Source organism: Rattus rattus, chromosome 2 (assembly GCF_011064425.1).
Source record: "Rattus rattus isolate New Zealand chromosome 2, Rrattus_CSIRO_v1, whole genome shotgun sequence".
NCBI lineage: Eukaryota > Metazoa > Chordata > Mammalia > Rodentia > Muridae > Rattus > Rattus rattus.
Genome location: NC_046155.1, coordinates 103,367,360 through 103,439,448, shown reverse-complemented (window position 1 = coordinate 103,439,448; position 72,089 = coordinate 103,367,360). Strand labels below are relative to the sequence as shown.

The 72,089-nt window shown below is 42.2% G+C and overlaps 3 protein-coding genes and 2 pseudogenes across 3 annotated transcripts; 3 read left to right on the top strand and 2 right to left on the bottom strand.

The window, feature by feature from the left end:
• Positions 1 to 11,653: 11,653 nt before the first annotated feature.
• On the bottom strand, positions 11,654 to 12,622 carry LOC116894098 (olfactory receptor 688-like). The gene has a single exon (XM_032895818.1). The coding sequence runs from the start codon at positions 12,617 to 12,619 to the stop codon at positions 11,654 to 11,656; it is 966 nt and encodes a 321-aa protein (XP_032751709.1). The 5' UTR covers positions 12,620 to 12,622.
• A 14,990-nt stretch (positions 12,623 to 27,612) lies between these two features.
• LOC116894097 (olfactory receptor 52K1-like) lies at positions 27,613 to 28,566 on the top strand. Its single transcript, XM_032895817.1, has one exon. It carries the CDS (start codon positions 27,613 to 27,615, stop codon positions 28,564 to 28,566), a length of 954 nt encoding a protein of 317 aa, XP_032751708.1.
• Positions 28,567 to 39,711: 11,145 nt separating this feature from the next.
• LOC116893178 (olfactory receptor 52L1-like) lies at positions 39,712 to 41,092 on the top strand. The gene is given in 4 exon segments (XM_032895083.1): positions 39,712 to 39,775; positions 40,157 to 40,243; positions 40,246 to 40,305; positions 40,308 to 41,092. Coding segments are annotated over 4 exon segments (996 nt in total).
• A 3,990-nt stretch (positions 41,093 to 45,082) lies between these two features.
• Positions 45,083 to 45,803, bottom strand: LOC116893177 (annotated as a pseudogene).
• Positions 45,804 to 46,451: 648 nt separating this feature from the next.
• LOC116893175 lies at positions 46,452 to 51,157 on the top strand (annotated as a pseudogene).
• Positions 51,158 to 72,089: the final 20,932 nt, after the last annotated feature.

Below are 72,089 nucleotides of genomic sequence, written 5' to 3'. Positions count from 1 at the left end.
TATGTACTTAAATATATTTTTTCTGGCATAGAATCATCTGTTGTGTTGATCTTTATTTTTCTCATTTTTGTTATTTAATTTTGTATAATTAACTGTAACAAGCATTGTTGATCTTATTTTCAATTTATTTATTTACTTTTTGATATTGATGCTCATGTAATCCAAGAAGGCCTCAAGTTGACTCTGTATCTGAGGATGACTTGAAATGCCTGATCCTCCTGCCTCTTCTTCTCCAGTATTGGGATTTCAGGATTGTGTCACCATGTCCAACTCGCTTTGTTCTCAATTTAAAAGCTCTGTGATTTTTGGTTATTTTGTATTGTACCAAGTAAATAATTAATGCTGGTTATAAGTATCTTATATTTTAAATTCATTTTGTCCTTTATATCATCCATTTTCTAATGTATCATTATTTTCTACAATATCTCATTAGTACTTTTTGCAAAATATTTCTTATAGGTGGAACAAAAGTTGCACAAAAATGTAGTTTTACTCTTCTCAAATATTTATAATATTATATCCCTTTATTCTTTTTTCCTGTCTCAAAGAAATAGTTACAATTCATGGACAGAATATCAGTGTAAAATATTGCCATCATGAGCACTTCTTTTTTTTTTCCATCTTTATTAACTTGAGTATTTCTTATTTACATTTTGATTGTTATTCCCCTTCCAGGTTTCCAAGCCAACATCCCCCTAACCCCCCCTCCCCTTCTCTAAGGCTGTTCCTCTCCCCATCCTCCCTGCATTACTGCCCTCCCCCTAACAATCACGTTCACTGGGGGTTCAGACTTGGGAGGACCAAGGGCTTCCTCTTCCACTGGTGATCTTACTAGGCTATTCATTGCTACCTATGCGGTTGGAGCCCAGGGTCAGTCCATGTATAGTCTTTGGGTAGTGGCTTAGTCCCTGGAAGCCATCATGAGCACTTCTAAATCAAGTTTTAAATTTATGTTAACTGGAATTCATTATGATTTAATTGAATTCACATTAAAAATTGTCTTTGACATTATATATCTTTTATCAAATATAAAACAATAGTCTGGAATTTATTGTTATTGTTCTGGGGAAGCTGGTATACTTTACTACAAGTCACCTTGTCTGTCACTCACTGCTCAGTCTAGACGTCAGCCTTATTTCTCTCTTGCTTTCTGATCACAGTTCCCAGTCCTTATCTAAGTAAAGAGCTGAGAGAAGGCAAGTATTGAAGAGGACACATTTTACAAACAAGAGAAAAGATAAGGAAAGGAATTAAAAGGAAAGAAAAGAGAAAAGCAATTGTGGAAGCCAGAGATGAGGACTGTAGTCAGAGACTAGGATTGACCTACAGGACAGGGACTCTGCTGCTTCACCTCTCAGAGATCAGGACTCTGTCCTTTCCCCTCTGAACCTGCAGCCCCCTCCCTGGCTTACTCACCCATCAGGAGCTTGTGATGAGGCTTCCTGTTACAGGGCCCTGCAGCAGCTTCTGCTTTCCATGCTACAGTACCTGTGCTCATCCCACCATCCTGAACACTTCCCTTCTCTTATTCCTCACCCCTGAAATCTGGGGCTTACATAACTCCCTAAGTCTCCTGCTTGTGAGGTGCTGATTCTTGGGCCCTTTTTATTCTATCCTTAAGAGTCCCATGCTTCACAGGTTGCTATGGGAATAAGACTGAAGTGCTCTCTGGCATGTAGCCCTGGTGCCAGGACCAGCCTATAAGACTACTTTTCACTCCAGTTTCCTGAGGGAATCCATTCCAGTCTCATTGATTTCCCTCCTAGTTATAGTGAGAATGTCAAGATCATTGCTATCATTAGTTACTATTTCTTCTGAAAAACACACTCTATTTTCTACTTATTTGTGTTCTACTGACTTTTAAATCTCAGTCATTTCATTTGTCTTAACACATGTTTTGTTCTTTCTAAAGTCTTCAAAATGCCAAAAACTATTTCTTCTCTTTTATGACAACTTTAGAATGTTAATTTCGACTAAAGAACAATGAGACCATTTTCCTTGATAGAAACCCTAATCTGTCTTTGTAAAGGCTGTTCTTTTTGGTAGTTTTCACCAACCAATCTATTTTGAAAAGAAATGAATTTACTCAATGGTGGTTGTTGATATCGTGCTGGACACATGACTAAGTGGTTAAGAGCACTGATTGATTCTCTAGAAACTTGGGTTCAATTTTCAACACCCATATCATGGCTCACCAGCATCTGTAACTCTAGTTCCAGGAGGTATGATGTTGTCCATAGGCATAAGAAATATACTTAAGTGTTGTATAAGCAAAAGCTTCATACACAAAGGAAAATAAATAGATCTATAAAAATGTACTCAATTTCTTTATGGTATTAGTGAAGTTATATCACAATGATGGCATAGAATTATACAAATGTTGTGTCAAAGATGATGAATTGGTGATGCTGTGTGACATGAACGTTGAATGACAGAATAACAAACTGTACCCTAGTTGTTCAGACTCTTTTACAAATCGTGTGTATGACTTTGAGGAAGAGGATCTTATTCATGCTCAGAACAAACACTTCCATTTTCACAGGTGGACTGGAATCAACAAGTTAGTGCTCTCGCCTACTTCCTGGAGTAGTCTTCTAGGGTTTCTGAGATGAGTAGTCAGGAAGCTGATCTAGTGATGGGAATCTTGATGGGAAGTAAGTATAGGAACACAGATGTAATCTTTGGCTGCTATTCACATTCAAAGTTGATGTGATGAGTAGCTGTTACAGTGAGAGATGTAAGGCTTCTGTAGACTTCTGTCTAGATTACTGTGGTGTTTGTTAGTGGGTTATATGGTACCCAGCAGGTACTGATATTTTCCTGTTGGGATAGGTTTGAATTCTGAATTTCAATTAATATTTATGTCAATGAAAAAAATTCAAAGATCAATAGAGGCCTAGAATGTGTGTGTGTGCGCGAGCGTGTGAATGTGTTTCTGGAATGTTTTATTACTGTCCTACATCTACAGTTCAGAAAAGTTTTTCCTTTTTATTAATTATTTTTTTTATATCCATATTATTGCTCTCCTCCCTGTCCTCTGTTTCAGAGTTCTTCCCCTTGTCCTTCTCCTTTGCCTTTGAGAGGGCAGTCCTGCCCCCTGGTATCCTCCCACCCTGGGACATCAAGACTCTACAGGATTAAGGCACATATTCTCTCAATGAGGTCAGACAAGGCAGTTCTTTGCTACATATGTGCTGTGACTTTTGATTGGCTCTTTGGTTGGTGGCTCAGACTCTGGGAGCTCCCAGGCACTCATGTTGGTTGATATTGTTGTTCTTCCTAAGGAGTTACAGTCCCCTTCAGCTCCTTCAGTTCTTCCTCTAACTCTTCAATAGGAATCCCCAACCTGAGGTCCCCAACCTCAGTCCAACAGTTGGCTGTAAGTATCTGCATTTGTTTTAGTCAGCTGTTGGTAGAGTCTCTCAGAGGCTAGGCTAGGATTCTGTCTGCAAGCACAACATGGCATCAGTAATAGTGTCAAGTTTTGGTGCCCTCCCATGAGATGGATCCCAAGTTGACCTGGTCACAGGATGTCCTTTCCTCCAGTATCTGCTCCAATTTTGTCCTGCAATTTTGCTAGGCAGGAACAATTTTGGGTCCGGAATTTTGAAAAGGGGTGGGTAGCCCCATCCCTCAACTGGGACCTTGACTACCTACTGGGAGCCTCTCATATCCCAGGTCTCTGGGATTTTCTAGAGGTTCCCCCACCCCCAGTCCCAACTCCACAGCTGTATATTTTCATTCATTCTCCTGGCCCTCTGGCCTTCTCTCCTGTCTCCCCCTGTATCTGATCCCACCCTCTCTCCCATCCAATCTCCTACCCAGATCACTCCCTCCCTCTGCCTCCTGTGATTATTTGGTTGTCACTTCTAAGTGGGATTGAAGCATCCACACGTGGGCCTTCCCTTCCTTCTTTCTAAACTTCATAAGGTCTATGAATTGTATTGTGGATATTCTATGCTTTTTGGCTAATATCTGCTTATCAGTGAGTATATACCAGGCATGTTCTTTTCAGTCTGTGTTATCTCGTACAGGATGATATTTTCCATCTCCATCCATTTACCTGCAAAGTTCATGTTGTCTTCATTTTTAGTAGCTGAATAGCATTCCATTGTGTAAATAAACCACATTTTCTGTATCCATTCTTCAGTTGAGGGGCATCTGGGTTGTTTCCTGGTTCTCTTACTATGAATAAGTCTGTTATCAACACAGCAGATCTCTTATCTTTTTGATACGGTGGAGCATCTTTTGGGTATATGCCAGGAGGTATAGCTAGGTCTTCAGGTAGACCTATCTCGAGTTTTCTGAGGAACCATGAAGTTGATTTCTAGAGGGGTTGTACCAGTTTGCAATCCTACCAGCAATGGAGGAGTGTTCCTCTTTCTCCACATACTTGCCAGCATGTGCTTGAGTTTTAGATCTCCGATATTTGGATTGGTGTGTGGTGGAATCTCAGGGTCATTTTGATTTGCATTTCCCTGATGACTAAGGATGTTAAACATTTTTTTAAGTGCTTCTTAGCCATTCAATATTCCTCTGTTGAGAACTCTCTGCTTAGCTCTGTCACCATTTTTTAAATTGGGTTGTCTGGATTTTAGGAGTCTAACCTCTTCAGTTCTTTATGTATTTTGAATATTAGTCCTCTATTAGATGTAGGGTTAGTAAAGATCTTTTCCCAATCTGTAGGTTGCCATTTTGTCCTATTGACAGTGTCCTTTGCCTTACAGAAGCTTTTCAGTTTTATGAGGTTGCATTTTTGAATTGTTGATCTAAAAGTATGAGCCATTGGTGTTCTGTTGAGGAAAATTTCCCTTTACCATTGTTCTCAAGGCTTTTTACCACTTTTTCTTGTATTAGAATCAGCTTATCTGATTTTATGTTGAAGTCTTTGATCTATTTGGATTTGAGTTTTGTGCAGGGTGACAGATAGGAATCTATTTGCATTCTTCTACATGCAGACCACCAGTTAGACTACCAGTTTAACCATTTGTTGAAGATACTTTTTTTTTTAATTAACTTGAGTATTTCTTATTTACATTTCGAGTGTTATTCCCTTTCCTGGTTTCCGGGCAAACATCCCACTAACCCCTCCCCTCCCCTTCTTTATGGGTGTTCCCCTCCCCATCCTCCTCCCATTGCCGCCCTCCCCCCAACAATCAAGTTCACTGGGGGTTCAGTCTTAGCAGAACCAAGGGCTTCCCCTTGCACTGGTGATCTTACTAGTCTATTCATTGCTACCTATGAGGTCAGAGTCCAGGGTCAGTCCATGTATAGTCTTTAGGTAGTGGCTTAGTCCCTGGAAGCTCTGGTTGCTTGGCATTGTTGTTCATAAGGGGTCTCGAGCCCCTTCAAGCTCTTCCAGTTCTTTCTCTGATTCCTTCAACGGGGGTCCTATTCTCAGTTCATTGGTTTGCTGCTGGCATTCGCCTCTGTATTTGCTGTATTCTGGCTGTGTCTCTCAGGAGAGATCTACACCCGGTTCCTGTCAGCCTGCACTTCTTTGCTTCATCCATCTTGTCTAATTCGGTGGCTGTATATGTATGGGCCACATGTGGGGCAGGCTCTGAATGGGTGTTCCTTCTGTCTCTGTTTTAATCTTTACCTCTCTATTCCTGCCAAGGGTATTCTTGTTCCCCTTTTAAAGAAGGAGTGAAGCATTCACATTTTGATCATCCGTCTTGAGTTTCATTTGTTCTAGGCATCTAGGGTAATTCAGGCATTTGGGCTAATAGCCACTTATCAATGAGTGCATACCATGTGTGTTTTTCTGTGATTGGGTTACCTCACTCAGGATGATATTTTCCAGTTCCAACCATTTGCCTATGAATTTCATAAAGTCATTGTTTTTGATAGCTGAGTAATATTCCATTGTGTAGATGTACCACATTTTCTGTATCCATTCCTCTGTTGAAGGGCATCTGGGTTCTTTCCAGCTTCTGGCTATTATAAATAAGGCTGCTATGAACATAGTGGAACATGTGTCTTTTTTATATGTTGGTGCATCTTTTGGGTATATGCCCAAGAGAGGTATAGCTGGATCCTTAGGCAGTTCAATGTCCAATTTTCTGAGGAACCTCCAGACTGATTTCTAGAATAGTTGTACCAGTCTGCAATCCCACCAACAATGGAGGAGTGTTCCTCTTTCTCCGCATCCTCGCCAGCATCTGCTGTCACCTGAGTTTTTGATCTTAGCCATTCTCACTGGTTTGAGGTGAAATCTCAGGGTTGTTTTGATTTGCATTTCCCTTATGACTAAAGATGTTGAACATTTCTTTAGGTGTTTCTCAGCCATTCGGCATTCCTCAGCTGTGAATTCTTTGTTTAGCTCTGAACCCCATTTTTTAATAGGGTTATTTGTCTCCCTGCAGTCTAACTTCTTGAGTTCTTTGTATATTTTGGATATAAGGCCTCTATCTGTTGTAGGATTGGTAAAGATCTTTTCCCAATCTGTTGGTTGCCGTTTTGTCCTAACCACAGTGTCCTTTGCCTTACAGAAGCTTAGCAGTTTTATGAGATCCCATTTGTTTATTCTTGATCTTAGAGCATAAGCCATTGGTGTTTTGTTCAGGAAATTTTTTCCAGTGCCCATGTGTTCGAGATGCTGCCCTAGTTTTTCTTCTATTAGTTTGAGTGTATCTGGTTTGATGTGGAGGTCCTTGATCCACCTGGACTTAAGCTTTGTACAGGCTGATAAGCATGGATCGATCTGCATTCTTCTACATGTAACTGGACTTTTGAGATCTCTCTCTCTCTCTCTCTCTCTCCTCTCTTGGGAAAGCCTTCATGAAAGGAGCCCTAGGCAAGAGATAGGATCTTTCTTTTTGAGTTTGCAGGAACCATGGAGAAACATCTGACAGGATTCAGGTAGAACAGTATTCAGTGAATGAAAACTAAGAAGCCCTCTTCAGTTTGGAAGAGCAGGAGAAAGATAGAATAGGCTTATAGAATAACACATAAGGAAAGAGATTTCTAATGGACTCAATTCACCAATAAAAAGACATAGGGTAACAGACTGGATACATAAATAAGACCCAGCATTTTGCTGCATACAGGAAACACACCTCAGTGACAAAAACAGATACTTTCTCAGAGTAAAATGGTGGGAAAACATTTTCCAAGCAAATGGTACCAAGAAACAAGCTGGAGCAGCCATTCTAATATTGAATACAATAGACTTTCAACCAAAAATTATCAAAAAAGATAAGGAAGGACACTTCATACTGATCAAAGGAAAAAATCCACAAAGGTGAACTATCAATACTGAATATCTATGCTCCAAATGCAAGGGCACTCACATTTATACAAGAAATTTTACTAAAGCTCAAAGTACACATTGACCCTCACACAATAATATTGGGAGACTTCAATACCCCATTGTTATCAATGGACAGATCATGGAAATAGAAACTAAACAGAGACACAGTGAAACTAACAGAAGTTATAAAATAAATGGATTCAACAGATATCTATGGAACATTTCATCCTAAAACAATTAATAATAATAATAATAATAACAATAATGATGATGATGATAGTATACTTAATGACCCCCAAAATTCCACCAGATAACTCCTAAACCCGATTAACAATGTTAGCAAAGTGGTTGGCTATAAAATTAAATCAAACAAATTAGTAGCCTTTCTCTACTCAAAGGATAAACAGGCTGAGAAAGAAATTAGGGAAATGACACCCTTCACAGTAGTCACAAATAATAGAAAATATCATGGTGTGACTCTAACCAAGCAAGTGAAAAGATCTATATGACAAGAACTTCAAGTCTCTTAAGAAAGAAATTGAAGAAGATCTCAGAAGATGGAAAGGTCTCCCATACTCATGGATTGTCAGAATTAATATAGTAAAAATGTCCATTTTGCCAAAAGCAATCTACAGATTCAATGCAATCCCCAACAAAATTCCAACTCAATTCTTCATAGAGTTTGAAAGAGCAGTTTGCAAATTCATTTGGAATAACGAAAAAACAGACTAACAAAAACTATCCTCAACAATAAAAGAACTTCTGGGGGAATCACCATCCCTGACCTCCAGCTTATTATAGAGAAATAGTGATAAAACTGCATTGTATTGGTATAAAGACAGGCAGATAGAGAAATGCAATAGAATTGGAGACCCAGAAATGAACCCACACACTTATGTTCACTTGATCTTTGACAAAGGTACTAAAACCATCCAGTGGAAAAAAAGACAGCATTTTCAGCAAATGATGCTGGTTCAACTGGAGTTCAACATGTAGAAGAATGAAAATCAAACTATTCTCATCTCCTTGTACAAAGCTCCAGTCCAAGTGGATCAAAAACCTCCACATAAAACCGGATACACTGAATCAAATAGAAGAGAAAGTGGAGAAGAATTTTGGACACAAAGGCACAGGGGAAAATTTTCTGAAATATTTCTGCATGATACTTTTAAATGATTGTATGTTTTCAGAGAAAAGCAAGTATTTCAGATGATACAGAGTTCAAGACAATCTTAACAAGACACTCCTGCAAAAGGGCTGAGACAGACATTTACTGAAAAAGGATGTTTGTTGAAAGAGTGTGAAGGTCATCATATTGTCTGATGTTTCAGGTACTTCATAAAGACACTCAAACTGCTGAGTTCATATGGGTATGATGCAAACATTTCACAAACTTTGAATTCAAAAATACTTAAAGTCTCTCAGATGCAAATGAGATGTGCATTGTGAACGTTAGATTGGTTATATCTTGCCTATTTTGTATTTAGTCAAAAGGGGGAGAGGTACATGATATTTGAGGAAAGATTGTATCCCAGAAGCAGAGCTAACCCAGGAGACATGCTCTGTGGACTATACCCAGGAAAACCATGTGAATGGGGCTCTCTCAGTCCTCTGGAATTTATAATACAGCATCACGTGGCCCTTGATGATGAACATGGATTTTGATGTTGACTCCTTACTTGCTGGGGTTTGGTCTTGTCATGTCCCTTCATTCAAGAATGATAGAAGTATATCATTGCATTATAGAAGCATGTAATTTTCTGTTTTGGGGGGCTCACAGAAAGAATCTGCCTTGAGTGTCAAGAGGGACTTGGGACTTTGAGAAATGCAGAAACATTGAGACTTCAGGAACTCATGAAGGTCTACGCATTTTGTATTAGAAGATGAATTTTCATTTTGCATTATGAGATGGGCATGGGTCTTTAGGGCTAAGGCATATATTATTATAGTTGAGATATGAAGTTTTTTCCCAAAAGGCTCATGTGATGAAGGCATAGTTCTTAGCTAGTGGCAATATTAAGAGGCAATTGGATTATGAAAGGACTAACATTATCAACAAATTAATCTATGGAAGAGTTCTTATGTGCATCAGCTCTTAGGAAGTGGAGGGGGTAGTTAAAGGATTTAGGTAGGATACTAGGAGCATGGATTCGAAGGGTCTTGTCCATAAACCTTTGCTACTCTCTCTACTTTCTTATAGCCAGGAAATGATCAACCTCCTTACCTATGCCTTTCTGTACTGATATCTGTCTTGCCACAGACATGAAAGCAATGGAGCCAGCTGAGAATCACTTGAAACCATAAGTTCCCATTTTTATTTCTTCAATTTGTTTTTATCAAATACTTTGTGGCAAAGATGGAATGTGACTAACATAGTCTTAGTATGAGTGAAGAATGTCAGAGAAGTGCATAGGATCAAATTTTGCCTTATCCAGAGGAGGCCCATGGCATCTGACTGACTTTTCCAGAGGAAAGGTGATTCTACTGCTTAATTGTCAGTGGTCTAAAGTTCTTGCACTTGAGCTTCTAAATTTATTGGCAGGTGTTCTTTTCCCAGATTCTATCCTAAAGTCATGGTATTGTGTCAGGAAATCTACACATTGTACACAAGCCAATATTTCATCTTCGTTGCTCTAAACTTGGATATTTAAATAGGTAACAAATTTATTACCTATTTATTAGTTTTCTGTTCTAGCCAATCGTCGCTTGCCAATAGAGGTTCTGTTGTTCTTTATGGTGCCAGGGAACTATCAGAATCCATAGGATATTTATATTTTACTAGACAGAAGTTTAGGTCAAGTTGAAAAAATTTTTTTTCTTTTTGTAATGCCTTGATTTCTTCTTTGTAGAGCTCTAGGGCCAAATTAATTCAAGAGTTTCTGAACTGAAGAAATAAACCCTGTCCAACTCTTATTAGACAGTTGTGTGGAGTGAGTCATTGCAGAGGATTTAAAAGTACTATAGTTACAGTTGAAGGAGAATTGCTGCTGGTACTTTGTTTTCCCCAAGAATCGAAGAGCCCATAATCTGGGACCAGAGACCATTACTATGTCCAGATTTTCACCTTCTAAAAGTTGCTCCTTAAATTTTCATTCTATAAAGCTACATTAGGTTAAAGGAAATGTAGAATTGATTCATTTCATTTCTTCGAAATAAAGAGAAAAATCAGGTTTTCATGGTAATATTTTTCTACATGAGCTTCATACAAACTTCTGTTTTTCTTTTTCTTTTTTTGGTCTTTTTTGTAGAGAAATGTAGGGCTAGTGGATCTGGGGTAGATTGGAGGTAGGAGAAACTGGAAGAAATGCGGGGAGGGAAGGATGTGATCAGGATATATTATTGTATAAGAGAAGAAAAAAGGGAAAAACCCCTTCTGGTTTCTCTTCACTATAGACATGCCTTGGGGAATATGTTATTACTTTGTTGTTTGCTTTCTGAGGGTGTGTGGACAGTGATAATTACTGTGAGATTTTATTTTAGTGTTTGGAAGAGTTCAGAGTCTGAATGCCGTTCTGTAGTTAAACATGGCTCTTGAACACTGTTCAAATGCTTTCCTCAAACTATCTACCAGAGCCTATAATTGTACCTTAGTCATGTGATCTGAATATTCATACTCTTGAACAATTGGAGTTGACCATTTTCTATTCCTTAGTTAAGTTGTAATCATGAACATCTTTCTCCTATTTTTTCCAAAATATACTTTAGATTATTATACTTTATTATATTATGCATCTGAGGATCTTGCCTGTATGTTTATCTGGGTACTAAATACATGCCTGAGGATGTCAGAAGAGAACATCAGATCACTTGGGGCTGGAGTTAAACATAGATGTGCAACCACTATGTGGGTTCTGGAAATCAAATCCTGGTCCTCCACAAGAGCAACAAGTGCTTTAAACTACTGAGTCATCTATCTCCCACCTTCCTTCTCTTGATGTTGACAGAACTGATTATTCCATTGCTCCCATTCACCTCTACTTCCATGCTCAGTATGGGATTTTACTAAAAATGAGTATATACAATCTTACATTATTTTTCTTAACTTACTTTTGAAGATAAATAATGAAGTGAGTGGGACAGAAGAGTTAAGAGCAGAGACTGGATAATATCTGAGTCCAAATCTCAGGTTTGAACTTCCTCGTCAACCTTGGCAGTTTCCCAATTCATTTTCCTTGCCTATAGAACTTACAGTGTGCAGTAATTGCATGATAGTATATTACAGGAGGTGAGAAGGTGCATTAATGAAAAGAATCCAGCAACACTTTGCATACTGAATGTAAAATCAAAGTGGATGAGCTTGGAAACTGGCATCAATTTTAACAATGTATTTTGGTGTTAAAGCCTATACTTTCTTTGTCATGCAATACTGCATTGAGTGTTCTTACACATATAGTCAGTTTATTTTCTGGATACATAATCACCCAAGACAAATACCTTCTGGAAGCCCACCTTCAGCTCCTGTGTCCTAAGGGCATATACCATGGGGTTAAGGGATGGAGGGATGACAATATGTAACACATTGAGGAGAACAGGGATGAGGGGAACCCTTCTTCCTGCTAGGTGAGTGACAGATAATATAACAATAGCTGTGTAGTAAAACAAAATGAGGATGAGGTGGGAGCTGCAGGTACTGAGGGCCTTAGATATTGCCTCAGTGGAGTTCAGCTGCAGCACTGAGCGAATAATCAAAGCATAAGAAACACAGACCAGAATCATGTCAATTCCAAGTATAAACCAGGCCAAGGCCAACTGGTAGTCCCTGTTAACAGTGATATTATCACAGGCCAGACTAATGACCCCCAAGTTAGAGCAAAGGCAGTGATCTATTTCATTTCTGGAGCAGTACTGTCTCTGGGCAGCTAGTACAGGGACTGGCATGGATAACAGGCTGTTCCTTAGCAGCATGGTCAGCATGGCTTTGATTACAAAAGCTTCAGTGACTATGGAAGGATATCTGAGGGGATAACAAATGGCTACATATCTATCTATTGCCATGCATAGGAAGATGCCTGACTCCATGCCCATAAAAGTATGGATTGCATAGATCTGAGCAAAACACTCAGGGAGGCTGATGGTCTTGGCATCAAACCACAAGATGGCCAGGATCTTGGGGGTGCTGGTGGTAGCCAAGCCAATATCTACTGCAGCCAAGATACCAAGAAACTGGTACATTGGCTGATGCAGGCTCGGCTCACAGTAGATGGTGATCAAGATAAGGAGATTGGCACCAAGAGCTACAAAGTAAAGCAGAGCCATAGGCAAGGAGATCCAGTGCTGGAAGTCATGAATGCCTGGGAATCCCAGCAGAATGAACTCAGTCACGTGGAACTCTGAGTTGTTGGTTTCATGCAAGGCAGTACCCATTTCATGGAGTGTCTTCTTCTCAGAATCTGCTGTAGATTGAGTGAAATAGAAAATTACTATTGTTATCTAGGTTTAAGGCAGAGGAATAGGTCTAACCTACATGACCTATTGTAGGTTAACATACATAACTTTTGAACATACTGAATTCACAGTAAGACCTTAAATTGTGGGAAGGGTGACCAGAAGGGGACAGTGTGCAGGATTTAGAGTGATTAAGTAAAAACCAAAGGAAACCAACCCACCGAACCAAACCAAAATCCCAAAAATCTCTAGAAAAATTTGACAGAGGAACAAAAGTACCCAAACATTGCAATTTTTTTAATCTTCTATATCATCCCTTTTAGTAAAGTATCAGTAATTTCTATAATTTCTCATTGGTAGTGCTTCTAAAACATTTATTTTATAGATAGAACAAAAAGTTACATAAACACAGCATTTTTCTCTTTCTAAATATTTATGTCCCTTATTTTGTTTCCTGTGTCACTGAAATGGTTTGAAATTCATAAATAGAATATCAGTGTAAAACAATGTTATTATGAGACTATGTAAATCACATTTTTAATTTATGCTAATGGGAATTAAGATAGGACTTACATTAAATACAATATATTTTATATTTTTGCCTTTGATAGTTTATATCTTTTTTCAAACATTGTGAAATAATCTTTAGAGTTTAATGTTACTGGGGAAAGTGGATAAGGAGTATTATTATAAGTCCTATGGTCTCTCACTGATCAGTCTAGACTTCAGCCTTATTTCTCTCTTGCTTTTTGATCACAAATCTCAGTCTCTACCTAAGTGAGGAGGTCAGTGATAGGAAGTATTGATGATGATAAATCTTAAAAAGAAAGGAAAAGAAAACCAGTTGTGGAAGCTAGAGATGAAGTCTGTAGTCAGAGATAGGATTGAGCTAAAGGCTCGGGACTCTGTTGCCTCACCTCTCAGAGATCAGGACTATTATAAGACAGGGCCTCTGTCCTTTCACCTCTGAGCTTGAAGGCCATTCCCTGGGTTACTTACCCCTCAGGAAGGTGTGGAGAGGCTCCCTGTTACAGAGCCCTGCAGCAACTTCTGCTTTTCATGCTACAGTGACCTGTGTTCATCCTACCATCTCAAACACTTCTCTTATTCCTCACATCTGGAGTCTGGAGGTTTAAATAACTCCCCAAGTTGCCTGCTTCTGGGATGATGATTCTTGGGAACTCCTTACTCTATTCTCAAGAGCCCAATACTTCACATGCTGCCTTGGGGATATGACTCAAGAGCTTTATGGCAAGTAACCCTGGTCCCAAGAGCAGTCTAACAGACTAACACTCTAGGTTCTTCAGACATTAATTCACTCCAGTCTTATCAATCACCCTCTAATTATAGGAAGGTTTTGAATGGTATGATCAATATCTTTAGTCAATATCTCTTCTAAAGGCTACAGTCTGTTTTAGTTCCTTTTATTTGGGCTCTGCAGACTTTTAAAAATTGCAGCCATTTCTTTTGTCTTAAGCCAAGTGTTATACTTGCTAAGGACTTCAAAATGCTGATGACTATATTCCTTCTTTTATGACAATTTTTGAATGTTAATTTAGAATAAAAAACAAACGAGATCATTTTCTTTGACAGAAGCACTAATCTGTCTTGGTAAAGGCTGTTTTTTTTGTGATAATCTTCACCAACCAATCTATTTTGAAAAGAAATGAATTTACTCTATGGTGGTTGGTAACGACATGCTGGACAGATGACTCAGTGTTTAAGAGCACTGATTGCTCTTCTGGAGGACTTGGGTTCACTTCCCAATGCTCACATGAAGGTTGATGTCATTATGCAGGTAAATGCAGGTACAGAATAGAATGAAGCCTATTATTGGATGAGAAGGAAGGAGGGTGTGTGGGGGGCAGTTTTAGAGAGGAGAGGAGACTGAATCAAGGAGGGGAGCAGCAGAGAGAACAAGGAGGCAGATGTTAAGATTTCTCTCTTCACATTTATAGGTTGTTATGACTATTCTTAAGGGATGAATGTGTACAGAATTTTGTATGTCTAGATAAATTAGATTGTATCTAGGTGGGTGGTTTACATCCTTTTATCATTAGGTTGTAAGTTAATTGTGTGATGTATTGTACATTGAGTAATTAATATATAAATCTGGTTGTTGGGTTAAAGTTTGTTGATTCATGACTTCACTGTGTTGTTTGGAGTGTGAGCAGAGTCCATGACAGGAAGTTGTGCAAGGCTACAGAATACATGGTGAGTCTCACTCATGGTAACAACCCACCAAGGGGACAGTGTGTGAAAATGGCTGACAGAGAAACAGCTAGAGCATGGAGTGGGAACACAGGGAGCCACTTCTGCTGCTTTTTTAATTTTACCACAACACCCACATGGTGCCCCACCAGCATCAGTAACCCCAGTTCCAGGGGATCTGAGGCCCTCCACAAGCACTAGACACATACCCAAGTGTTGCACAGACATGTAGGCAGGCCACAGTTTCATGTGCCACAAACAGTAGCTTTATAAATGTACTCAATTTATTTATAATATTAATGGAGTTAAACGATGACAACGTAATGGGATGGAATTGCTGATTTTGCCTGAAATGAACTTTAAATGACAGAACAATAAAAATGAAGCCCAATCAAGCCAGACTCTATTATAAAATGTTTATGACCTTGGAGAGGGAGAGTCTTGTTGATGCTCATCAGAACAAGCATTTCTAAATTCAGAGGTGGACCAGAATCAACAGGTTAATGCTCTAGCCTACTTCCTAGAGGAGTCTTCTAAGGTTTCTTAGATGAATAGTCAGAAAGCTGGTCTAGTAATGCTTGATGATAATAAGTATAGGAATATAGATGTAATTCTTGGCTGCTTCTCAAATTCAAAGTTGATGCGATGATGAGCTGTTACAATGAAAGATGTAAGGCTCCTGTAGGCTTCTGTCCGAATTACTGTGGTGCCAGCTAGTGGGTTATGTGGTAGCCCGGCAGGTACTGATATTTACTGGTTGGGATAGGTAAGTATTCTGGATTTCAACTTATGACAATGAAAAATACTCAAATATCAACAAAGGTCCATAATAAAAATGTGTGTGTGTGTGTGTGTGTGTGTGTGTGTGTGTGTGTGTGTGTTTCAGGAGTGTTCTATTACTGAGCTAAATCTCCAGCCCTGAAACTTTCAAATTTAGATCCACTATTTCAAAGTTCTTATACCAAAGGGTTTATTTTATTACTGCAGAATCAATGAAAAAGTTTACATAATCATAGTGGCATTGTTTTTCATTGATGTTGTAACTGTGAATTCTATTTTTAATAAGCTCATTGCATCTTGTGTACATATGTACGGATTTGCCTTTTTTATAAAACACCTGTAGACCCTTTAAATTGTACTGTTCTTTCAGTTTTCCCCAAGGTAAACTTTGTCAGTAGAAGGCATGAAGGGAATTTAGAGGAAAAATATTTATTTTTCTATATTCATATTCATAAGAATATTTCCCCCACCTTCCTGGTGTACTGGCAAAAAATTAAAAATGTATTGAGAAAAATTATTTTTATAGAAAGATTATATCTTGTGTGCTATTAAGAAGGCTTATATGCACATATCAGATACAGAAGAGGTTTGCAAAAACCCTGTAGATTGAAGATAATTTTTTACACTGTTCTGTTCTCTCAGGCTTTTGTGTGACCACAATGTCAGCATATGACAGCTTCTTACTTCTGCCTTTTCAATCTTCACTCTTGCTGTCTTATTGGCATTATTAGAGTCTCTAGTACAGTGGTCAGTAGAAGTATTGACAATGTCAAACAATGGAAACCCCAAATTTAGGGGAAAGTGTTCAGCTTTCACTTTCATGTACCACATTAGCAGCATTTGTTATATACAGGCTCATCTTTATGTGTGTGAAGTTCCCTGCTGCTTCCTGTGTGCTGAGTTTGCAGTTTTTGTCTGTGTCTATAGAATAAGACTATGATTTTTTTCTCATGTATTTTCTTAATATGCTGAATTATCTTGAGGTATTTTGAATGTCAAATTATCTTGCATTCTTGTTAATAAATCTCCTTATGTGCTCTTTATATACTGTTCTTTCCACTTATTGCTGAATTTTACTTAACTAATTAATTTGTTGAGGATTTTATGTCTGTCGCGTGAAGGATATTGATCTAGGCTTTCTTATTTTTCAATCGTTATATTATTGTTAGATTTTTAGTAGCTTCATAGCATGGTTTGAGAAGTGTTCCCCTTTAAACTCTCATTTTCTTCTCTTTCATGTTATTTACTAAATGCATTTAAAGTTAATTAATGTTAATTATAAAAAATAATGTGTTTCATTATGACATTTTCATTGATGTATATAATGCATTTCACTTATACTATACTCAGCACTTGATATACCTCTTGTCCTCTTGCCTCAGTGGTCCTGTTCTCCTTCCAGGTATTTTCACGTTTAGATCTAGTGTCCAAAAATGAGAAGATACAACATTCATTGTTCTGAATTTAGCTTATTTTGCTTAATATAATAATGTCCAGACATCCACTTTCTTGCAGATGATATAATTTCATTCTATGAGGCAGATACCTCAATAACATTGCATTGTGTAAAAAAAAATCACATTTTATTTGTCCATTCATTTCTTAATGTGGTCACAAGCTAATCCCATATGACTGCTTTTAATAGTGCCACCACAAACAGATGTACATGCTGCCTTTCTTTTGGTTGTTTATCTATGAGTGGCACATTGGGAAAATGCAGCATTATGTTCTCTTTTATATTTAAGATCATGTTTGTATACATAAGCTTGTGTGTATATCTGTGTGCGCACATGTATATTCTTGCCTGTGGATGGGGGTATGTGCATAGTGAGCCTATGGAGCCAGAGGACAGCCTTAGGTGTTGATCCTCCCTTTTCTCCTTGTCTGAGACAGGGTGTACTTGTTCTTGTCTTTTCCATGCCAAATAGGCTAGTCGAGCTGGGTTACGAGCTTCCAGGGAATACTCCTCTCTCTATCTCGCATCTTCATGTAAAAGTCTGGAAGTTACAGGTGCTCATGTTACACGTTCAACTTTCAGTGTGGGCTCTAGGGATTGGAACTCAGTTCCTCAAACTTGTTTGTAAGTGTTGGCAGGCATTTGTGGCCACAGAACTGTCTCTCCTCACCACTAATTCTGATTTTCTATAGGCTTGCATAGAACCACGATCACTTCTTTTTCTATCATTTGACACACTTTGCCTGTAAATCCTTGATCAATATTGCTACTATTTTTTGTCCTATTGCTCTGGATTTTTATCCCTTTTCCTGAATCTAATATAAATTCTTTCGTTTTACCAAATAGTCATTGGTGTTGGATGGATGGAGAGAACTAGGTGGGAGAGAGGTTTTGGTGGGGAACCAGAATGGGGAAATGGTGTAGGGAGAGGGGGTGTTCGAGCGGGCTAGAAGAGAGAATGGCAGTCAATGGGCGGGGGACACTTCTGGGAGTAGCTGGAGACCAAGGACTGACATGTTCTGGGAAGTCCCTAGTGAGATTCCTACCAGAGGATAATATAGAGACTGAAATGGCCACTTCCTGTAGCCAGGTGGGACTTCCAGTGGAGAGAGGGAAACAACAACCCATCTACAATACCTTCAACCCCAAATTTGTCCTGCCTATAAGATACATAGGGATAAAGAGGGGGACAGAGGTTGAGGGAACAACCATCCAATGACTGGTCTAATTTGAAACACATCCCGTGCAAGATAGCCAATCCCTGACACTATTAATGATATTCTGCTATGCTTACAGACAGAAGCCTAGTCTAAATGTTTCCTGAGTGGCTTTATTTAGCAGCAGATGGAAATGGATACAGAGACCCACAGCCAAACATTAGGTGGAGCTCTAGGAGTCTTGTGGAACAATCAGAGATAGAATGAAGCCAACTGTGGAGGTCAAGGACACCACAAGAAGACATACAGAGTCAGCCCTGGGTTCATGAGGCCTCACAGAGACTAAGCCACAACCAAAGAGCATGCAGGGGCTGGACCAAAGCTCCCCTACATATTTGTAGCAAATGAGCAGCTTGGTCTTCATGCGGGTCCACTAATAATCTGACTTGAGACTGTCTCTGACTCTGTTGCCTACCAATGGATCCCCTTCCTCTAACTGGACTACCTAATTGGGCCTGAGAGGATGCATTTAGTCCTTCTGGGGTAATAGGGAAGGGGGGCTTCCTCTTCTCTGAGAAGGGGAGGAATTTTTAAGGATGAGATTTGGGGAAAAGAAGGGACAGAAGTTAAGGATATAAAATGAATACATATATTCAGTTCAACTTAAAATTTATATTACTTCCTCCTATGCCCAGGATACTATGAAGGAAGCCTCTGACAGCACTGTTGTGTGTATGAACGAGATTGCCCTACTAGGTCACTTTCATGTCTGTTTCAATGTCTTTCTTTACTCTATATTTACTGTGAAATACTCTTTGTGGCAAACTTAAGACCTCTTGTAGACTGAAACTAGCCTTCCTTTAGAACAGTATTTGCCCCTGCTGCTGTTGCAGAAAATGAATGGATCCCTCTACTTTTGGTCTGGAGAGATGGTTCAGTCATTAAGAGCACCAGCTGCTCTTCTAGAGGACATGGGTTTAATCTCAGCATCCACATAGTAGCTCACAACCATCTGTAACTCTAGTTTCAAAGGATCCTTACACCAATTCTGGCTTCCTCAGATGCCAGGCACACATGCAGTATGCAGATATACATAGAATGAAAACACCTATACACACAATACAAAAATAAATAATTAAAACAAGAATTCCCTACTTTCTGAGTTTTGGTGTCCCCTTAATGCTACTGAGTCACCCTGGCACCTTCTCTAATGTTGTCTCATTTAGGAAGCCTTGTCTGATCCCTACAGAATAATTAGACAATGTATCTCTAAGGTGTTTCTCTATCCAAACTGGGGTCACCTGTCCTTACTTGGCATTCTCCCTTGCCTACAGTAGGGCTTTGTTCTGCTTTGATACACTCCTTCTATGTGATCCAGTTTAAAATTTCTATATTCTGACCCACAATTTTTTAAAAATTTATTCTTCTCTCATAGATACATCTAACCACGGTCACCTCTTTCCATACCTCCAGCTCCCTCAGCTATCTCCCATTGCTCCTCTGTTTCCCATCAAAAAAGAGCAGGCCTCCCAGTGATATCTACCAAACATGGCATAACAAGATGCATTAAAACTAGGTATGAACCCTTCTATCAAACTTGGACAGGGTAACCTAGTAGGAGGAAAGGAGTTCCAAGAACAGACAAAAGAATGAGAGACACTCCCTCTTCCACTGTTTGGAGTCCCACAAACACCCCAAGCTAAACAACCACAGCATGTATGCAGGCTCTCCCACAATCTTAAGAGGAACTCAGACTTAAAAACAAAAACAAAAACAAACAAAAAGCCCCAACATCATTCATTAATCCAAGTAAAAAACCTCTTGTTTGTGTTTCAGTTATCCCTATTCTGATCTCTTGATGTTTTGTAGAATACCCAACTTTATCTGAAAGTTTCAAGAGCTTGAATCATGCAGCCCACACTCTGAACCATCTTTTACCCTTTTCTGTTATTATCTTTAATCTTTCCTCACAGTTCTAAAACCATTTTATTGAAAATTTATTTACTTGCATCATCTCAGTGATTGTCACACAAATAGATTCTGGGGAGTTTTCATTGCACTAGGTTTTTAGTTCATCTCAGAGATTCCCTTCTCACCCAGTCTCTGCCATTACTCTCTTATTCCATCCGCCCCTAAACCTGATCCCTCCTGTTACCATACCCTGTCCCGTGCCTTCCCTCATTCCTCATCCACTCATGATTTCTCATCTATTTCCCCCTTCAGTGAGAGATTCATGTGCTTCCCCTTGAGTCCTCCTTGCTTTTTAGCTTCTCTGGGTCTGTAGATTATAGAATGGTTATCCTGTACTTTATGGCTAATATCCACTTATATGTGAGTATATATCATGTTTGTCTTTCTCGGCTTGGATTACCTCATTCCTGACATTTTTTCTAGTTCTATTCATTTGCCTGTAAATATCACGATGCCATTATTTTTAACAGTTGTGCAACACTCTCTCGTGAACCACATTTTTTTTTTATATATTTTTTGGTTGAAGGACATCTAGGTTGTTTCCAGTTTCTGGCTATTTTGAATAAAGCTGCTATGAATATAGTTGAACAAGTAAGTATCTGTTGGGGGACAATCTGGAACTGCTATGTATTTAAATGCTAAATTCTGTACCTCAAGATCTGGCTGTTCCAAGAAGAGCTAATTCCCATGTATACCAGCTTTTGTTGTGCAAACTTTGCTTCCCAATTTAAAACTATTGGTTAAATAAGAATGTCTACAGCCAATTACTGGAAGGAGTAGAATTAGGCAGGTTCAGTTACCTGGCTGGGGACCAGGAGGAGAAGAAAGTGGTAAAGGGGAGGAGTGTGGAGGTAGAGAAGACTGGAAGAACAGGAGGTCTACATTAGTTATAATGGACCAGCAGCATGGGCCTGAGTAAAATTCCCAGCCCCCAACCCAGCCCAGGACAGCAGGCTGCTGGAGTAGAAATAACCCATGAAGATTCAAACCGCAAGTCCTTGGGTTATATAGCAGGGAAGTGGCCAGTCCAGCCATTAGAAAAGTAGATTAAGGGTTACCTCCCGACCTCCAGTAATTTCTCTTTTAGGGTCTTTGAGCTGAGAATCTTCTCCCATTATTTTTAGATTTGCTCTTTTCATCATGCTCCAGATACCCTGGATGTTTTGTGTCAGAAACTTTTTATGTTTGACATTTTCTTTGAATGATCCACCAATTTCAATTGTATTTTCTACTCCTGTGATACTCTATTCCTACTTTCTGCTGGTGATGCTTGTGCCTACTCCTTGTTCGCTTACCTACAATTTCCATCTTCCGGATTCCCTCAGTTTGTAGTTTCTTTATTTATTTTTTTTACTTTCATTTTCTGGTGTTGAACAGTTTTCTTCATCTTCTTTACTTGTTTGATTGTATATTTCTTTTTTCTTTTTTAAAGATTTATTTATTTTATGTCTGTGAGTACATTGTTGCTATCTTCAGACACACCTGAAAAGGGCATTAGATCCCATTACAGATGGTTGTGAGCCACCATGTGGTTGCTGGGCATTAAACTCAGGAATTCTGGAAGAGCAGTCAGTGCATGCCCTTAGCTACTGAGCCATCTCTCCAGATCAATTGTGTATATATATTTAAAGGATTTATCAGCTTCCTCTTTAAGAGCATCTATCATCTTCAAAAGATTCAATTTCAGGTCATTTTCTTGGAAAATCCAGGGCTTTCTGTAGTAGAAGAGTTGGGCTCTGATGGTACTATAGTGACTAGGCTGTTGTTGATTGTGTGTTTATGCTGGCCTCCAGTCATCTAGGATTTCTAATACCCTTGTGGACTCCAGGAAAGCAGAAGTCTCCTGCTGGAGTTGTGGGCCAGGAGGGATATTGAGCCTAGGAGAGGGGGTGCTGTTTGGAAACGGTTCAGCTGGCTTTGAGGAGTGTTATCAGGTGTGGGTAATGTCTTACTTGGGGTTCCTAGTGCCAGTGTGGTTTCTGGTAAAGTATAAGACTCCCACTGAAGTTGTGAGCAGGGATATGGAGCCTAGGGGAAGGGGCCAAGGTATTATCATTTTAAAGAGACAAAAATATGTCTGAATCCTAACTGTAAATTTATATGCATCCTGGGCATAGTAGTACCTGTCTTTAATCTCAGCACTATGGAAGCAGAGGCAGGCAGATAACTACAAGTTCAAGGCCAGCCTGATCTACATAGCAGGTTCCAGGTCAGTCAATGTTATATAATGAGACCTCTCAAAAAATTGTTGTGCACACAGCTGAGGAATGCCAAATGGCTAAGAAACACCTAAAGAAATTTTCAACATCTTTAGTCATAAGGGAAATGCAAATCAAAACAACCCCGAGATTTCACCTCACACCAGTGAGAATGGCTAAGATCAAAAACTCAGTCAATAGCAGATGCTGGCGAGGATGTGGAGAAAGAGGAACACTCCTCCATTGTTGGTGGGATTGCAGACTGGTACAACCATTCTGGAAATCAGTCTGGAGGTTCCTCAGAAAATTGGACATTCCACTACCTGAGGATCCAGCTATACCTCTATTGGGCATATACCCAAAAAGATGCCCCAACATATAAAAAAAAGACACGTGCTCCACTATGTTCATCGCAGCCTTATTTATAATAGCCAGAAGCTGGAAAGAACCCAGATGCCCTTCAACAGAGGAATGGATACAGAAAATGTGGTACATCTACACAATGGAATATTACTCAGCTATCAAAAACAATGACTTTATGAAATTCATAGGCAAATGGTTGGAACTGGAAAATATCATCCTGAGTGAGGTAACCCAATCACAGAAAAAACACACATGGTATGCACTCATTGATAAGTGGCTATTAGCCCAAATGCTTGAATTACCCTAGATGCCTAGAACAAATGAAACTCAAGACGGATGATCAAAATGTGAATGCTTCACTCCTTCTTTAAAAGGGGAACAAGAATACCCTTGGCAGGGAATAGAGAGGCAAAGATTAAAACAGACACAGAAGGAACACCCATTCAGAGCCTGCCCACATGTGGCCCATACATATACAGCCACCGAATTAGACAAGATGGATGAAGCAAAGAAGTGCAGGCCGACAGGAACCGGATATAGATCTCTCCTGAGAGACACAGCCAGAATACAGCAAATACAGAGGCGAATGCCAGCAGCAACCACTGAACTGAGAACAGGACCCCCGTTGAAGGAATCAGAGAAAGGACTGGAAGAGGTTGAAGGGGTCTGAGACCCCATATGAACAACAATGCCAAGCAACCAGAGCTTCCAGGGACTAAGCCACTACCTAAAGACTATACATGGACTGACCCAGGACTGTGACCTCATAGGTAGCAATGAATAGACTAGTAAGATCACCAGTGGAAGGGGAAGCCCTTGGTCCTGTTAAGATTGAACCCCCAGTGAACGTGATTGTTGTGGGGAGGGCCGTAATGGGGGAGGATGGGAGGAACATTATAAAGAAGGGGGGGGGGAGAGGTTAGGAGGATGTTGGCCCGAAACCAGGAAAGGGAATAACATTCAAATGTAAATAAGAAATACTCAAGTTAATAAAAAAAAAACCAATTAGAAACAATGAAAAAAATTGTGCACATCTTACTTAGGGGTTCTATTGCTGTGGTAAGATATCATAAACAAAAGCAACTTGGAGAGGAAGAGTTTATTTCTCTTACCACTCTAAGGTCACAATCCATCAGTAAGGGAAATCAGGGCAGAAACATGAAAAACAAGCCAGTAAGCATCATTCTTCTCCAATGTTTGCTCAACTCACTTTCTTTGACAACCCAGATCACCCACTCAGGAATGACACTCCCTACTCTAGATAGGCCTACTCACATCAATCAATAATTTGAAAAAATGCCCCATAGACTTTCTTATATATCAATCTAGTGGGGACATTTTCTCAATTGAGGTTCCTTCTCCCCAGATGACTCTAGCTTGTGTCAAGTTACTATAAAACTAGCCAGCAAAGCTTCACAGAAAACAAAATCATTTTCCCTAGTTAGAAAATTCCTGGATTTGAAGAATCTGTGAAGATTGAGGCATGCCATCATATATCTTTTCCTCCGAGGGCTGAATATACAGTTCTCCAATTCCTTCCTCTCAAATGTAAAATCCAAATCTTCCATGGTCCTAGATAACCCGCATCTCCAGTAGGTTGATCTGCCATTTTTATTAAGGGTGATTTAGTGGCTGATAAGTGAGTAAAGTATAGAAAGCTCAATTAATAGGCTTGAGTTGTTAGAAGACATATGGGGAACAACATCAACAGCACTTGGCTTAGTGTTGGACCCATCATTGCAACTTTAGATATAGGGCTACTGACACATTCTCTGGCCAAGCCCTCCCTTACATCAAAGGCTGCCTATACACATTGATCTACTTTTCTCATGGTTCTTCCTGTCCCTCTGAGGGTCTCCTTGGTAATGTTCTGTGCTTCTCCCAAGGCTACTTACTCTTCCCCATTGCCCTGCTTTCTTCAGCATCTTGGACAACATTTTTCTAGATCATCACCAGTTTTGGTACTCACAGTAACCATGGCAATAGTCCTTTCCTTGTTTCTGGATGTAGGATCTTGTGCCCTTTTTCACAAGACACACTGGAATATGCTGTTCAAAATATTCCCTGCTGGGCCTCTTCCCATGGGACTCAATAAAAAGAAAGGATATTAGACTTTTCTTGAAGAGAAGGCAGAAATATTAATTGGTATCTAGATGGTTGAAAATGCACTTTGGATCCCTATAGACAATATCTCAAAAACATCCTATTAAATACCCTATTCTTGGGCCCTTAATAATACCTTAACCTCTTACCCTTCTGAAGGTCAATCAATGCAGTTCTTTGGTGAGTAATGTGTCAGGGTAGGAAGGAATACTTATAAAGGCTTTATCCATATTTTAACTGTCCTATAGTCTGGGTGATCTGATAGTCTATAGTGAAGTGGCGTGGTCTAATTGTTGTAAATCAAAAATTAAAAGAACAACATAGGTAATACTATATAGCATGTTAGAAGCCTAGTTAGACCTCTGTGTGGTGTTTTATGGGACAGACAAGGAAGAAATGAGTATTTGAAAATTCCTCAGCAAAGTACGTTTCAGTCCTAGATTAGATTTTTTGGAGGTCTGCTCCTTTTTGATGCCTAGGAGACGAGTCATAGGAAAACATTTATGAAGGCACTCTGGAATTGAGATTTCTCTTGTTCTTTAACCCTTTTCCTTTTTTTCCTTACTTCCTTGATTCAACTCTTGAGTTTTTGGGTCAGACATTTACTTGAAGTACCTGGAAAAATAGCTATATTTTCTGGTTCCAAGGCTACCAGGTATAATTATTTCTAAGTTTTCTGAACACAGAGGCTTAAGGGTGGACTGTTTAGAGGATAACGTAAAGCAGATGTTCAGGTAATCGGTCACTCTTCCCTTCAGCCTCTATTCCCCTCACAGCATCACACCCTGGGGGTGATTAGGAGAATAGTGTGCCACTGAGAAGGGATAGAGGAGCACGATGGGTGGCAGTGGGTACAGTATTTTTGAATAGGAAACTCAAGTTACTACAATCCTGTCTTGAAATCCCCAAAATTTTCCGGCTTTAGCCAGAGAGCTTCCAGCATATCATTTATTATTTACAGTCCAATTAAAGTGATATTTTTGAAATTTGACAATTTTTAATATTAAACCTCATTCAATTTTCACTATGCCCTTGAAAGGCAGATTTTAATATAAGCCTTTCACATGCGAGGAGGCCTATTTGGTGGTTTGAAAATGCCTAGGTGCTTTTCTTAATCTTAGCACAACTGACCTGTCAGAAAAGATGTTCTTCGATGCCTGATGCATTTTATTCCGTTATTTTGCGACTCTAGGCCACTCTATATCCCCCATGTTCTAGCCTTCCCAACTCTTATTATCACACAGCCTCCTTGGCAGCTGTGATTGAAGGAAAGGAGAATAATTATATGGCTTCCATTAGGAGGAGAGGCAAACTCCTTAGCCACTTTAAAACTGTGCTTTCTTGAACTACATTCCAAGATTACTTTTGTTTCTTTTATCCAGAGACTCACTTTTGTCATCACTGGGCCTGTAAGATCAATGGCTATTCCTTTCACACCTAGCATGTGATATGTGATTCACTTTCCTTATACCCAAAGCTTTCATATATGTATGTTAATCTTGCCAGTCAAGTAACATCAGGAAGACTGAGATGCCATTAAGTGATATTCATATTCTAGACAGTTTCAGAGGTGTGGTGGGTTAAGGTTTGATGATCACCTGAGTACAGTGCTAATTAAGTCTTTATATTTTTGTGTCACTAGGCTTAACTGTCACTTGAAAGGTCATGCTACCTGAGGTATGAAGATGTCAGAGAGACTCATAATGCCCCAGTCACTGCTCCTCAGTCCTGTTTCATCTCGTTTACTCTCTTTTAGTCTTGTCCAAGGGTCCTATATTGTTCTTGCCCTGTAAGAGCTACTGTGACACAGAGACAGGAGGAAATCTTCTAGTTTCGGGGGTCAGTGGATGACGGCTGTGGATTTTGTTCATTTATGCAGATGCATGTGCCACTGGTTCACTTATTTCTTCCTAGATTGCTGTGTGTCTAATAACACACATTGATGAGATTTATTAGGGAGCATCTTGAACACAGAGAATGCTGCAAACTGTTGCTGCGGTAACATCAAATAACTTCATTCTCCCCTTCAGTATGTGGCTATGATATATTCTTTGGCTTTTATGCTACCTATGTATGCATGAGCTTCTGTTTACTCCAGGTTACCAAAATGCTATATGCCAGCACACTACCACCTTGAAGGAGAGGGAAGTATGGCAGGTGAGGCACTCAGCCACTGAGATATTGGGTTAGGAAGCAAGTGAATAGGATTAGAATAATGCAAAGAAAGGACTGATTAACATTGGTGTCTCTGGGGATTGCATATTATTCTCTAATGTTGGCAACCAAAAAATCCAGAAGAGTGAGTGGCCTGTAAATGAAGACTTTGCAGGTGTTAGCATTTTGGGGAGCTTTAGGTGGTCAAGATTAAGACTTGATGATACCAAGGCCAATGATGTACTAGCATTTGGAGTACGAGTTTGACAGGAATGATTTTAAACTGATAATTCTTACTTGATATTCATTCACAGGTACATAAATCAGACCAGAACACACAAGTTGTGGATTTAAGCTTTGAATCTGATGGTGAACTTCTCACCAAATGTTCAGAAATACCGAATACATTGAAAATTATTTTTGAGCCTTTCTTTAGAACTAACTGTGAGGTGAAAGTGACGTGGTGCTGGTGTGGTTACCAGTGAGACTATTGAGCTGACTTTAATAATCTGCATCATTGGATCTTGTTCTCTGTCTTTCTCTACAGTGGCTCTTTGTTCTCTGTGTGGGATAGGAACCATGACTTTTTCCAATAATTCTCTTCTTCTTCCACATACTTTCTTCTTGACTGGCATCCCAGGACTGACTGCTGCTCATGTTTGGATATCCCTTCCCTTCTGCTTCATGTTTGTCCTGTCGCTAAGTGGGAATGCCGTCCTGCTTTCTCTCATCTGGAAAGAACACAGGCTCCATCAGCCCATGTTTTTGTTTCTTGCAATGCTTTCTTTTGTTGACCTGGTCCTCTCCCTCTCCACGCTGCCCAAGATGCTGGCTATTTTCTGGTTTGGTGCCACAGCCATCAGCTCCTATGCTTGTCTGTCCCAAATGTTTCTCATCCATGCATTCTCTGCCATGGAGTCAGGGGTGCTGGTGGCCATGGCCTTGGATCGCTTTGTGGCTATCTGCAACCCATTGCATTATGCAACCATCCTTACCCCTGAGGTTGTTGCCAAGATTGGAGGCCTAGTGGCACTGCGAGGTGTGGGTTTGACCATCTTCTTTCCGAGCCTGGCCTGTCGACTGTCTTTCTGTGGTTCGCACACAATTGCTTACACTTACTGTGAGCACATGTCAGTGGTGAAGCTGGCTTGCGGGGCCACAACTGTGGATAGTCTCTATGCTTTTGTTGTGGCAATCTTTCTTGGTGTGGGGGATGTGGCCTTTATTGCCTACTCTTATGGACAGATTGTGAAGACAGTGATGCGTTTTCCTTCCCCTGAGGCACGTGGCAAAGCAGGAAGCACATGCACAGCCCATGTCTGCGTCATCCTCTTCTTTTATGGACCTGGCTTTCTTTCTGTGGTCATGCAGCGTTTTGGGCCATCCACAGCCTCTGCTGCCAAGGTCATTCTTGCCAATCTCTACTTGCTTTTCCCCCCTGCTTTGGACCCCATCGTATATGGGATTAAGACCAAGCAGATCAGAGAGTGTCTGTTAACAATTATAGGCTCCAAGAAGATTGAACCCACTTGACTGTCATTTTGTCAACTGGACCTCAGGAATCATGATGGCCCTTTTCCATAGAATTGAAGCTCTACTAACCATGTCATTGGCCTAAAGGAGACAGAAAGTATCCTGGGTTATTGTAGGAGAGGAAATCTCCTCTGGAATCTCTAATGCTTGCATATTGGAATACGAGATTAAGAAAGGTGTGAAATCTCAGTTATTCACTAAACAAGTGTATAACTTGGATCATTTTCTTCTAAGAGTTGACACTTTCTGTTGATAATATAGATACATCATATAGCTAAGAAATAGGATATTAGTTGGGCATGGAACTACAGGAGGGAAGATGAGGCAGAAGAATCATGAGTTTGAAGTCAACCTGGGCTACATGAAGAATTGAAATCTCAGCAGGGATACATAGCAAGACTATGTCACACACACAAAACAATTGTTACACACCTGGCATTTAGTGAGAAAATAAGGCAGTTCCCATCATGTTGCATGCCCACTTGGCAAATAGATCCTTTCTGCTGGAGAAATTCAGATTTCAGAGACGTATCAAATTACAGCAATATCTTGAGTTTGAGTTAAGAAAAAAAAAACACTTTAGATAGACCAGTGGTTCTCAGACTGTAGGTCGCAGCTCCCTGAGGGTCAAATGTCCCTTTTAGGGGAGGGTGGTGATGTTGCAGCTTTAGGAAGGTTGAAAATCAGTACTTGAATCCAGAATTGCAGATGAAGCCTCGTTTCTTTATTTTATATACTCTTTCAGGTTAATTTTGGGATAGACAATTCTTCCTCTAATACTATAGATTTTTAACCCATGAGAATAAGAATAATAATAAGAATAATTTTTTATTTTCTCATTTTTGAGTGTGAAAAGTAAAGAGTACAGCATAAAATATTGTCCACAGTAATTTTTCTTGACTCTCATCCTATTTATTTATTTTCTCTCTTCATTTCTAATCCTCTCACTTATTTCTGTGCACACTCCTCTCATTGCCACTCTCTTTAATGTATTTGGTGTATGTTTAATAACATTACATGTCCTTGAAATACAGTACATAATATTTCCCTTGTGTTGTGTATTCTGTATTTGGAGTGCCTTTTTTGGGGGGGCAGTCCTCAAATGTTTGTGCTCCCTTCAATCAGAGTTAGCAGATATGCCTGTTCTTAATCCCACTGTTGTTTGTTTGTTTTATTAATTTGTATTTGCTTTGGGGGAGTTTTCCAACCACTTCAAGTCACTAGTTTCCACTGCCAGAAATCTTGGTTTGTTTCTTCCATTCTTTATTATAATTTACTAATGTATATGTATTTTTGAATGAATGAGTTTTTTCTGCATCCACAGCAGACAATGATCACATTCTTTTCATGGTTCCTGGTATTTGATTAGGAAGTAATAAATGTTTGCTAATAAACAAATAGATCTTTTTAATGAACTGCTTTAGCAATAGCATATTTTCCATCAGACATATCAGAATAATATTGTTTTGGAATAAATAAAGGAATAAATACATTTTTATATAACAACAGTGAGTGTTCAGTGCATTTTATTGAAATAAAATAAACCCTTATTCTTATCAGATCACAAATACTAATGCCTTTCCTTTTGCATTTGTCTTCTGCTTTCTTCATTTCTTTTTTTTCCCCTGACGTCATTTTCTTTCATATTATTTTGAACATTTCTCAGAATTTCAGCATGTTACTGAGATGAAGATCTGAGGGACAGATGGAATAACTTCAAGATTATGCAGGTGGATTCTATACGTGGATGAAGGATTATCTCCAAGGGACTTAGAAGTCTCTGAGGGCTTAGGATAAACCCCTTTTGCACCATCCTCTGAATATGTTGGATTAATGAAAAATATTGTTAGTAAAGGTAGATCCTGGTCACCTGCTCTTATACTGTGGTTCTTGAGAATTGTTGAAGTTTGGTCTGTTGCTAAATATTGTGATGCTAACTCCTATACTGAAAGGTCTAGTCCTACCAGTGACTTTTTTGTGTTTATAAGCCTTTATTGTGCAAACTGTGTACATTGACTTAAAACTATTGGTTAAATAAAGTGGGAAATAGGCAATTAGTGAAGGGATTAGAAATAGGGCTTGGAGTAACCTAGTTGGAGAAGGAGAGACCAGGGATAGAAGGATGAAGGGGAGGGAGGAGAGAAACCTCCTCTGAAGCATCTGTGAAGGGATAGGAATCATGAACACACGCCAGGAGGAACAAGTATCTGGGGTATATCACTGGGGAGGTAGCCAGAACTGCAGTCATAAGAGTAGAATAGGGGTGACCCCACCCCCAGTAATTGGCTGCTGCCAATTTTATATAGAATTGTATATAATTTAAGCATTACAATACATAGCAATAGACTAAGCCTCAAAGATTCTTGTCAGAACTTCAAATCCCTCAAAACAGAAATTGAAGAAGATATTAGAAGATGGAAAGGTCTCCCATACTCATGGATTGGTAGGATAAACGTAGTGAAAATAACCATTTTAATAAAATGGTAGAGATCCAATGTGATGTGGATCAAAATTCCAACACAATTCTTTACAGACCTTGGAAGAGCAATTCTCGTCTTCATATGGAAAAACAAAAAATCAAGGATAGCTAAAACAATCCTGTATGTTAAAAGAACACCTGGAAGTATCACCATCCCTAATTTCAAGCAACACTGCAGTGTAATAATAATAAAAATTGCATGGTATTTGTATAGGAACAGATAGGCTAATCAATGGAATCAAGTTGAAGACCCTGAAATAAGCCCACACACTTACGGACACTTGAGTTTTGACAAAGAAGGCTAAACCATACAATAAAAAAAGAAAGCTCTTCAACAAATGGTGCAGGTCTAACTGGAAGTCTGTTGTAGAAGAATACAAATAAATCCATATCTTTCACCCTGTATAAAACTCAAGTCCAAGTGGATCAAAGACAACATAAAACCAGATACACTAAATCTTTTAGAACAAAAGGTGGGAATAACCTTGAACTCATTGGTATAGAAGACAACTTCCTGAACATAACACCAATGGCTCAGGCTCTAAGATCAACAATTGATAAAGAGAATCTCAGGAAACTGCAAAGCTGAGAATGGCAAAAGACCATGTCATTAACAAAATAACATCCTACAGGTTGGAAAAGGATCTTCACCAACAGTACACCTGATGGAGTGCTAATATCCAAGATTTATGAAGAACTCAAGAAGTTAGACAGCAACAAACCAAATAACCCAATTAAAAAATGGAGTACAGAGATAAACAGAATTCTCAACAGAGGAATCTCAAATGGCCAAGAAGCACTTAAAGAAATGTTCAATGTTCTTAGTTATGAGGGAAATGCAAATCAAAATGACCTTGAGATTGCATCTTATACCAATCAGAATGGCTAAGATAAAAAAATTCAAGTGATAGCACATTCTGGAGAGAATGTGGAACACAGGACACACTTCTCCATTGCTGGTGGGAGTGCAAACTTGTACAACCACTTTGTAAGTTAATTAGGTGGTTTCTCAGAAATTTGAGAATAGTTCCACCTCAAGACCCAGCTACACCACTCTTGGGCATATACCCAAAAGATGCCAAACTATACCACAGGGACATTTGCTTAACTATGTTTACAGTAGCTTTCTTCATAATAGCCAGAAAGTTGAAACAACCTAGATGTACCTCAACTGAAGAATGGATAAAGAAAATGTGGAAATCTACAAAATGGGGTACTACTCAGCTCTGAAAAACAAAGACATTATGAATTTTGCAGGCAAATGGATGGAACTGAGTTCATTATCCTGAGTGAGGTAACCTAGACTCCACATGACATGAATGGTACATACTCACTTATAAGTGTATATTAGCCATAAAGTACAGGATACTCTGCTACACTCCACAAAACCAAAAATCTAAAGAAAGAATGGTTGCATCTTACTTAGAAGGGGGAATAAAATAGTTATATGAGGCAGACATAGGGAGGGAACTGGGTAGGAGAAGGGTTGAGGGGGGGAATGGGGCAGTGTCAGGATCACTTATGTGGAGAGACAGGAGAGAAGGCCATTGGGCTAGGAGAATGGTTGGAAATCTGCAGCTGGTCAGGGTGTGGTGGTTGCAGACATCTCGAGGACATGTCAGAGACTTGGGATGAAGGAGGCTACCTGGAATCAATGGGAGTGATCTTAGCTGAGACTCACAGCAATAGGGATATGGAACCTGAAGAGTTCACCTCCTGTAGCCAGGCATCAGTGGAGTGATATCACCAACCTACTAACAAAACTTTTGATTCAAAATTTATCCTGTCTATAAGAAATTCAGTGACACAGAGCAGAGACTGAGGAATGGACAAACAATAACCAGCTCAACTTGAGACCCATTCCATGGGCAAGTACCAATCTCTGACACTATTTATGATACTCTTGTTATGCTTGCAGACAGGAGCCTGGCATAACTGTCTCCTGAGAGGCTTCACCCAACAGCTGGCTGAAACACATGCAGAGACCCACAGCCAAACATTGGACAAAGCTCAGGGACTCTTATAGAAGAGTTGAGGGAATGATTGACATCCTTGAAGGGGATAGAACCATCACAGGAAGACCAACACAGTCAACTAACCTGAATCCTTGGGGCTTCTCAGAGACTGAACCACCAACCAGAGGGCATACACAGATTAAACCTAGATCTCACACACATATGTAGTATCATATAGCTTGCTCTTCATGTTGGTTCCCAACAACTGCACAGGAGCTATCCCTAAAGCTGTTCTGAGTCTGTGGAACACGATCCCCTAAATGGGCTGCCTTGTCTGTCCTTAGTGGGAAAGGATGCTCCTAGTCCTGTAGAGACTTGATGAGCCAGGGTGGGGGACACCCAGGGGCCTCTCCACCCTCTCACAGAAGGACAGGGAGGTGTAGGGGAACAGACTGTGTGAGAGGGATGTGGGGCAGTGAAGTGGGTAGTTATGTAAAATAATTTGGAGGGAGGAAAGGAAAGGGAGAATTGTTGTAATAATATTATATTCTCCAAAATAAAGAGTAGAAAGAAAAAATTGCCAGATTCTCTTTCTTCATGGCCCACACACATTCACTTTTAACCAATACTAATGGTTACTGATTTTTATTAATGTGGTATTTCTTGAGTCCACTATACTAGGAAGGGCTTCCTATCATATTTATTAAATAATTTGTCTTTAATCTATAACATTTATGATCATTATCAGTATTTCTGTTACAATGTACTTAATAAATAATAAACCCACAGCTCAAAAGGACTGTTGTGTCATACTTAGCATAGTGCGTGGAGTTGGTAGATTAAATAGATATTCTTCAGATGTTGTGACAAACAATAAACCCATTATAAAATTAAGATACTGTAAGTCACGAATACACTTTATACACCTAATCTGTTGAACACTCAAGCTTAGCAGCATAGTGTACCACAGATATTATAATTTCACCTCTATGTAGCTACATAGAAAGCAGAGCTCAGTGACACTGTGCAGCATTAAAGGAGAATGCTATCATACATCACTAACCTGGAAAGCATCAACATTCAAAATTATATGGCTTCGACTGAACACATAACAGTTTTGTGCCATTATAAAGCTGTACATTAGGAAGTTGAAAACTATGTGAAAACTGTTTACTTCATGAATTTTGTAGCTTCCCACAATGTGTGAATGACATAGTTGTTGACTAGATGAGGGAAAAGATTAAGAGCTGAAGCATTGCTGTCATGGAAACTATAAACACTGGGTTTGTGATAGGCTACTGTTGAGTATTTTTTAAAATTTAAATGAAGTGGGCTTTACCTTTATATTCTTATGGCACTAGTCCAGTGAGGGCTGAATAGTTTGGGGTAAGAAAATCCCCCCCCCAGTCACCTATAGAAAACTGACTCAGTTAAGAGCTTCCAGTAGCTAATACTTCTAGCATCTAGAACACCCATTAAAGACAGAGTTTACTTGGGGCTAATCCTGATTTGTGAGAATGAGCAGTTTGAGGTTCATGACTCACAGAGCATGCATTGCGTCTCTGCTCCATCCACCAAATTTATATATGTTTGTCTGTCTATATGTATATGTATGGACATACATACATATGTAGGTATATGTGTATGTATCTAAGTATGCAGATGCACTTGGGAAAATGATGAAGCAGGTGGTTAGCTTTGTGTGTGTGTGTGTGTGTGTGAGAGAGAGAGAGAGAGAGAGAGAGAGAGAGAGAGAGAGAGGCAGAGACAGACAGAGATAGACAGAGAGACAGAGAGAGACAAAGACACACACACACACATACACACACACACACACACACACACACACACACACACAACCTGACTTCCTTCCTTCCTTTTTTTTTTCTCTGGCTCAAGAAGAGCCCTTACTGTTGGGGGGAGGGCGGCAATGGGGGGAGGGTGGGGAGGGGGACACCCATAAGGAAGGGGAGGAGGGAGGGGGATGTTTGCCCGGAAACCGGGAAAGGGAATAACACTCGAAATGTATATAAGAAATACTCAAGTTAATTAAAAAAAAAAAAAAAAAAAGAAAAAAGAAGAGCCCTTAGCCTGGCCAGCAAGGGGCCTTTGAGCTAAGAGAAAAGAGCCCAAGTAACTAAGCTTTCCCCAACTTAATCCCCTCAAGCAGATGTTAAATTGCCAGAAGTTGCCAGCTTCTGGCCCCAGAGAAAGAGTTAAATTACTAGCAGTCAGTAGCTTTTAGCTCCCCAAAAGCAAGAAAGAGTTTAAATGCCAGAAGCCAATAACTTTTGGCCTCAATCATCAAAGCTATATGCCTTCTCTCTGCCTGCCACAGTTTACCCCATGTGTCAAGGTTTCATCCCTAGCCTTGTCTTCCTGCCCATCCACCCATCCTTCTGGGATGTTCACTCACCCCATGTGTCTCTCCAGTCTGGAGAATAACTTAGGCTTTGACCACATGTGCTGCTGGTCCTCAGGGATATACCAGTTGGTATTAATACCCTTTCCCAGAGTCTGTTCACAGTCATGGTTGCCCTTTTGATGAGACATCAAGAAGGAATTTTCATAACTTCCACAACCAGCAAGAAGATAAAGCACAGGACTTGGGCTGTGGAAATGAGGTCAGATTTGGAATTTGGTGCTGGGGGAAGCATACTGAAAGCTTTTTTTTGAAAGTCCTGTAGAAAGTATTATTTCTTAGCTTGATTAATGGGACTGCAAATCTGAAAATACAACTGCTTTAACATATCTTGGTAGTCCCCCCCCACCATGAGTGTGTGTGTGTGTGTTTGCGTGTTTGTTTGTTTGTGTGTTTGTTTGTTTGTGTGGTAAATGTACATGATTTTGTGGATGTGTGCATATGTGTACGTAATTGGACCTCCATGAGGAAGTCAGAGGTAGATAGCAGGTGTTTTTCTTAATCTCTCTCCAGCTCATGTTTTTTGAGACCAGCTTCCTCACTGACCCTGAGCTCACTGACTTAGATTGGCCAGTGAGATGTAACCTCTGCTGTCTCTGCTCCACACTGCCAGCACTGCAGACATCTGACTACCTGAGCTTTCTCTCCATCCCAGCATCTCTTAGTGGTTTTAGATATTGTTCCCCTGAGTCAGAAGGTTTGTTCTTTATAGGCCTGGCACGGGCACTGACAAGAAGAATTAAGCACATAGACACAGAGACCATGGAGGACACATTGCTACAAGTCCTTTGTAATGAGCTCATTGAACCTCACAGTCAGCTGGAGGCTCTCCCAGACCTTTCTCACAGCCCTTTCTTGTTTTCTCACCCTCACAGCACACTAGCCTGGGAGGACGCTACTAATAGTGCTGACAACCTCAGAAGCATTAGCTTCACAGGTCATGAATGATGCGTTTAATTTTCTCTTCAACATTCAGAAATTGCTGTGCAGCCATTCTGAGGACTGTGTCTCCCCATCCTTACTCCAAAGCTAGAGCAGTGTGTCACTGTGGAGGCTGGAATGGTGCCTGGAAACTGTGGGTCAGGGAGAAAGTCTTAGTAGAATCTTCCCGAATCTCAAGATCCCCCCATTCTAAGTACTATCGTTGCTGTTGAGTCTGTCTTCCTTATAGTGGAACTGTAGCTTCAAATCCAAAGGGCACATCCTTGAGCGCAGCCCGGACACAAGGAAGAGAGTGCCCTACTTGTCCTCTCAGGTTCTCTGTCAGTTGGAGCCATGCCTCTGAGTGCTTTGTGTCTTCCTCTTACATCAGGGCATTATCATGGACCCACCATTTCTACATTTCTGGCTGTGGTTTTGTCTTTCCCTTTCTTGTACTTTCATGGAATCCAGGCCACTATTAAGGAGCTTAGGGATAGAATGAAGTCATAGCCTGGAGAGGAGCCTTCCTGCCCTCTAGAGGCAGTCGAACTGTAACTTCTAGTGACCATCAAATCCCTTCTTTTCTATACACATCTAGAACTCTGACCTGAGATTCAACAGAGCCACTTCTTCTGTAAATCACCCAGAGTATCATGAAGGTCGGGGAACATCAATGCTCAGGGGTCACCCCTCAGTAGATACTCTTCTGTTTCTTATGATGTCCTTGTCCCAAAGTCGAGCCTCTGCTTCGTCAAGTTCCTACAACTTCAAGTCCTTTAGGACCTTTTTCATTTTTATTTATTATGTAATTTAAACAGTTGGGTATGTGTTTCCATATCCAGTCAGATGCAGGATCAATTAGAATCTAGGTATGCTGTATCATGCTCTGGGAAGTCTTCCCCTAAGTAAGACATCATCCCTACTCTTCAGGGATGGAGTGGTCTTAAAGTACAAAGTAATCTGTGCAGTGACACAGTGATGAAAGGATTATAATTGAGAAGAAAAGGAGACATGTTAGACTGCCCTACAGAGTTTCTAAACCACTTGACAAAATACCCATGGCTTGGGCTGGATCTGCATGGCTGTGAGGGAATTACAGTCCAGTCCTTTCTGCCTTTCTCTTCCTCCTCAGAGAGTTAAATGCATTTCTCTCATCAGATTCCGAGAGACAAATGCTTTTCTGGGTTTTGGCTTCTCTGGTTTTTGTAAGGCTTACTGAGGACCACATAGTCATACAGCAGACTCCAGTCTTTTACTCTGGGCACACAAGCCACAGAGCGCAGAGGCAGCTGATGCCTAGGAACAGCATCTATTACCCCTCAGCCTCCGTGATATTGCTCCTATAAAAGCTATGGACACACTTCCCAAATGCATAGTGGTAATTGTGCTTTTCTGATGAAAAATGGAAAAGAAGACTTGCAACAGAAGAGGATAGCTAAGAAAGAGAGTACATTTTCTCTTTGTATAGAGTACTAAATAATGACTGGTAAATTGTTGTACTTGGATAGAATACCATGAAACTCTCAATGGAACTATCCCTATTCCTTTAAGCTTAGAGAGACAGAAAAGACTGAGCATTGTTTGTTCACCAGGCATTTTGGATTTTGTAGTAATTATAGACAGAGTTCAGAGAAATATAGTCATCCCTGATTTGTTTTAAATCTCTCAATATTATCTATAGATGTGGGATCTCCCCAAACTGAGTCATGTCTGCCTCTTCATGTGTGTATGTATGAGTTCCAGCATAGATTAATACTATTTCAGAGTTTATCTTAAGGCAAATATCTTAAGTCATGGATGTATCATCTAAATTTTTGGTATAATGATTCTGGAGTGAATCAAATGAAGCAGATTAAACAGAGTACCTGTGTCATTTACTTTTGTCTTTTACTAACATACTTGGAAAGCAATAGGAGTGAATTATTTTCATTATTAATTATTCCATTTATTTGCATCTCAAATGTTATCCCACTTCCAAAGCAACAAAAGACAGAACATTTGAAACATAGAAGGAACATTAGTGGATGGAAAGAAAAAAAGGAAAAAATGTGGGACTTCATATTTTAATAATTTATAGTAATAATAATGAAAGCCATATCTTGTAGAATATTGTCAGTCTAGACTTTGAATGCACACTTTGATTAATATTTATATATAGGTGCATAGCTGATCTCCTTTATTTTACTGTGAGATGAGAAATCAGGACTTAGAAATTTTAAGTAGCCTGCCAATGTTTTATTACTAGAATACAAAGTAGAAATACCTTAAATTCAATTACATTTGATGTATGTGCTGTGAAAGGCCCACCATGCTGGTTTGTGGTTAACAAGTCTAATGAGATCTGATTCTGTCTTTTGAAATAAAAACACTATGAGACTGAAAGGGATTTTATGATGCTGACATATCAGAAAGTTGTAGATAAAGAAAGGCAGATCATAAAATATAGAAAATGTTATTAGGTTGGCAAATCACTGTCAACGCTTCTGGAGGAGAACAGGACACTGGTCTTCGAATTTTGACAGACAAGAAAGATCAATTTAGATAAAAGAGGAAGGAGAAAGCAGCATAGAAGTCATGTATAATAGGTCTGTGCAGTTATAAAACTATGATAGCAACAAAAGGGGAGGGCAAAACATATGTGCAACTGGGAACACACAACCGCTAGGAAAACAATGCTATAAGACAACCAGGGAAGCTTGTGTGTCTGTGATTTATTCATACAGGACATTCCCCAAAATGTGTGTCTGTGTGTGTGTGTGTGTGTGTGTGTGTGTGTGTGTGTGTGTGTGTGTGTGTGTATGAGAGGTAAATTTTAGGGAGAATTTGTGATTTTAGGTTAGAAAGTATATTTTTTAAAACCTTATAACAAGAACAGAGTGCCACAGCCAGAGTTTACATTAAGTGTTTCTACAAACCGAATTTTTCTGTTATGTCTAGAAGAGCTAAGGTAAGAGAAAGTTGGATTGTAAACACAGGCAGTGGTACTAGGAGCTGAGAAAAAAATGGCTGTGAGATGTTCAAGGTAAAGTCAATGGGGAGTGTTGAAAAGACAAAAGCATTAGTCATAAAATTAGTAAAGATGGTTTCCAATTTGCATACATAGATAAGGGTTTATTCACACAAATATTGTCATAACATAGACAGACAAAAGTAGGATGACTGGGAAAGATGGGTCAGCCAGCAGCTTTGAATGTTGAGTGTAGGAGCTTAGGGATGCAGAGAAATGCATTTGTGCACTGAAGATAAACATAGAATGAAGTGAAGTGCATTAACCAGTTAAAAGCATGTAATGAGAAGTCACATTGGAAAGAGGAAGGAGGAGATCCTGAAACCCTGGAACTGACAGGTAACGAGGGAGAAGATGTGGGATGCAGACTCCCCCAGGAACAACTACTGAGTGCTGTGTCATGAGGCTGCAGGAAAAGTGTCACGGTGACAGATGACTCAGCCTTCAGCACTGCTTACACAGTCAGCCTTGTGATTTCAAGTTGACAGTTTTGAAAGCAGTCACTGAGTGTCAGAGTGAGCATCTCTCTCAAGGCAGCTGTGTTCAGTGTTTACTGTTCTCCCACATGTCAGCTAGACTCAGTCCAGTTCAGTTGTGTGGAAGACTCGTCAGTAAACATCTGTGTGCAGAACTGATTTTCTTCCTTACATCTAACTGTATCCCTTGTGTTGCAGCCTAAGTCACCCTGTTTTGCTAATGCGCATGGCAGCTGAATCTACACAGCGGCTTCGTGTGTCAAGAAGGGAGAAGTCATGATTCTGGTGACTTAGCACTCTTCTCTCTGTGCTGTTGTTCATGGCTCTTAGCACCCAGCTGGAGGCAACCCCAGCCCCCTTTCTTCCTAGTAGGTGTTCGGGGCTTGGAGGAAACTCAGCACTGGATAGCATTGCCTCTGGGGTCCTTTACCTCCTTGCTCTAGTGGGCAATGTGACAATTATCTTCATCATCTGGACTGACTCATCCTGCACCAACCTATGTACCTCTTCCTGGCCATGCTCGCTGCTATTGATCTGGTCCTGGCCTCCTCCACTGCGCCTAAAGCTCTCACCGTGCTTCTGGCTCACGCCCATGAGATTGGGTACATTGTCTGCCTGACTCAGATGTTTTTCATTCATGCTTTCTCCTCGATGGAGTCAGGCATACTTGTGGCCATGGCTCTGGATCGCTATGTCGCCATCTGCCACCCTCTGCATCATTCTACCATCCTGCATCCGGGGATTATTGGGCGCATCGGGATGGTGGTGCTGGTGCGGGGATTGGTCCTCCTTGTCCCATTCCCCATCCTGTTGCAGAAAGTTGTCTTCTGCAGAGCCACTGTCATAAGCCATGCCTATTGTGAACATATGGCTGTGGTAAAACTTGCCTGTTCGGAAACCACGGTGAATCGAGCTTATGGGCTGTCAGTGGCCCTGCTGGTGGTTGGGCTAGATGTCCTGGCCATTGGCATTTCCTATGCCCTCATCCTCCAGGCAGTGCTGAAGGTTCCAGGGGGTGAAGCCAGACTTAAGGCCTTCAGCACATGTGGATCTCATGTTTGTGTTATTCTCATCTTCTATGTCCCTGGAATGTTCTCCTTCCTCACTCACCGCTTTGGCCACCATGTTCCCCATCATGTCCACGTTCTGCTGGCCACTCTCTATCTCCTTGTGCCACCTGCCCTCAATCCTCTTGTTTATGGGGTGAAGACGCGACAGATCCGCCAGCGAGTGCTCAGGGTGTTCTACACAAAAGCATCGATTTGAGCATGTCCTCATCATTGGCTACAGAAGACTCCACCAAGAGGCCATGGCTGGTGTAGAGTACAGGAGCAGAAGCAATTTCACAGTGAACATTCCTATTCCTAGCCGTCAATGCAGAGAATACCCACAGGCATATGGCTCAGCATACTACTGAGATATATCTGGGTATCTGTGCTTTTGATTATTTCTCTTTAATCTTATTGTTCTGTTCAAGTCTAACAACTCTCCACTGTTGTCAGGGATATAGGATTTTTTTTAACCTTAATCCAATAACTGATCACATAACACTGTGTGTGGAACAAGACTGTCAAATCCCAGTCTATTCCTGATTGAGGGTTGGTTCACAGTGACTTCAAAAATCGCTAAAACAATCCAGTGGATGCATGTCACTGCTCATCGTGTCTCTTAAAGGAAACAAAATGGCCACCTGCTAAAATACCACATTTCATTGTAATGTAGATGTCCAACGCTACGCTACTTCTAGCCGCAAGAAGCACAGGACATAGAAAATTCTTACTATAGTAACTTTATTTTCTCTCTTATGGTGGAAGCCCGTGCAGCCAGGAGCCCTATTTATCTCCGCAGCTTTTCCACACCTGATTGGTTGCTTACTCATGACCTCATCAGATGCACGCCCGGAAATGGGCAAAGACCTGGCATGAAGGCACTCTTGCACATCCGACACAGCTAATCTCCCGATAGGGAGCCGCTTCTTGGGATAAAGGCTAAGCCATCTTGACTGACCTGGCCTTCCCGGGGGCAGATGGAAGCCAGCGCCACCATCTAGTGGTGGCGAAGGTTATTATGCCCTTTTACATCCCCCCTTTACTTTTTATTAATAAATAGTAAACATTGTCTAGGCTGGTCTGGGTCCCCTCAGTTATGTCCATCTGCTGTGGCTCCTGTCTTGGATTCGATCCTCTATGTCACAGCCTTATCCGTCGAAGGGTAACCTTATCGCCACCAGGCCCCGTGTCTTAGATCGGTCTGTGCATGAGGAAAGTTGCCCGTCTCTGGATACCACAGTGCTGTGTGACAGTAACTGAATAATGACCTAGGGCGAACTCTAAAAAGAGGCCAGCCAGAAGGTGAGTTAGTGGGGAGGTCATGATCACCCTATCGCGTGCAATGAGGAAACCTCAGCGATGTAGAAGGGCTGATCAAAGGAATCTTGAGTCTCTCTCTCCCCAGTGCAAGTGGGCCCACAGGCCCATGGGGGTGCAAGAGCAGAGAACTCAGATACCGACTAATTTTTGAAGATAGATAACCAAATTTTAGGGGAGGCCCCTTGTTCAAAATGGCTGCAAGTGCTTGAGTGAAAACGGCCTTGTCACGTTTTTGTTGAGGTCTGAGTTTGCAAACCAACCATAGCATGAATACTAATCCACAGCATAGGGCTGCACCAAACAGAGCCACCCCCACCCATTCCTAGAAGTACTAGGAATCCAAATCCAAAGAGGTAGTGTGAGGACTAGAGGTAGTTTCTGAGGGATCCATCCGCGAGTCATTTCTAGGCGTCAGGATTCTCCGTGTCAGTCGTTCCGGTAGCCAGAATGGATTGTCTTCTTCCTGTGGGAAAACACAAACCGCTCCCCTGGATCTTATTAAAATAGGATCCGGGCCTTTCCATAGACCAGTCAAAACATCTTTCCATTTTCCCATCTCTTTTGGTCTATCAGGTTCTGAATAGTGACGTTCGGCCGCAGGTATGGCCTTGGGCGTCAAGGTTTAAAAATTAAGGGTGAAAGTGCTATGGAAACAGCTACTCTTGGTACTGAGGTAGAGTCTCCTCGACTCCCCTTTTGTTTAATTAAATAGGATTTGAAAGTGCAATGGGCACGTTCTACAATGCCCTGTCCCTGAGGATTATACGGGAGACCAGTCAGATGAGTCACCTCCATCTGGTGGCAGAACTGTTGAAATTTTTGAGAAGTATAAGCTGGTCCATTGTCTGTCTTAAGGAGTTTGGGTTTACCCCAAGCGCTCCACGCCTCGAGGCAATGTTGAATTGCATGTGAGGCCTTTTCTCCTGTTAGAGGTGTAGCAAACATAATGTCAGAGCATGTATCAATAGAAACATGTAAATACTGAAGTTTTCCAAAAGAAGGGACATGAGTAACATCCATTTGTCAAACCTGTAGTGGTCGGATTCTTCGTGGGTTAACTCCCACATGTGGTACAGGCATGAATTGACAACAATTTTGACATTGGGTAACTATCTCCCTAGCTTCTTTTCTAGTCAAAGCAAATCGGCGGCGTAAAGTTTTAGCCGTTACATGAAATCGTCTGTGAAATTCTTTTGCTACGTCTAATTGAGGGGACAAGACAACTGCAATCACTCTTGTAGCTTTGTCCGCTAGGTCATTTTCGCGAGACATTGGCCCAGGAAGGCCCGAGTGAGCTCTAATATGTGTTATGAATACAGGGGATCTCCTGTTGAGAAGGGTAGATTGAATTTGTTGAAAAATCTGAGCAAGTTTGCTGGAAGGCCTGATTAATCCAGCCACCTCAAGAACCTTAACTGCATTAACCACATAAGAGGAATCTGACACAATGTTAAGCGGGCCTGGGAAGGTCTCGAGGACCTCTAGCACCACTAAACATTCTACAACTTGAGGTGAGGTTTCATTATACTGCTTAGATACTACCTTATTATTGACCACATAAGCACCTATACCAGTTTTTGACCCATCTGTATACACTACAACCCCATCAACAAGTGGTTTCTGAGACATTATGCGTGGAAACACAATGGCTTGGCTTAAAGCAAACTGTAGGATAGGTGTTTTGGATAATGATTATCAATCTGTCCAGCAAAAAGTAACTAACAAGCATTTGAGGTAGCAGCTAATGTTTGAACCTGGATGGCTGTATATGGTACTATCAAAGTTTTGGGTTCTTTCCCAAAATGAGTAATAGCTGCCTTTAACCCGCGGAGTGCAAGCTGAGCAACCGCATCAGGATACCAGTCAATAATCTTAGCAGGAGATGCATTCATTGGGATGGACCCATAATAAAGGCCCATCCTGCCACAAAACAGCTGTTGGCAATAGCATAGTTTTGAAAACACACAAATCAAAAGGCTTGGTCTCATCAATGCGCTGCAATTGAGCATCCTGTAAGGCTTTTTCTACAACTTGTAAGGCCTGGTTTGCGGCTGGCGTCAATGCTCTCGGAGAGGAGATATGAGAGTCCACTTCCAAAATATCAAATAAAGGTTTCAACTCAGCAGAGAAACCTTTAAAAATGGTCTCAGCCAATTTATATCTCCCAATAATTTTGGAAATCATTTAAGGTACGTAAATGATCTCTCGAATCTCTAATTTCTGGGAACTATTTTTCAGGATAAATGACCGTTCCCAGAAATGAGCCAATTCTGTAATTTGAACCTTTTCTGTAGCGACTTGTAGTCCCCATTGTCTCAATGTTTTGATTAATATGGGATATGAGGTCTGTAAGGTGGTTAAATCTTTGTCACATGCCAGAATGTCATCCATGTAATGAGCCAGCAACAAGGAAGGAAATTGCTTCCTTATAGGTTCAAGAGCTCGTTGCACATATAGTTGGCAAATAGTGGGGCTATTGGCCATGCCTTGAGGCAGGACCCTCCACTGAAATCTCTTATCAGGTTCAAGATGATTAATAGCTGGTATAGTAAATGTAAACCTCTGTCTGTTGTAAGCTGGAGTCCCATATGTTTTGGGGCCCTGAGACCTGGGGCCCAGATACCCGTTTTTTGGAATATTTTCACCCTCTTCTGTCTGGGGAGGCCCGGGCTGAATAAGCCTGCCTCTGATATCTTTAACTGAGCGACATTCACTAGCCCAATGATGGCCTTTCCCACACCTAGTACACAGTCCTGGTGCTCTCTTCCTAGCGAGGGCTTGACACTCCTTTTTCAAATGTCCTGGTTTGCCACAGTTATAGCAGACCTTGTGATCACCTGTACCTAAGCACTTTTGGCTCTGTAGGATAGCAGCCGCGAGGCCGGCATTAGTAAGCGGGCCTCCAAGTTCTCGGCAAACTCTCAGCCAATCCTGTAATCCTTTGCCCTTCCTAGGCGTAATAGCCGCTCTGCACTCCTGTGTGGCTTGTTCATAAACCAACTGTTCTACTAAAGGCATTGCCTGTTCAGGGTCTCAAAGATCCTGCCTGCTGTCTCCATCATCCCAGCCACAAAGTCTGAGAATGCTTCCTGGCGGCTTTGTATAATTCTCGTTAAGTGTCCCACAGACTCTCCCTTCTTGGAAGGTACCTTCCACGCCTTAACGGCGGCAGCAGAGATTTGAGCGTATGCTCCCCAGTCATAGTTAGTTTGATTATAGGCATATTGCCCTTGTCCTGTTAACAGATCAAGCGTCCAGTCTCTCTGATTGCCTTCAGCAATGGCATTGACTTTGGCCTGTGCCTGAGAGGCATCATACCATAAGGCTTTCCATTCCATATATTGTCCCATATTGGGAAGCGTAGCCTTTACTGTTGTCTGTCAGTCTCCTGGAGTCATGGCCAGAGTAGCAAGCCTTTTGACTTGAGCAATAGTAAAATTGGCACTAACTCCATAGTTACGGACCGACTCGGCAAGTTCTTTAATTTGAACATATTTTACTGGCGCGTGAACGCGGCCTCCATCGGCGGCCTCAAACACCGGAAATGCCAGCTGTATCTTTTTCTGTTCCTCTTTAGTGAGGAAGGAATCTGAGTGGAATCTCTCCATACAAGATGGAGAGGCGCCGGGACTTATAGGCTGGGAAACCGCATGGTTTCCGCCTTCCACTTCCTTTTGTTTACCCAAGCTGTTAGCTCGTTGTTCATCTGGGTAGCATCTTTCTTTTTTACAGCGAGCTGCCTTATGTTCTAAATCATCTCTCTCAGAGGAGCTAAGCTAAATGCCTGTCCCTGAGCTTATCAAGCTCTGAAGTCTTTGAATCCTTTGCGGATAAAGACTTCCGCTTTTCAAGATCTCTTCCTTACTCTGTTTTATCTCACCCGAGGCGTCTTTTCCCCATTCTCTCTCTCCCTCGGATCTAAGGTCCTCGAGAGGGTCTCTTTTCTTAAGTGCACTTTTTCCCTTTAAACTCTTTGAATCGTTCTCTAACTCTGTTTCTGAAGCACTGTCTCGCCCCACCCCCAACGCTCTCCGCTTTGCTGTTAAACGCCGTTTGGCCGTAACTAGAAACTCAAGAGTCAATAGAAACCACCCGAGGGCTGCCAAAGCAACCACAACGGCACCTGCCGCGTCCGGCAGGGGATTGAGTCGGAGCAGGTCAAGGCTAAACATGTTCTCTCAGAGTTTTTTTACCTGCGTCCCTATAGCTTCTGAATTTCTCCGTGAACGGGGGCTTCAAGGGCGCCTAACGATGCGATGGTGTGGCCTCTGGTCCCGGGTTCTCAGCACCAAATGTCCCACACGCGCCTTCTAGCCGGCAAGAAGCACGCGAGACATAGAAATTCTTACTATAGTAACTTTATTTCTCTCTTATGGTGGAAGCCCCGTGCACCGGCCAGGCGCCCCTATTTATCCCCGTGTGCGCACCCACACCTGATTGGTTGCTTACTCATGACCTCATCAGGTACGCCCTGGAAATGGGCAAAGACCTGGCATGAAGGCACTCTTGCACATGCGCACACAGCTAATCTCCCGATAGGGAGCCGGCTTGCGCGGTAAAGGCTAGCGCCATCTTGACTGACCTGGCCTTCCACGTGGGGCGCAGTGGAAGCCAGCGCCATCTAGTGGTGGCGAAGGTTATTGCGGCCCTTTACATGTAGATGTTACTTAAACAAACACAAATGAACTAGATATTATATGTAACTTATTCTTGGACATATTTTTCTGTAAACAATTGTATTTCTACATAGCAATTTCCTTTTTGAAAAGTTCCTGTTTTAAATTTTATTCATATTTTTGCTTAGTATAAATAGTAGACAAGGCAAAGTATTAACTACATATCTTTTGTAAGTATTAATTTAATAAAAGCAATTGTTATTTCTTGCATCTAATAAAGGTAGCAAATTGTACAAGTCTCTGATGCACAGCTTCCGTAACTACAGGAGTAAGGCTGTTATTTAAAATGAGTTTCTTTCTTGGGAATGGTAAACATATTGTGACATCAGTAATCGAGTCTATTTCTGAAGATAGGAACCAGGTGAAAACTCACAGGAGGACTGCCACACTTAGGGTTGGACATCCATCTAAGGTTTTGTGCTTGAAACTTATATGGTACTTTGATTTGTGCCATTGAGCTATGATGCTAAGGTGATGACAGTATCTGTTGCTGGAATTCATTTTAGAAGCAGTGAAGGGGGTGGCCAATGCTTCTGATCACTCCATCCTTCGTACATTTTACTAGTGATTCGTACTTTTCTTTCAGAGAGACTGAACATTTTTCAATTTGGTTGACGTCTGTGATAGGTTAGTGAGAATGGATATGAATTATACTTATGAATTATGACAACAAAAGTAAAAATATGAACAACAGAAAAAGAGAAAAAAACATTAAAAAAATCTCAGCATGGAAGTAAAGAAATAAGTTTCATAGATGCAAGAAACAAAGCTGTAAGAACGAAGTTCTGGGGATGCAGGAGCAAGGTCTTGGTGGTCAGAGTGACCAGGCTTTGTCCTGTGTCCCACCAATGGGAATAAGCTAGCTAACCCTGTTGCTGAAGTCCGCCCTCTGTGAAGAATAAAAGTTGTGTGATTTTTGGGTTCAGGGTTGCCTCTCCCTGCATGGATGAGCAACCCCATGTACGTGGATCAATAAACCTTATATCCTCTTGCTATTGCAGTGGTTACTTTGTCAAGCTGTGCTCTATGGGTAGTGCTCCTGAGGTAAGGCCACTACAGGGTCTTATGACATTTTGGTGCGTAGGCTGGGAATCATGCTCCCCAAGACCAGCAATTGGTGAAGATATTGGAGGTAAGCTCGAGCAAGTCTGTGTTCTGTGTTCTATGTTACTTTCTGTTTTGTGTTGTCCGCATCTCCTGTCTGTGTTCAGAGTTCGAGGGGGGTTATAGTCCCTTCATGGGAGGTCTCAAGTTGAGAGAGACCAGCTTCATTTTGATGGGTCAGAGTACCTTCAGTGGGGGATTAGAGTCCTTTGTGGGTGGCTACTGTAAGTGTCATGAGGGTTTTACGGCCGTGCCAGGCAGTCATGCCAGGTCACAGACCCTGGAGGATGCTCCAGGAGGGGGGAATCTGGAGGACCATCCAGAATCCGGTTGGGAGGTGGGATCAGCAACAGTCCACCTCTACCCGGAAGCAGCTAAGGTTCAGCTGCAGTCTGAGCCAGGTACTGAAAGTATCAGGCATTTGTGGAAATCGAGTATAGAATGCCTTGTCTTGGTCTTGTTTGTTTTGTTTGTTTGCTGTGGTGTTTTAGTAGTGTTCTACTTGGACGAAACAATGGGACAGATGACTTCCACCCCTTTGACTATTACCCTAGACCACTGGATGGACGTTAAAATTAGGGCATACAATTTGTCTGTTGAAGTCAAAGTGGGAAAGTGGCAGACTTTGTGCGCTTCGGAGTGGCCATCATTCCAGACTGGTTGGCCACCCCAGGGCTCTTTCTCCTTGGATAAGATAGAGGAGGTAAGGGACAAGATCTTCCTGGTCCCAGGAGGGCATCCTGACCAGATCTCCTATATCATGGTCTGGGAGGATTTGGTCCAGTTACCCCTTCGTAAGGTCACCCTTTTGTCTCACTTTCAGATTTGAGTCTATCAAGAGTTTGTGCTGTGAAAACCGAAAAGGAAGATTATCCAACCATCTGAGGATGTGGATCTACTTCTTTTAGAACTCCCACCTCTTTACCCCCTACTTTGCCCCTCAGAAGTAGCCCCATAGGGCGAGGTAGTTGCCCCAGAACCTACAGCTCCCTTAGTGGGGAGAGCTCCACCAGCGCAGGGCTCAGGTACAATCAGGGAGGGAGGCCAGTGGGAATGTGAAGTAGATGAGCAGGGACTCTGGATCTCATCTCCGACTCCACTGCCTTGCTCCTCCACACCTATGGGTCCCTGGATGAACAGGGAAACCAGCCCTTACAGTTTTAGCCATTTTCATCAGCTGACTTGTATAATTGGAAAACTCATAACCCTTCCTTTTCTGAGAGCCCTAAGGCATCTAATTGATCTCCTAGATTCTATCCTGTTTTCTCACGAGCCAACCTGGGATGACTGCCAACAATTACTACAAACTCTCTTTACACCTGAGGAGAGGCAGCGGATTCTCATAGAGGCTAGAAAAAAATGTGCCTGGAGCAGACGAAAGACCCCCTCTTCTGACCAATGAGATAGATGCTGGGTTTCCCCTTATTAGGCCTACATGGAACTACAACTCCCCTGAAGGTAGGGATTACTTGAAGGTCTATTGCCAGACTCTGATGGCGGGTCTCCGAGGGGCAGCGTGATGCCCCACTAATCTGGCCAAGGTAAGGGAAATGGTCCAGGGACCGACTGAGTCCCCCTCCGTGTTTTTAGAACACTTGATGGAAGTATGCTGCCAATTTACACCCTATGACACCAAAGCAGAGGAACATAAGGCTACCATCATGGTGCCTTTATAAACCAGTCAGCCAGACACATTAAAAGGAAGCTACAAAAGTTAGAGGGGTTGCAGGATAAGACATTAAGAGAATTAGTACAAGTAGCTGAGAAAGTGTTTTATATCAGAGAATGGAGGAAGAAAAAGAAGAAAGAAAGCAAAAGGAGCAAGAAGCTAGGGAAGATAAAAGACAGAAAGAAAAAGAGGGTAGAGAGTTAAGGAGACATAAGAGGCAGGAAATAAATCTCCACAGAATCCTGGACACTGTGCTAGAAGAGGCTAGAGGACTGCAGGGGTCTAGTAGGACAGTACATGGCAACAGAAGAGAGCTCCTGGCTAGGGATCAGTGTGCGTGCTGCAAAGAGAAAGGGCACTGGACAAGAGAATGCCCTAACCAGCATAAGAAGAGGAGAGCCCCAAACACCAGAGTACTGACCATGCAGGGAGGAGATAGTGAATAGAGGGGCCAGGGTTTGGAGCCCCTCCCTGAACCCAGGGTAAATCTCGAGGTGAAGGGGAAGCCCACTTGTTTTTTAGTAGATATAGGAGCACAACATTCGGTCTTACTGCAAACTAATGGGCCTCTGTATCACAAGAAATCGTGGGTACAAGGGCCTAGTGGGAGTAAGCAATATTCATGGACTACCCAAAGAATGGTAGACCCTGGAATGGACAGGGTATCCCACTCATTCCTTGTTGTACCAGAATGCCCATATCCATTGCTGGGACAGGAGCTTCTCACCAAATTAGGGGCCCAAATCCATTTCCTCCCCGAATGGCCTGTGGTTAAAGGGCGGAGGGGCTAGCCCTTGTAGCTCCTGACTGTTAAACTAGAAGATGAATATAGACTTTTCGAACAGACACAACCATGAGATAAGAAAATGAACAGGTGGCTCTGCGAGTTTTCAGAGGCTTGGGCAGAGACAGCTGGCATGGGCAAGGCTACATATTGGCCCCCAGTCCATGTTGAACTTAAAGCTCATGCTTCTTCCATAGCAGTCCAGCAGTACCCCAAGTCTAAAGAGGCTCAAGATGGAATAAGACCTCATATCCAGTGCATTCTTAAATTGGGTATTCTAAGAAAATGCCACTCTGCCTGGAATACCCCTCTTCTTCAAGTACAAAAAGGAGGAACCAAGGATTATCACCTGGTTCAGGATCCGAGGGAGGTGAACAAATGGGTAACTGACCTATACCCAATGGTGCCCAACCCCTATAATCTCTTGAGTACCTTGTCACCATAACAGGTGTGGTACATGGTATTAGATCTCAAAGATGCCTTCTTCTGCCTGACCCTGACTCCCTCCAGCCAAGAGTACTTTGCCTTCGAATGGAAAGATTCTGAGTCAGGGATAACTGGACAACTGACACGGACACATCTACCTCAAGGATTTAAGAACTCTCCTACCCTCTTTGATGAGCCTTGCACCAAGATCTGGCTGCTTTCAGAGCCTTCAACCCTCAGGTAACTGTTTTGCAATATGTAGATGACCTCTTGGTGGCGACAGAGATAGAGAATCGTGCCTAGAAGGAACCTGACATTTACTTGCTGAACTTGGGAAACTGGGATATAGAGCGTTGGCTAAGAAAGCACAGATCTGGAAACAACAGTTCAGTTACTTGGGCTATTTAATAAAGGGAAGACAACGGTGGCTCTCTGAAGCTAGGAAAAAAACTGTGTTTCATATTCCTCCACTGACAAGTCCAAAACAGGTTAGAGAGTTCCTGGTCACTTCAGGCTTCTGCAGATTGTGGATTCCAGGTTTTGCTGAGTTGGCATCCCCACTGTATTCCATTACCAAAGATAAACAACCTTTTCGATGGGAAGACAAAGAATAACAGGCATTCGATGCCATTAAGCCTTAATGTCAGCCTCAGCATTGGGTCTCCCAGATGTAACGAAGCCCTTATCTATTTGTAGCCGTAAACAAAGGTATTGCCAAGGGGGTCCTCACTCAGAAATTGGGGCCCTGGAAAAGACCTGTGGCATACCTGTCAAAAAAATTAGACCCCGTGGCTGCAGGATGGCCTGCCTGCTTGTGCATAGTAGCTGCTGTAGGATGCAGATAAACTGACTCTGGGGCAGGACTTGGTGATTTTGGCACCACATGCACTGGAGAGTGTGGTCTGACAGTCCCCTGATCGATGGCTGACTAATGGCCGCATGACTCATTATCAGACTCTGTTGCTCAACTCTGATAGAATAACATTCGTCCAACCTATCAGTCTAAACCTTGCCACACTGTTGCCAGATCCAGACCTGGTGCCTCCTATCCATGATTGTAATCAGGTGCTAGCTGAGGCACATGGTTGGCGCAAAGATCTGTCAGATCAGCCTCTTCCAGATGCAGAAATTACTTGGTTCACTGATGGCAGCAGCTTTGTGAGGGAAGAGCAGCGAAAAGCAGGAGCAGCAGTAGTTGATGGACATGATGTAATACGGGCCCAGGCCCTGCCTGAAGGGACATCCGCACAAAAAGCTGAACTTATTGCCCTTACAAAGGCATTAGAATTGGCCAAGGGCAAGAGGATCAACATCCATACTGACAGCAGGTACGCCTTCGCCACTGCACATATACATGGTGTGATCTATCAGCAGCGAGGCCACCTGACTTCAGGGGGCAAAGAGATTAAAAACAAACCTGAGATCCTAGCACTGCTTGAAGCCCTGATGAAACCTGCAAAAATGAGTATCATACACTGCCCAGGGCATCAGAAAGGAAACTCTCCAGTAGCCTGAGGAAATAACCAGGCAGATCAAGAAGCTCGGGCTATAGCTTCAGGTGCAGCCCCTGTGATGGTATTAAAAGGGCCTTATATGACAGATCTAAAGTTCAAATATACTGCTGAAGACCTAGCGTTTATAACAAAAAGCCGTGGCAACTGGTTTAGCCAAAAAACAGGCATTTGGTAGACACCTGAGAAAAAGAAAATTTTGCCCTGAGAATCAGCTAAAGCAATGATTAAGCAAATGCATTAATGGACTCACATGGGGGTGGGCAAATTGATTCAAACCATCTTAAAGACTAAATATTATGTTCTGGGGCTAAAACACTTGGTGGAGGAAATTGTCCACAACTGTGTATCATGCCAAAAGGTAAATGTTTGCAGAAATAAAGTTGACTCTGGTAGGAGGCCTCATGGAGACTGGCCCGAGGCCTACTGGGAAGTGTACTTCACTGAAATCAAACCAGGAAAATATGGTTATAAGTACCTCCTAGTGTTTGTAGATACTTTCTCAGGATGGGTAGACGCTTTCCCCACCAAGCAAGAGATGGCTTTGGTAGTTGTCAAGAAGATACTGGAAGAAATCTTTTGTAGGGAGCGGCACATATAGATAAAAGATGGCGCTGACATCTGGTGGTCGTTTGTGGTTAACACCCACAAAGCGCATGTCCTGGCATTTCTCCGGCAGCTGTCAGGCTGGAGTGATATTCATGCTAATGAGGTATTTCATGCTCCACCAATCCCTAGTGGACAAGTATATAGCCATAGCCTGTTTTGTATATAAGGCTGGTGCCTTTGTTGCTTGGGGTTCCCGTATCAACAATGAGGTGTTCCTGCAATAAAGGCTGTTGAGAAGAATCCAACAGTGTTGCGTCTTCCTTGCTGGACGAGGTGGGCGTTGCAACTGGTGGCCTGTATGGGGACCCGAGGACATCCTCATGGATTCAGAACTCTTCAAACTCAGGACGGCGACGTTGGTAAGTTCCCAGATGGGACAATAAAGCTCCTGGATATGGGACAATAAAGCTCCTGGATAAGGGACAATAAAGCTCCCGGATGAGGGACTATAAAGCTCCCGGATGAGGGACTATAAAGCTCCCAGACGAGGGACTATAAAGCTCCAGGGTAAAGGGACTATAAAGTTCCCAAGTAGGGACAATAAAGTTCTCTGGAGTAAGCAGAGGCGATGAAAGCCTTGGTTTAGAGGCAAAAAGGTTTGTGGAACACAGCAATGATGTTTTCCCCAATTGATTCCTCTGTGGGTTGGACTAGCACTTTTGCCTTTTACCCTTTTTGTGTGGTGGTGTTGTTACTGTTTGAATTGCCACCGTCCCGGGCATGAGTGCATTTGCTGGGAAGAGGCCACTAATGATGAGCTACAAGATCGTGTGTAAACAAACACGTCAGCTCACCCTGCTCGTAAAACCGCTCTTAAATAAAAGTTCCCCAGATAAGGCCTCCGGGTATGGAGCAAGTGTAGTGAGTAGGAAATTTAATTTTATGGACCCCGCTCTAGTGGCGGTGTGTTGGTTCATAGTCGATATAATTTTTTGAAACATAGTGTTTTATCTGTGCTTGTGCTCACAGCCCACACAGTAGGGGAAAGCAAAACTAGCTGCGGAGCCCCTGTAGCAAGCATGGAGACTTCTCAGTCTCACCCAATTTTTCTGGCTCTTCAGGAGCTGTTTGAAAGAAAAAGGCTTAGGATGAAAAGAAGCACTATAGAGAGATTTCTTAGTGAATGAGATGCCATTGCACCTTGGTTCGCTGTCTCTGGGAATCTCATGGTGGACAGCTGAGATAAGCTGGAGGATTGAGATTTTGCCTGGGAGCAAAGAACCTTGAAGGCAGGGGTTCAGCCATTATGGTACTTAGTGCGTAGCTGCCTAGAAGATCAGAATATAGAAAAGGGACAGGCTGCGTTAGAAATGCTACAGGAGGAACGATCTGAAAAGGCTGAGAGTGAGGCGGGGGAGGACTCTAAGAAAAACAAGAACAAGAAAGGAATTTATCCATCCCTCAAAGAACAGGGTCAGAAAAAAAATTCCAGTTGCTGCCTTGAGTGGTCTGACCTTCAACATTTGCTCACAGAAGGAGAGCATTCATTAAGAGAAGTTCTTTAAGGGAGCCTACCTTATCTGCTGGCCTTATTCCAAGAGAGGAGTTGATCTCCAACATTAAGTTACCTTTCCCGTTGGTCATCATTAACGTGGAGAGTGCCTTTGATCCTATCCCCTCATGGTTAGGGATCCTATCCCTTCCTGCCCCTATGGTTAAAATGGCCCAGGTTTGGGGACAGGGGAGTCCCTGAAGTAGTTTCAGAAAAAGTCTACAACAGACTGTGAGTAACTTTGTTTTGCCAGACAGAACAGGCTTTACTCTAGGATGATAAGAGGAGAAAGTTTTGGCACCGGCTCTTCAGCTTACTCCAACTGGAGGCTGTAGCCAACATCAAGATTAATGTTTTCTTTTCCATGGGCCTTTAGCCCACTGAGTCAGTTTGATAAAGGGCTGCTACTGAGATCCTGAAAGTGGATTCTCAGCTTAAGTTTTTAAAAGATTTTATGATTCTTTTAATTTAATTTCTGATTCTGCTTTGTAGTTAATGCTGTGTGCTCACTTGAAATTGCAGGGCCAATTAGGTCGACTAGTACTGTATGTCAAATTCTTTTAGAATTACAAAAATTGATTTGGGCCAGAAAAAATAAATTTTTCATACAACATATTCGAGCCCATACTAATTTGCCTGGTCCCATGACCAGCAATAATGCCCTGGTGGATGCTAGTACTCATACAGAGTTTATTTTTCATGCAGCTCTGGTTGATCTCGCTGGAGAATTTCATCAAAAGTTTCATGTTCCTGCCTTCACTCTTCAACAAAAATTTAAAATCTCAAGAGCTGCAGCTCGTCATGCGGTATTACATTGCCAGAATTGTGTTCAATTTCACCACCCTCCTCAGGTGGGAATTAACCCTCGTGGTCTGATTCCGCTAAAAATTTGGCAGATGGATGTCACACACATATCTCAATTTGGAAATTTAAAATATGCTCATGTTTCTATTGATACCTGTTCCGGGATTATACACGCCACTCTGATGACTAGGGAAAAGGCTTGTAATGCCATTAGTCATTGCTTAGAGGCGTGGGCAGCCTGGGGAAAGCCTGATAGTCTCAAGACAGACAATGGGCCTGCCTACACTGCAAAGTCCTTTCAGGCATTTTGCCAGACAATGCAGGTCAAGTATACTACTGGATTACCGTACAATCCCCAGGGTCAAGGAATTGTGGAAAGAGCACATCATACCTTAAAAGAACTTATACAAAAACAAAAAGAGGGAATTGCCAGTGGCTGAACGCCAAAAGAACAACTTTCTTTAGCTTTATTTACTCTAAATTTCTTAATTTTGGATGCGCATGGCTGCTCTGCTGCGGATCGCCATGCTGCCACTACACCTATGACTAATGCAGAAGTAAAGTGGAAGGATGTCTTAACTGGTGAATGGTGTGGCCCAGATCCCATGATTTTGAGATCTAGGGGAGCTGTTTGTGTTTTTCCACAGAATCAAGACTATCCAATTTGGGTGCCTGAGCGTTTGGCTCGCAAACTGCCTCCTGCTACTCCTGACAATGGAACTACTCACTCTATTATTGCTGGGAATGGTAATCCAGGTTGATTCACTCACTCTGTGGGCTATTGCCAGATCCTGGCCAGTACCCATGCCAGTTCATAGTAAGACTGGCAAGCATAATTTTTGGCCTTGGTATCAATGGGTATTATCAAATGAGCAGGGAGCACACACATCTCTAATTCTATTTGCCCAATTATTAGTTGAAGACTTTACATTGTATATTTCAGCCAATAGAACAAATAACAAAACCAGTTTAGTAAATATAAAGATTAATGGCCTTTTGGCAAATGATACTGCCATTGGTGCTTCAGTATGTGTTAGACCACCTTTCTTCTTTCTGATAAGCACTAATGTAAGTGATGATGCTTTAAATTGTAATAACTCTGATATAGTCTGCTATTTAGCTGAATGCTGGAATGGCACTAATGATACCGCAGTGATGGTCAAGACTCCCTCCTTTGTGCCAATCCCAGTAGAGGTCAACCCAGATAGCTTTCCTATATTTCATTTACTAAGAACCAAAAGGGATTTTGGTATTACAGAAGCTATAATTTCAGTCATTGTACTATCAGCCACTGCAGCAACAACAGCCATGATTGCTATGACTAATCAAGTACAGACAGCTGAGACTATAAATCAGATTGTGGAAAGAACTGCAGTGGCATTAGAGATACAAGAAGAATTTAATGCCCACTTGGCATCTGGCTTTCTATTAGATAATGAATGAATAGATTTAATCCAAGAACAAATTGAAGCACTATATCATATGACACAGCTGTCCTGCGTTTCCTCCCTTAGAGGTTTATGCATTACTCCTTTGCAAGCTAATTTTTCTCAGTATTCTCAACAGCGCAAAGAAATCTCGAATTATTTGAAAGGAAACTGGTCCATGAAAGTGGAGCAAATATTGAGACAATTGCTGATGCAGATTGCTGTCCTTAAGAACACTAGATTGGAACCTATCACGTTTGGAGATTTCACCTCATGGATTACCAATGCTTTCTCCTTTTTTAAAGAATGGGCTGGCATGTTTACCTGGGGTCCATTGTCCTTTTGGGATGCGGAGTATGTCTAGGGCTCTTCTGCCGTTTACAACGAGAACATGCCAGACACAAAGCAATTCTTTACCAGGCTATGGCCACCATTGAAAGTGGTGCTTCTCCCAACATATGGCTAGCCTCTTTGAAAAATTAAGAGTTCGCCCTAGATCGTATTTTGTCACTGTCATGTGAAGTCATTGTATCCAGAGACGGGGAACTTTCCTCGGGCTCGGACCAACCTAAGACAGGGGCCTGGTGGCGATAGGGTAACCCAATGACGGGAAAGGCCGATCTTCTGAGAGGAACGACCTAAGACAGGAGCAATGACAATATCGATGTGACACCCTGATCTAGACCAGTCATAGACAGAGATGGCTACACCTCGTTTGAACATACAGGCTGGTCAAATGCTCCTCTGCTCAGTTTCTCCCCCAATAAAAATACACGTATAGCCCAGAATGGTGTGTTACAGCATAAGTTCATTTCTTGCCATTGGGGTGCAGTCCTAACTGCAAGACTGGCTCGCCATGGCCGAGCTGGGCACTCTGTGAGGCATGTCTGATCTCTCTCAGACCACTACTTCTATCTAATGTTTTTTTTTTATAAAACAAAAAAGGGGGAGTTGTAGGGAGCGGCACATATAGATAAAAGATGGCGCTGACATCTGGTGGTCGTTTGTGGTTAACACCCACAAAGCGCATGTCCTGGCATTTCCCGGCAGCTGTCAGGCTGGAGTGATATTCATGCTAATGAGGTATTTCATGCTCCACCAATCCCTAGTGGACAAGTATATAGCCATAGCCTGTTTTGTATATAAGGCTGGTGCCTTTGTTGCTTGGAGTTCCCGTATCAACAATGAGATGTTCCTGCAATAAAGGCTGTTGAGAAGAATCCAACAGTGTTGCGTCTTCCTTGCTGAATGAGGTAGGCGTTGCAATCTTTCCCCGATTTGGAGTGCCCAAGGTTAAAGGGACTGCAACTGGTACAAAAGGAAGTGTGGTCGCTGCTGGTGGCAACCACCTATGAGCCGGGACCCCTGAGACATCTCATCCATTCCAGGTCGGAGATTCGGTCTACATGTGATGACACTGAGCCCAGATGCTTGAGCCACATTGGCAAAGACCATACCTAGTGCTGTTGACCACTCCAATGGCCATCAAGGTAGATGGGATAGCTGCCTGGAACCACACATCCCACGTGAAGGCCGCCCCATTGGCGGTAGCAAAGAACAACACTCACAATTGGACAATTCAGGCCACTGAAAACCCTCTGAAGTTAAAAATTATTAAGAAAATTGAAAATGGGGCTCCTCCTCCTCCTGACAGTGATATTGTGTTTTAGTTCTCTTCCCTTAAGCCCATCTAGTGCCAGTCCTCACCAGCCAGGAAACTTGACTTGGATGGTGATCAATCGAGACAGAGATGTGGTATGGAGTATTTCTAAAGTTGCTGTCCCCAACCAATGGTGGCCAGACCTGTTTCCTGACATGTGTAAATTAGCTTCAGGGGCTCCAGGATAGGATCTGATTTTCATAGAGTTTCCCAGATCGGGAACCCTGGGATCAGGATACCACCAGGCATTTCCATGGGGTTTGCTGTGACAAATGCTGGAGAAAATTACTTCGGAAACAGGAGTTCTATGTTTGCCCTGGGTCCCATCAAAAGAGGTTCCTCAATCCTAAGTGTGGAGGTCTTGATGAATTTTATTGTAAGAGTTGGGGTTGTGAGACTACGGGACAGGCATACTGGAATCCTAAGTCAAGTTGGGACTATATTACAATAGCCGCAAATTATACTCTCTCAGATTATTATAAGGTACCAAAAGGAGAGTGCGAATGGGACTGGTGTCATCCATTCCATATTACCTTCACTGACCAAGGGAAAAAGGCTACCAATTGAGTGAGAGGATACAATTGGGGCCTCAGACTTTATGTTGATGGATATGATGATGGATTAATATTTACTATCAAGCTTAATATAGAAACTTACTATGTTCTAGTAGGCCCTAATTTGGCCCTGAGCCATCCCTGTCCACTTCCAAACCCTCCACTACCCACCACTTGAGTTATATCTGGGCCTACTGAAGTGACCACCTTGTTGGCTGTAAGTTCATCTACATCCCATGTAGATCAGAAGACTTTTCCCATGCTCCCTCCCATGCAACCTCCACAATTAGATTTGTTATAACCCCCTCCTCAGTATGCTTTCCAATGCCTTTTTGGTACTCAATGTTACAAACCCTGAAATGACTAAATGATGTTGGCTGTGCTATGATGTAGCACCACCTTACTATGAAGGCATTACTTACGTTAGTACTCCTAACACTTCTCTAGAAGCCTCCCATTGCGGTGGAATCAGCAATAAGTCTGCCTAACCCTCTCAGCTGTCACTGGAGAAGGCCTTTGTGTGGGTCAGGTCCCACAAACCCATCAACATCTGTGTAGTGCTTCTTAATCTCTGGTAGAGAGTCTAACTGGGTACCTCCTTCTGCCTCTAGATGGCTGCTGGGCCTGCGCCTCTGGGATTACCACTTGTATAAGTTTAGAAGTTCTAAAAGGCAATCATGACTTTTTGTATGTTAGTTCAGAGAGTGCCCAGATTGTTATACCATCCTTATGAGGATGTACTGAACTATTGGGGTCCAGATACTAGAGGATTAGTAAGGCCCAAAAGGGAACTGGCAGTTTGTTTGGGACTGGGTTTGGGGGCCACAGGGGCAGCTATTGGAACATCTGCTATTGCCTTACAACACAGGCTTATGGAGAATTAAGAGCTGCCATTGACTTAGATATTGAAAGGATAGAAAAGACTTTAACTGACCCCCAAGAATCCCTGACCTCCCCTCTCAGAAGTGGTCCTTCAAAATAGGAGAGGATTAGACCTGTTATTCCTTAAAGAAGGAGGTCTGTGTGCTGCATTGAAGGAAGAATGCTGTTTTTACATAGACCACTCAGGAAGAGTTAAAGACAATTTAGCTAAGATTAGAGAAGGTTTAGAACAAAGAAGGGAGAAAGCTCAAGATAAAAGTTGGTTTGAAACCTGGTTCATTTCCTCCCCTTGGTTTAAAACTTTGGTCTCTGCTCTTATAGGACCTTTGATCATACTCCTGCTATTGCTTACTTTTGGCCCTTGCATTTTAAATTGCTTAGTTGCTTTTATTAGAGAACGTATTAGCACAGTACGCATAATGATCTTAAGGCAACACTATGAGCCCATTGCTAGTGATGAGACTGAGTCATGATTTTAAGATTAAAACCATGACAAAAGAAAAAGGGGGGAATGAAGAAGTAAGTTTCATAGATGCAAGAAACAAAGCTGTAAGAACGAAGTTCTGGGAATACAGGAGCAAGGTCTTGGTGGTCAGAGTGACTAAGCTTAATGGAAACCAGCCAAAAGAAAAACAACTGTTCTCCCTACCCCTCCCTGAGGTAGATTCTGAGAACAACCACAAGATGTCATCCTGACCTTGCCCAACCACCTAGTTCCTTACCCCCTTCTGAGGATCTTTCCAACTTAGCCCTTTCCCAGTAATTTTCCAAGGCCAGGTGTAGGGCTGGATGAGGAAAGTGACCACCTGAGCCAAGAACAGCCTCTTGAGCAGGCCAGTCAGTACCTGACCAGATTCTTTGTCCTGTGTTCTACCAATGAGAATAAGCCAGCTAACTCTGTTGCTGAAGTCTGCCCTCTGTAAAGAATAAAAGTTGTGTACTTTTTGTGTTCGGGTTACCTCTCCCTGCATGGATTAGCAACCCCACATACATGGATTATAAATCCTCTTGCTATTGCAATGTTCCCTTTGTCAATTTGTGTTCTGTATGTTGTGCTCCTGAGGTAAGGCCACTACAGGGTCCTACAACAGCGGCACTACATGCATGCACCGTGACACAATTCCCACCCTATCTGATAGACTTCATTTGACTGTGTTAGAGTTAGGACTGTGTTTTTCCAGACAGGCACTGATGACTAGAGGAGGGAACAGCTCCTCTGTGTTACCTCCATGGTATAGGAGGTCCAGAGGCCATTCCTTTTACACCAGACAGTCCCTCTCCACTCTCCATGAATGATATATTCATGCCTCTTCTCTCTCAGTTCTGCAAGCAGCGAGAAATTACAGCCAATGAACCCCCAAGAGAAAGGCCTTATTGGGATGCTTTTCTTTTCAGATCTCGTGGGTGAAACCTCCATTCTTGAGATTTCTTTGGAATCCTGTTCACAAGATTTTAAAGATCCAGTTTTTAATGAAAATCAAAGTTTCATGGCATGTAGCTCAGAATAAGGCATCCTTACCCCTTTGCCAGTCCTGGAGAGACTAGTTGTTGTGTCTGCTTTCTGGTCTCAATGGCCTTTGATATCACCTAGAACAATGTGCCCAGGAAGCTGTTCCTTTCTATCTGGGTGTCTGTCAACTATCCAGCCATTCCTAAATTACCCAGATTCACATCTATGCTCAGACAACAGGACTTTGGCCTCTTCGGTGACTCTGTGGGCTTCTTTTTGTAAACACAGATAATCATGTCCTCCAGGTATTTCTCTTACAATGGTGGTGATGTGATCCAGAGATCCAGGGCAGAGGCTCCTCCAATCTATTTCATTTTCTGGAACAAACTAGCATCCTTCCGATGGAATCCATGCTATCTGGCTACACTAAGCTGATACAGCACAGTGAATTCTTTTGTCATGGTCTCTGTTGCACCTCCAGTTTCTTTCCGGTAATATATTTCCAGTAATTACTTCCCCACCCCCATTATTGGCGTCCTTGAACATCTTGTCAAAAACCTTCCTCAGTTTTTTTCTAGCCTGGTGAACTATTCCTTGGAGTGAGCTTCAGGTTCCTGTATGACTGGCACACAGCGTTCAGAATAGCCATTTCCTGGGCACAGATGGTCTAGCTGTCCTACTCCTCAGTAAATAGATCTGAATGGAATGAGGTCATAATACCAGACCACATCACATCCAAATTCATTGTAGCACTGTTTTTCTCATTTTTTTGTTTAAGATTTCTTTATTTTCACCTATAAGAGTGTTTTACCTGCAAATATGTATGTGCGCCACGTTTATGCCTGGACCCAACAAAGGCCAGAAGAGGGTGCTGGATTCCCTCAAAGTAGAGTTACAGATGGTTCTGAACCTCCATGTGGGTGCTGGGAATTGAATGAATGGAGTCCTTTTCAAGAGGAACAAGTGCTCTTTTTTCCCCCCTCCGGAGCTGAGGACAGAACCCAGGGCCTTGCACTTGCTAGGCAAGCGCTCTACCACTGAGCTAAATCTCCAACCCTGGAACAAGTGCTCTTAATTGCTGAGCCATCTCTCCAGCCCATATCATTACACTATATTTTAAAATTTATTTATTTATTATATAAATGTACACTGTAGCTGACTTTAGGCACACCAGAAAAAGGCATCAGATCTCACAGATGGTTGTGAGCCACCATGTGGTTGCAGGGATTTAAACTCAGGACCTCTGTAAGAGCAGACAGTGCTTTCAACCCTTGAGTGATATCTCCAGCCCATATTGTTACACTATTAATAACAGCTAAGATAAGCAATTTGCCTGTGTGCCATCATGCATAAATAAAGAAAATACAACGTACATGCACACACATGCACATGTCCTACCCCCCGGTGCTATTCTCCCAATAAAGAGGAATGAGGAATCCTGTGACTTGCAGGAAGATGGGGAAAACTGAAGGTCATGGTGGAGAGTGCAGTAAGCCAGATGCAGAATCACAAGTGTGCTGTGATTCTTCTCTCATGTGGACGATGAAGAGACATTCACAGAGGGCCAAAAGCAGGAGACAGAATCTGAGGGCCTGAAAGAGAGGCTATGCAGATGAAGCCCCTTCGCCTAGTCCTTCCCAGATTATATGCTCTAACTCTCCCTGGTCACCAATACCCTGAAGTTAACTGTGCAGTTGTGGCAGAATTGGACACAATTGGTTGGAAGGGGTGGCTGGATATTCAAGTGATTCCCATGAGTATTTTTGCCCTTTTTTCCTGGGATAGAAGTTATCCAGTCAAGAAAGTTTTCTAGGATTGTCTTTTGCAAGCAGGCACAGTTGACCTCCTGAAGATGGTGGCTATTTGGCTGGGAGGATAAATCTGTTCTCTCTCTCTCTGTCTCTCTCTCTCTGTCTCTCTCTCTCTCTCTCTCTCTCTCACTCTGTGTGTGTGTGTGTGTGTGTGTGCGCACGCGCGCGCACGCGCAAAAGAGGGCATCGTATTCCTTGAGTAGGAGTTATAAGTCTTTGTGAGCTTCCTAATGTAGATACTTTGAACTGAACATATGTTCTCCGTTAGAATTGTCTTAGCTCTTAATGGTTGAGTCTTTCTCCAGCCCTCCAGCAGGTTATTTATTTATTTATTGAGGATTTTTATTAATTACTCTCATTTGTAGACAAATCCACACATGTTCATGGTGCTTGTTGACCATTCCCACCTTGCTTTTCCTCATGACCCCTCATCAATCGGCTCCTTCTCAGTGTTCAGTATATTCATTTCATTCATTTTGCTTTGTGACTGACAGAGAATAAAGGGCCATCCATACGACCCTGTGTTTGGAACTATCTGTTGGAGCCTGGTTGCCCAATAAATAGACAATGATACCCCTTCCCCCAGTATCTATCAGTAGGAGGTAACTCAGAGGTAAGGGGTAGTCCTCCATGTCCCATCCCTTCCTTGACTGGTTATTGATAAGGCTGGACTTGTCGGTCAAATAAGCACAATTTTTAATCAACTCTTTTATCTTAGCTACAGAAGTAAAAAATGGTTTCTCACCTGGTTTTAATTTGTATCTCTCTTGTTAAGAATGATAGCATCTTGGCCACTCAAGGGGCAGGTCCCCTGCAATCCAGACATCACCCGGACCTGAAGGGACCCAGTCAAAAGCTCCCTGCACCCAAATCCCGTGGGAGGGAGAGCTAAATCTTCAGAGGGGCAGACACACCTGGGAAGCCAGAAGAGACTACACTCTGCCCACATTTCTGACTCCAGAAGAAAACACCTAAGGCCATCTGGGACCCTGGAGCACAGGGGCCCCGGGAAAAGGCAATGCAGGCCCTCCTGGTTGCCGCCCTAACAGGGGGCTCAAAAGCAGCCACTCAGGAGCAACTTCAGATGTGGGACCATAGGTAAGACCAACTTTTCTACTCCAAGCAACCTGCCTGGTGGACTCAGGACACAGGCACACAGGAAAAGCTGAAGACCAGTAGACAGGAAAAACTAAATGCTTGAAAGCAGAACACTCTGTTCCCATAACTGGCTGAAAGAAAACAGGAAAACAGGTCTACAGCACTCCTGACACACAGGCTTAGAGGATGGTCTAGCCACTGTCAGAAGCAGCAGAACAAGGTAACACCAGAGAAAACCTGATGGCAAGAGGCAAGCACAGGAACCCAAGTAACAGAAACCAAGACTACATGGCATCATCGGAGCCCAATTCTCCCACCAAAGCAAACACTAAATATCCAAACACACCAGAAAAACAAGATCTAGATTCAAAATCATATTTGATCACGATGCTGGAGGACTTCAAGAAAGACATGAAGAACTCCCTTAGAGAAATGCAGGAAAACATAAATAAACAAGTAGAAGCCTATAGAGAGGAATCACAAAATACCCTGAAAAAATTCCAGGAAAACACAATTAAACAGGTGAAGGAATTAAAAATGGAAATAGAAGCAGTAAAGAAAGCACAAAGAGAAACAACCCTGGTTATAGAAAATCAAAGGAAGAGACAAGGAGCCATAGATACAAGCATCACCAACAGAATACAAGAGATAGAAGAGAGAATCTCAGGAGAAGAAGATTCCATAGAAATCATCGACACAACGGTCAAATGTCCCGCCCAACCTCGACCAGCAAGGAAGACATGACCATCGAAGATCTTCTTCAAGCAGTTTTACTCAGGAACCTTGATACAATCTTCTGATCCCGGGGAATTTCCCACACCACACTTAAATAGCTAGCGCTGGCCAATCCTAGCAAACCACGTGGGGATAGTGGATAGGTTGTATCTATGTGGAAGTGACCAGGCCAAGCAGGAACAGCCAAATAAGGACTTGTTTTTCTCAAGGAGCGGAAGGTGGAAATGGGTGCCATCCACAGGGCGCGGGACCTCGCAGCTCCCTACAGTTCCCCCTTTTTGTTTTATTGGCACCCAGATGACACTGGCATATACTGAGTGCAGCGACCCCCTCTGTCTTAAGATCGTCCCTTCGTGTACCCGTCATAGGATTACCTTGTCATCCTCAAGGCTCCATGTCTTAGGTGAGAAGGGAAGTTGCCCGTCACTGAGTAGGGTCACTCGATATGCTCAGGGACGATGGAATATGCCAGGGGAAACAGGGCCCAGTAGAGTAAGGGTGGCTATATATCTTGTATGACTGTTAGCCACACCTGGGGGGACTGTCCTGCCTCAATGACTGCAAACGCCTGCATGACCATGGCCGAATGCCGCCTCTGTACAAACCTCATCCTGCACAAACACCACAGGCTCACTAGGGAGACCAGCAGCAAGAGTCCAGCTAGGGCTCCCATACCCGCCCACTCCCTCAGATGATTCATAGCAGCAGCAATCCAAGATGACAATCCCGTAGCCAGTCCAGCATCTGCATGTGTGGAGCTCACGGTCACGATGGCTACACGTAGCTGAGCCATTAAGAAATCGAATTCTCCAGTCCAATTACCCAAAAGATAACTTAACAACTGTTTAGCCAAATTAAAGGAGTGGGCTTAACGGTCATGATGTATCAGCATGGGTCTCGGGAACACCGATAGTATCCCCCACCGGGGCTCTGTTTGGACCAGCACTTGGGTCACACCGAGAAGTGTCAGCAACAGCAGGATCTTCATTCTTGTTGCACCTTCTGGTCAATCTTTCAGGGACCCACAACGGATCTTGCCGGCCCTGAGGAAACACACAAACATATCCTCTCGCCCACGCCAGCATGGGATCTGGCCCATGCCATAAGCCAGTGATCACATCTTTCCATTTCACATAACTTTTCAACATGCCCGCCCAACATTGATGTTGGTCCGCTGCAGAAAGGCCATCATCATCCAAAATTAAAAAATTAACAGTAAAAAGGGCCAAGATATCTGTTCCTTGGGGGTTCTACCATGGCCTATTCCCCCCTTTTGTTTAATTAGGCATTCCTTTAATGTACAATGAACTCGCTCAACAGTACCTTGTCCTTGGGGATTATAAGGCAGGCCATGACTCAACTGCACATCCATCTGTTTACAAAAGGATTTGAAAGACTGGACAATGTATGTTGGGCCATTATCAGTTTTTAAGTGTTGGGGCTTTCCCCAAGCAGCCCAGGCTTCTAGGCAGTGTCCAATAATATTGCATGCCTTTTCTCCACTCATAGGGGTAGCATGAATGACACCTGAACAAGTATCCACAGAAACATGAATGTATTTTAGAGTCCCAAATCCAGATATGTGAGTTACATCCATTTGCCAAATCTTTAGGGGTAGGAGGCCCCTAGGATTAACCCCTACACTAGGGGGATGGTGAAAAGTGATACACTGTTGACATCCTAAAACTATCTGTCGAGCATCTGCTCGAGACAGATGAAACTTCTGCTGTAAGGTTTTAGTAGGCACATGAAATTGTTGATGAAACTGTCGGGCTTGATCCAATGATGAGCTTAAGAAGATAAACTCCATTCGGGTACATCTATCCACAAGATCATTTCCCTCACTGAGAGGACCAGGCAAACCTGTATGAGCTCTAATATGTTGGACAAAAAACTTGTGACCTCTTTTCCAGATCAATTCCTGAAGTTCCCTCAGCAGCTGACATACAGTGCTGCTAATTTTAACAGGGCCAGCCACTTCTAATATCTTAACTTCATTAACAACATATGATGAATCAGAGAGCAAATTAAAGGCAAAAGAACAATTTTTAAACACTTCCAGCACAATCTTGAGTTCAATTACTTGTGGAGAGCCAGGTTGATATTGACACAAAATTGGCTCTTGATGGTCAACCATATAGGCTCCACAGCCATTTTTGGATCCATCTGTAAAAATGTTTGGTGCCCCCTGTATAAGAACACTGGAGGTAACCTTAGGAAAGATCACGGGATGTTCCTTAAAGAGGGATAGCAAAGGGTGTTTTGGATAATGATTATCTATCTCTCCATGGAATCCACAGTGTAATATAGCCCAATCATCCACAGTGCCACACAAGATCTTCATCTGCTGACCTGTATAGGGCACTATGATCGAGGTTGGGGAAACACCAAAAAACTGTATGCACTGTTGGATTCCATTCAGGGCTAATTGTGCAACTGCTGTAGGATAATACTCTACTGATCTAGCTGGAGAAGCTCTGAGATAAACCCAAAGCAGAGAGACATCTTGCCACAACAATCCTGTGGACTGCATGTAGGTGGCTAGAATGCATAGCACAATGTCTTCACCCTCCTTTCATCGATGTAAAATTGTGGCTTGTAATCCTTTTTCAACCTTCTTTAAAGCTTCCCTTGCTTCATCAGTCAATTGTCTAGGAGAATCCAAGGCCGAATCCCCAACTAAAGTATTATACAATGGTTTTAATTCATAATTTGGTAATTTTAAATAACATCTGACCCAATTAATATCTCCCAATAATTTTTGAAAATCATTAAGAGTCATAAGATTATCTTTCCTCAATTCAACCTTCTGGGGGATAATGATATAAAGACTTACTTTTGCTCCTAAATAATTTACAAGATTGCCCTTTTGTACCTTCTCAGGGGCAATAATCAATCCTTACCTTCTAGCAATTTAACTAAATTTCCATATGCTAAATCTAAAATCTCTTCATTCTTTGCAGTTAAAAGGATATCATCCATAAAATGGACGCATCTCAGCACAGGAAACTTCTGTATTAATGGGACAATGGCGTTGCCCACAAAAAGTTGACACATAGTAGGGCTATTGGCCATACCCTGTGGTAAAACCACCCATTCATATCTTTGATCAGGTTCTTCATGATTGCATGATGGAACAGTAAAAGCAAATCTTTCACTATCCCTTGGACAAAGAGGTATGGAGAAAAAGCAATCTTTTATATCAATCACTACAACAGGCCAACAGGCTGGCAGAGAGGACAAAAGAGAAAGCCCGCATTGCACTGGGCCCATGATTTGCATCTGTTGATTAATAACTCATAAATCATGCAACACTTTCCATTTCCCTGACTTCTTTTTAATCACAAATATTGGGGTATTCCACGGTGACACTGATGGTTTTATATGCTTCATAGCCAGCTGTTCATCTACCAGGGCTTTAGCTGCGGCAAGCTTCTCAGAGGAAAGCGGCCACTGAGGAACCACACCGGCTCCTCTGTTTTCCAGGTAATGGGAATGCCTTCCTCAGCGGCCCCTAGGAAAAACCCAGGTCCTGATTCCTTTCTCTCTGTTGGGCAGTTATAGGGCTAGTCCTACCCTGCAGGTATTTCTCTATTCCTTTACCAGGAAAATAGCCCATATTTTTCATAATCTTTTGCAAAGTTTCAGAATACTCAATGGTCAATTTGAAACCCATATCTTTCAGCAAATTTCTCCCCCAAAGGGAAATGGGTAAATCCAACACATAGGGTTGCATAACTCCTGAATGCCCTTCCTGATCTCTCCAACTCAGTTGTCTTGCACTCATATCAGGAACTCTTGCATAACCAAGACCTTGTAATGTTTGAGATGAGGCCTGTACTGGCCATCCAGAGGGCCAATCTTTCTTAGCTATTATACTTCTATCGGCCCCTGTATCCAACAGTCCTAGGATCCTTTTACCATCTACCCTTAGCTCCATTACTGAGCGTTGGTCTAAACCCAAGGCTAAAAATGTAAGGTCAGAGCCTGTGGAACCGAAACCCTTCTCTCCCCTCTCTCTAGACTGGGCTGCAAATCTTTCATGAAGGCTAGGTAAAAGTAATAGTTGGGCTACTCTGTCCCCAGGGGAAATGGCAGTAATCCCTTTCGGTGATTCTACCATGATCTTGACTACCTGGGTATAATCTGGGTCAATAACTCCTGGATGGACATGTAGTCCTCTTAAAGCTGTAGATGATCTCCCTATAAGTAACCCTACTGTGCCAGGCTCAAGGGGTCCTTTAAAATCAGTTTCTATCAACTGGACCCTCATCTGAGGAGTTAGTACGAGTCTGGCGGTGGAGCGGAGGTCCAGTCCTGCGGAGCCCTTAGTGGCTCTCCTTGGCCCCTCAGATGGCGAAGGGACAGTCATCTCTCGTGACTCTGTTCTACATCCTGATTCTCGACTGCCCCATATATTTGCGGGCCCTGGGGTCGTGGGCCCCGCTGTCCATCTTTTGGACATGCTCCACCAAAACCCGAGCTAAGAGGCTGCCCATTGATGTCTTTTACCGAGCAGCACTCATTAGCCCAATGGTTCCCCTTTTTGCACTTGGGGCACAGCCCTGGTTGCCTTGGGCATTGACCACTTCCTGTACTGACTAGACTTCTCCTTTCTGGACATTGCCTTTTTAGGTGCCCCTGTTTACCACACTTAAAACACACTCCTGATCTTCCTCCTTTTCTCTGCGCCATCTGCATAACAGCAGCCGCAAGTCCAGCATTAGTCAAAGGTCCCCCTATTTCTCTACAGACCTTCATCCAAGCTTCAAGTCCCTTGTTCTTGTAAGGAGTGATAACGGCTCGACATTCCTTTGTGTACTGTTCATAGGCCAACTGTTTAATCAGGGGCATAGAGGTATCGGGGTCTCCAAAGACTCTCCCTGCTGCTTCCACTAATTGGGCTACAAAGTCAGAGAATGGCTCCATAGGTCCTTGAAGGATCTCGGTAAGGTTTCCACTCACTTCTCCCTTATTAGGCAAGGATTTCCATGCCTTTGTTGCAACTTCATTAATCTGCTGGTAAACCTGTCCTGGATACCCTGTCTGAGCATTGGCAAAGCGTCCCTGACCCAGCAGCATATCCCTATCCCAGGCAGCCTGGCCGCCCCCCGCTGCCAAGTTAGCGGCAGCCTGTTCATTGGCAAACTCAATAAGAAAAGCTTTCCAGTCCAAATACTGTCCCAGACTAAGACAGGCCCGAGCAAGGTTAGTCCAATCTCTAGGAGTCATGCAAAATCTATGTAAGGCCTCAACCTGAGCTATGGTAAATGAGGCCGTAATGCCATATGTCCTGACTGATTCCACAGGGACTTAATCACCTTAAAGTCTAAAGGCTCATGATACCTTTGTTGATTAGCATCCACATAAACAGGATAGGCCAGATGTAGTTCTGTGCAAACTGCCTTCCACACTTCTGGGCAGAAAGTATGCCCCTGGATTCTACTTCCCCCTTCTACAGGATTAAATGGAGGAGGAGCATATGAGTGTTGTCCAGGGGGTTCACCCTCCATTTTACACTTACTTCCCCTTTCCGTGTGCTTTGGCTTTAAAGTCTGTCTTTTCACTTGTCCTAATAATTCCTGTAACTCATCCGTAGTATCCGTCCCCTCTGTCTCTCTGTCTGTATATGATCTTTCCGTATCTGTTTCTTTCGTACTTCCTTGCTTTTCTGATCTTTCTTCCTGGAGCATTACAAGGGCCACGTCCCCTTTCTAACACTTCCTGACAACACCTCTGATCCTCCAGGCAACTACGCACTGGACGCCAAACTGTGCGAACTCCTGGTTTTAAGGTTCCTTGGGACCATGCAAAGTCTAAGTCTTCGCCTAGCTTGTCCCAACAAGCAACAGAAAGATTACCTAAGAGTGTGAACCAGGGTGCAACAGCATTGCATTCACTCAAAAACCTCTCTAAGGTGCTCCTTTTCATCTTCAACTTTCTTGATTCAGACAGCTCCTGAAGAGCCAGAAAAACTGGGTGGGATTGTGAATTCCCCATGATATTGTGTAGCTCACCGTTACTGTACACAATCCTCACAGCAATAGGCAAAAATGATTCCCAAATGAAAAAGGAGGTTTACAAGCAGCCACAAAATAAGGAGGATGAAAAAGTCCATTGACTACAAAGCTGTCTGTTTTTACTTTCGGTTCGCTACTACCTCGAACTTTACTTTCGGTTCGCTACTACTGCGAACTTTCTTGCTCACTACCCTGAAACTTTATAGCCACTAATTTTCCGTGGTCCTTATAGTCCCACCTTACCTTGGGAACTTTCCAGCTCTGCCCTGACTGTGAGAAGTTCTGATCTGCGGATCCCCGTACAGGCCACCACCTGTCACGCCCAAACTCGACCAGCAAAGAAGACATGACCAGCGAAGATCTTCTTCAAGCAGTTTTACTCAGGAACCTTGATACAATCTTCTGACCCCGGGGAATCTCCGCACCACACTTAAATAGCTAGCGCTGGCCAATCCTAGCAAACCTCGTGGGGATAGTGGATAGGTTGTATCTATGCGGAAGCGACCAGGCCAAGCAGGAACAGCCAAATAAGGACTTGTTTTTCTCAAGGAGCAGAAGGCGGAAACTGGACTTGTATTTCTCAAGGAGCGGAAGGTGGAAACGGGTGCCATCCACGGGGCGCGGGACCTTGCAGCTCCCTACAGTCAAAGATAATGTAAAATGGAAAAAGCTACTGGTCCAAAACACACAGGAAATCCAGGACCCAATGAGAAGATCAAACCTAAGGATAATAGGTATAGAAGAGAGTGAAGACTCCCAGCTCAAAGGACCAGTAAATATCTTCAACAAAATCATGGAAGAAAACTTCCCTAACCTAAAGAAAGAGAATGCCCATGAACGTAAAGAAGCCTACAGAACTCTAAATAGATTGGACCAGAAAAGAAAGTCCTCCTGTCACATAATAGTCAAAACATCAAATGCACCAAACAAAGAATATTAAAAGTAGTAAGGGAAAATGGTCAAGTAACATATAAAGGCAGACCTATCAGAATCACACCAGACTTCTCACAAGAGACTACCAGACTACGAAAGCCAGAAGATCCTGAACAGATGTCATACAGACCCTAAGAGAACACAAATGCCAGCCCAGGTTACTGTATCCTGCAAAACTCTCAATTAACATAGAGGGAGAAACAAAGATATTCCATGACAAAATCAAATTTACACAATATCTTTCTACAA

Bases quoted from the DNA above. Each gene is read 5' to 3' on its own strand.
- LOC116894098 (XM_032895818.1), bottom strand. From the start codon at position 12,619: ATGGGTACTGCCTTGCATGAAACCAACAACTCAGAGTTCCACGTGACT.
- LOC116894097 (XM_032895817.1), top strand. From the start codon at position 27,613: ATGACTTTTTCCAATAATTCTCTTCTTCTTCCACATACTTTCTTCTTG.